Genomic DNA, 72089 nt, shown 5'->3' with positions numbered 1-72089 from the left:
TGTGTGTTCCGTTTCTACAGCAATCTGTGGCACCAATACCATTATCTGTTTCATTGTTCTCATAACAGTTTTATTCTGATTCCAAAGCAATTTTCCTGAAATAGTAATGTAATTTATGTTTTAAAAATAGTGGAAGGTTTAACAACAAATGTAAATAATGCATGTCATATACTTTGTCACATGCTGTGTTAGGATCTGAAATCTCCAAGTTTTGCCATACTTCTCCATTTACACTGAACTTCATTGTCACAGTCCTTCATCATAAAAAAAAGTTGCAGCAGCTCTTTCATCAGAAGTGTAATCTCAAGAAACTCCAGGCATTAATTTCTGAAGCTAGAAACATCTTTCCAAATTTGTAATAGCTAGTATATCATTACAAAAACTGATAAAAATCTTAAACAGTGCTTTTCGCGTTGTAGTGTGTCCCCAGCTAGATTCATACAACTCAAGCTGGGATGCAGTAATAGAGGAGGTCCTGATAAAAGTGCAACACATTTAAGTGGTGTTATCAAGCTTCTCCAGACACTTCTCCTATTAAGAAGATGGATATTAAGAACAAACGGCAACACAGGGCAGAAAAATAGACAATTTAACATGAGGGCATCGCATATCTTCTGTTGTATTGAATGCGTTCAGATTCATGTTTATAGTACAAAAGTAAAACTACATCAGCACAGATTTACTCTCAAGATCACTGAGGAAATAAATACATAAGCAGAAATAAATATGTCTCTAGTGTAGCTTTAAGTTGTGCATTCCTTGAACTCAGCAAACCAATTCATATGACATAATAGTGTACCATTAAAATTTATCATGAGAAGCATTAAACATTGTTATTACTATTTTCTGCTGTCAGTGCCACTTTCAGTTCACTTGTCTTAATCAGAATGCATGTAAAACAACAGCAATTTATTTTGTGCAAAATATTTAATTGGGCTTCCAAATTTCTTTTCTAGCAGCAACAGCAATAGGTCTGTCCTGAAAAATGGTCCGAGAGGCCCTACAACTAGCCTAAAAAAAAACCTAAAAAGAAGAACTACATAGAGCTCACAATAGCCTGCTTCAAGCTGTGAATCTACGCAGACAGCATGGACATGTTTGCTTTAGTTATATGAAGCAGTGAAACAACACAGTGCTAAACAACTGACAAGATCACTGTCATAAAAAAAACTGGAGTAATGAACAATATGTCATAATTAAAAATATAATAAGAAATAATGTTAAAATAACATAATAATAAATTAATAATATTGAAATAGTGTTAATAATGCCCAGACACAGTACCTAATGGAAATAGCTCCTTTCCAAAATGGACTACAAATCACAAAAAAATAAAGTATTTCTTGTTCAAAGGTAAGGGCCTAAACTAGTATGTGATTAGCAGACAAACCAAAATCAATTTCAAAAAATTATGGATCAAAACATTAGATAAAGTATCCCAACTGTTACTAGTTCCTTTCCTTATATAAATAACAGTTTAATAGTGTTTTCACTTTATCAAAAATTTGCCAATAGAATGATGTGCATCAGTGTCTTTTGTACACCTGTCACAGTGAAGTCACACACAACGCAGGACTGTGTAGCGCAAGTGGCAACAACAGTATGGTCGTGACAATGAAAAACCAGCACAAAATAGGATTGTGGTAAAACAACAAGCAAAATTAAATAATAATGTAAAATCAAAATGAAGCAATGTTCCAAATTCTTATCACAGAAAAATGGAAATAAATTATATTTTAATTAAAATAAAATGTGCTTTAAAATATTTAATCCAATTTCAAAAGGACATAGTCTTGCTTCTCCAAAAAGATTCGAAAAGCCAGATCACATTATAAAGTATCCGAAAATGACAGTCGGAACCAAGGCCATACCCTTCAAGTCAAATATCCACTGTGTGACAATGCCCTGTAAAGGAATGGCATGTGTGGCTTGGTGTGGCGTGGAGTGGATCCCAGTGGGAGATCATCTTTCAACAAAGCAAACACAAAATTAAAGAAAATAAATCATAAAAGGCCAAAAAAACAACAGTAGATGTTCCTAACTAGCTGTGAACCTTGTTATTACAGGCCTAAAGGTTATTGTGTAAAGTGTAAGAAAAAGCAGTTTGTGAACAGTTGGCTTTTTGTTGTTGTCCAACTTTACCGTATTGTTTTTCCTTCATTAAGGTAACTCAAATCTAAAAATCATTCACTCTATATATATATATATATATATATATATATATATATATATATATATATATATATATATATATAAAAATACATAAACACACACACACACATAATCTGTGTCACATGATTAATACAGTGGTAAAAATATATCTGCCATAGAGCATAGTTATTGTAGCAATACAATTTGTAATGCAAAAATTAAGAGCTTTTTGAATCCTACCAATATACATTTAGGTTATTTTCATTTCAACTGTCTACATGACTTAATTGCTATTTCTAACTTTCTCTTGCTAGAATGTCTACAATCTCACAATCCAAAGTGGGTCTCATCTTCTTGGTGCTGCTGTTTACTTTCCACATTGTATGTCCTTCAAGGAGTTCAAGCAGTTCTCCTTCCTTTCTACCCCGCTGTGATGCACCATCCTCCTCTTCTGTCATTTCAGAGTTCACTGAACTCTTTCCTTACTTTACATCAGAGCACAATATGTGTTCATCCTGGATGATTTCAGCACCCCAGTTGCCTGTCCTTCTGTTGCTCTAAATTCATATTTTGTGTACTGTCAGCCCAATCCGTTCACTCAGCTATTCATGATAAAGGCTACACCACAAGTCTCTCTTCTCTCTATGAATTTTCACTACAAATGCTTTCTCCTGGAATCTCACCTCTCTGATCATTTCTTCACCACTGCAGAATTTCCTCTGCTGTCTTGTCTCTGAAACAGTCATATAAATTGGCATTACATTTTACAGCTGTGCCATACCAAACAATTCTGTCAGGGTCCTTATTACATAATGTACACTCCGGCATATTTTAACAATGCAGCTTTTATTCTTTGTCAAATCAAACCAGTATTTCAAAATCCCAACAAACTGCAAATTGTGCTGATTACATAAAATGTTTCTTATAATACAGTATTTAAACCATCACCACTTTTCCTTAAAAACTATGCCACTTAATCAAGCACCACTGAAAAGCTCACATAGTTAGATGTGTGTTATAATAACTAAAGTGAATCATGTCTCCATTCCCATCTGTTCTCATTTTTCTAATGTAAAGTGAGATTGCAGAACTTTCAACTTGAAAATGAATATTTATTAAAGGCATTTTGTGTTTGGAAAATATCATAATGTGTTCATCTTCACTAAAGCACTGCAGACTCATTTTGTATTATCTGAATCTTAGAAAAAAGGCTGGGATTTCTTATGTCCCTTTGGAGTTTCTGTTATTTCAAAAAAGTTTCAGACAGGCTCCTTCCCGGGCATCAAAGATATCAATATTTGTACATGTATTTCTTTTTTTTTTTTTTACTGGGAATTAATTCTTGCTTTTTTTACAACCTGGCTAAGCAAAATGGGTGTAAAATCACAAAAATGGACTGGGTCCTTGTCTATCTAAGAAATCCACTGCTGGTTGGTCTTGTCCGTTATGGGAGATGGATGTCTGAAGCGGTGCTCCATTAGCAGCGGCTTTATTTTTTCTCTTATTTCTTATTATCCCGAGGTGTCCTGTATTTACCCAACCTGAGGAGTTTCTATTACAGTATATAAACATGAGTAACAAGAAAGGGGGTCAGAAAGAAATGGAAAAGAAACCTAAAGCTACATCCAAGTCTAGACAGGCATGAAGTCCAAGTGCAAGGTACAGCCTTTCAGAGACTGACCTGGAACAGGCAGGCGAAAGCACAGACTTTCCAGGACCCCGCTCCACTGCGTCATCTCCAGTCAAGAGCGAAAATGGGAGTGAAGGTGCAAGTGATGCAGGTCACGATGCCTCACCGATTCCAGAAGATCACTTGAAACTGGAGATGGCTTTGCAGTCCGCGTTTTCATCTACTCCTTGCGAGCCAGAAGCATCGGCTGTAACGCAGATTGAGAATTCACCCGCGGAGCACGAATTCCGAAAAGATCTGTCCGAACTGAAGGTAATGATCGCAACAGTGGCCACAGCCACGGCCATAAATGAGCTCAAGAAAGACATTTAAAAAATATAAAGAAAGAAAGCGAGAAGACAAACGAGAAGCTGCGGCTGGAGCTGCAGGAGCTGCTGCAGAATAATAAAGACCTGGAAAAATGTATATATATAATTGCTTTGATGCAGCCTTTAAAGGTATGCTGGGGAAAATTGAGGAACACATTCAGGAAAATGCATCCAAACTGAGAGCACTTGCCGATCAGATGGAAGACGTTAAGCAGACATTCACGACTCGAATTGAAACAGCTGAGTATTTGGCATCTACCGCCGATGGAAAAGCTACAGCTATGAATTACGAATGCGAAAAACTCAGAGACAGACTTGCGGCTCTGGAAGATGGATGCAGAAGGAATAATATAAAAATCGAAGGTCTACCTGAGAATCGTGAAAGTCCAAACCCAGTGAAACTCGTAGCTGAACTATTCCCAAAAATAATTGGAGAGGACTTTAAATCAGATACCGAGATAGCGGCAGCTTATCGCATATGTGGATCAAATACCTCTAAACCTAGGACTCTAATTGTTCGCTTTGAGAGATTACAATTTAAGCTTAATGTAATGTCACTTTTCAGACAGAAAGAAGAGATTATATCTGAAAATAGCCACATTTGTATTTTTCCTGATTTCTCACCCTCAACAGCTGCTAAACGTGCCGCTTTTTACAATATTAAACAGCAGTTGTGGAAAGCCGATATATCAGATACAGCCTCTTGTATCCTGCCAAACTGAAAGTGGATATTCAAGACAAATATTACATCTACTCCACCACGGAAGAAGCAGAAAAGGAGTTAAGAAAGCTGATTCCAACACTTTTTTGAAATACGATTGTGAGTCGCATCCTGTCATGGCATGCCAAGAAGATATTACCCGCCGTCTGATCCACTTGCAACAATACGGGTACCATAATTATACATCCTTTTCTCATCTCAGCCACTTTCTGTTTATTTTTTAATTACAATTATACGCTTATGTGTGGAAGAAATTAAAATAGTTTTTTTTTTTTAACTACTCTAAAGGAGACTGTTTAACATCATACCCTTGGCTTATTATTATTATTATTGCATTAGGGTTTACTATGCTTATCCAGGGCCACTTTTTAACACCATTCTCTGGGTTTACTATCTTAATATTTCAAGACTACTGAAGATTATATTTTATGCATATAGTATTTATACTTTATTGGCAATAGATATCTCAATTTTAATCCTCATACACAGCTGCTGGGGGGCTTATTTTGTTTTGGACATGCTCCGTCTCTAGGTATGTCAGAGGACTGGGACTGTGTAAAGTGGGGTCCAGCCTCACGTGGGGAGGCAAAATGGGGGGGAGAGAAAGAGAGCAAGCTACAGGTAAAATTCCATTACAACGAATATCTTTATGGTCCCAACAGTTTCCCCTCTTCTGAAAAGAGTTCAGAAACCTCACAATATGAAGAGAATAAAAAAAGGATGATTCGGCTTCTGATTGATAACTGTGCTGCCCACAACATGCTTCCACATTTAGATAATGTTCGCGTTGAATTCCTCCAACCCATTTGCACGGCAACGCTTCAGCCATTGGATTTGGGCATCATTCTCACCCTGAAAGTGTATCATCACAAGGAAATGCTGAGAAAAATTCTCATCAGCATAACTTGTAGACAGGAGGAGATTAAAATTGATGCGAAAGAAGCTATTGAAATGATTGCAAACACCTGGGCGCAAGTTAAAGAAAGCACTATAGTAACAAATACAGAATCTGATTACAACAAAATTTTCATTACAACAAAATATTTTTTTAGGTCCCTGGGAGTTCATTGTAATGGAACTTTACCTGTATATCTAATCTATCCTTTTAATCCTTATAATTATAATTACCAACATAACAATAGGCTGCATGGCAATAACTCGTGGTAAAACTGGAAATTAAGGTTAAAGCTGTCTCACATCCAGTTAAGACTACAAAATTACATCAAAAATTCAGAATCAATATCTCCATGATGGGACAGTTAACTGTGTGAACTGGAATGTTAAAGGCCTGAATCACAAATCACCTAACAGGTCTAAATGCAAAAATAGTATTTTTACAGGAGACCCACTTACTAAGCAAGGATCAGTTCTGGCTGCAAAAAGACTGGACTGGTCAAATGTTCCATTCCAGCTTTACAATGAAAACTAGAGGTATGGGAATTCTCATACATAAAACAGTCTCATTTGTAGCATCACATGTAGTATCTGATCCTGAAGGGAGATACAGTATGTGATTGTCATAGGAAATTTATTTAACTGTAAAGTGATTTTGATAAATGTTTATGCACCCAATGTTGATGATAGGGAATTCATGCAAAATGTATTTACATCCATTCCAATGTCAATACTCATAAAATTATAATGGCTGGGGACTTTAATTGTGTTTTAAATCCACTCTTAGATAGGTCTCCTGTCCTGAGTGGGAAAACAGCAGGTACTGATGGCTACCCTGTCGAATTTTATAAGAAATTCTCCACTCAGCTAGCTCCCCTTTAATTAGCAACATTTACAGAAGCTAGAGACAATCAAATTCTACCTTAAACTTAATCACCGTCTTTCCTAAACAAAATAAGGACTTATTACAATGTGCATCATACAGACCAATTTCACTTCTGAATAATGATGTTAAGATACTCTCCAAAGTCCTAGGTAGAAGGATGGAGAAAGTGCTGCCTTCGGTAATATCACAAGATCAAACTGGATTTATTAAAGGCCGACACTCAGCTTCCAATCTTCGACGCCTGTTTATTATAATATATTCACTAGCAAAGTCAAACACCCCAGAGATATTATTATTGTTGGATGCAGAAAAACCATTTGATATGATTGAATGGAACTACCTTTTCACTACATTAGAGAAATTTGGGTTTGGCCCGAAAATTTGTGCATGGATCAAACTACTGTATACCAATCCAGAGGCTTCAGTTTGTATTAACAACATTTGTTCAGACTACTTTAAACTAGAATGTAGTACCAGACAAGAATGCCTCCACTGCTATTTGCAATCACCATTGAACCACTGGCAGTTCACTGTCAAAATGCTTATCAGATAAAGTCAGAGAAGGACTTGAACAGAAAATTTCTCTGTATGATATGGTACTGTATATATCAGACCCACAAAATACTGTGCCTGCAGTCTTAACAGCACTTACAGAATTTCAAAAGATCTCTGGTCTCAGAATTAATTTGAAAAAAAGTGTGCTCTTTCCAGTGAATTCTCAAGCATTCAATATTAGATTGGACACCTTCCCTTTTATCATTGCAGATCAGTTTAAATACCTTAGGGTAGACATCACAAGTAAACATAAAGCTCTTTATCAACAAAATTTCATCGTCTCTATGGAAAAAATTAAGCAAGACTTGCATAGATGGTCAACCCTTCATCTCACTCTAGCTGGAAGAATTAACGTTGTTAAGATGAATATCCTTCCAAAGCTTTTCTTTTTATTTCAAAGCATTCCAATATATATCAATAAATCATTTTTTAAGCAATTAGATTCAACCATAACCTCATTTATTTGGAACTTAAAACATCCACGTATTCAAAGAGCAACCCTACAAAGACCTAAGGCAGAAGGTGGCATGGCTCTACCCAACTTTCAGTTTTACTACTGGGCAGCAAACATACAAGCTATAAAAACCTGGACACAAACAGATGAACATACACAGGCTTGGTGTGCAATAGAAATAAAATCCTGCAGTACTTCTTTATATTCCCTGCTTTGTGCCCCTATTAATGCAAGTTATCGCCGATACACTAACAACCCAATTGTGCTTCACTCACAAAGAATATGGAACCAATGTAGAAAGCATTTTAAGATGGAGAATCTTTTATCTGTGGCACCTCTGCATGAGAACCACGTTTTTCAACGCTCACAAACATATGCAGTTTTTAATATCTGGAAAACATTTGGGATTAAATTACTTAGAGATCTTTACATAGACAAAATCTTTGCATCCTATGAACAATTACATTCCAAATTTAACTTTCCAGCAACATATTTCTTTTACTATCTTCAAATTAGAAACTTTGTTAAACAGAACCTGCCCTATTTTCCTCATCTCCCACCTTCCTCTATGCTGGAAAAAATATTGCTCAGTTTCGAGGACTCAGACAGCATTTCTGCAATATATAAAATTATTTTACATTCCCTCCCTTTCAAAGATCCAAGAGGACAGTGGGAAAAGGATCTCTCACTCAACATATAAGAAAAGGAGTGGAGGGCAGCAATGCAGAGAATTCACTCGAGCTCCATATGCACAAAGCATTCAATTATTCAACTCAAAATTATATATTGAGCACATCTGTCTTGTTTAAAACTGTCTAAAATGTTTCCAGGGCAAGATCCAACCTGCAAATGCTGCAATCAAGTTCCAGCCTCATTGGGTCACATGTTTTGGGTCAGCACCAAATTAACATCATTCTGGACAAAAATGTTTAAGTGCCTTTCAGACAGCCTTGGTGTCCCAATCCCTCCTAACCCAGTAACAGCTGTGTTTGGTGTTCTTTCAGATGGGCTTAAAGTGGAGAAGGACAAACAAACCGTGATTGCCTTCACTACACTATTGGCACGCAGACTTATTTTGCTAAACTGGAAGAATCCTAACTCTCCTCTTTTAAGTCAGTGGGTAACTGATGTTTTATATTTTTTGAAATTGGAAAAAATCAAATTCTCACTTAGAGGATCTGTGCAGAACTTTTTCAAAACCTGGCAGGATCTAATTAATAACATTTTAGAATAAGTCCTGAGAAAGCAGATTCTCTTCCCATTTCTTTTTGTTCTCCATTTATCTTTATCCGCTTATTAAACTCATCAATTTACTTATTTTTACTAGCTTTAAGTTTTACTCCGTTGGCCATGCTCTCTTTCTCCGGGGTGGGGGCTGACTTGTTTTCAATCCTATTTTTTGTAAAAATTGATCTATTTGTATGGAATGATTACAATAAAATCAATAAAATAAAAAAAAAAGAAATCCACTGCTTTAAGAATATGTTTAACTTTATTATTATTTATTGTAAGAAGTTTATTATTATTGGTTCTTTTTAAAAATGACAGTTGTTTAGTATTAATGGTTCTTTTTGAAGATTACAGTAGTTAAATTTAATATTAGTTAATTCCACTACTTGTTTTGTTTTTCTTCTTTTAATCTACTTATCTATTATTTGCCCTCAAAAGCATAACCATATTCTGGAAAAAAAGTACTTGCAGACTGTATGGTAGCTTTTGTGTGATCATTTTGGCATTTGAATATCATTTATATCAATTACATTAATGCCAGATTCATATAAGGTGAGTAAACTTGTGAAAGTAGCAGAGAATATCAAAACAGGAGTTAATGCAATTACTGAATAGGCAGTAAAAACAGTTTATAAAGTTCAGAACCTGTAATACACGTGGAAATGTAAAAAGAATGAAGACACTTGCAAAGTGCAGAGCACAGATAAAAGATGCAATAATTATAAATGAATGAATTATGGGCAGTGCTTACCTACAGAAAGCACAAGAACTTATAGGTATTTACTGTGCCTACCACAGTTCCATTCATCAATTTTTCAGACCTGCCTATCCTGAGCAGGTTTGAGTCCTGGGTGCTCCCTGTGTGAAGTATGCCTACCAGTTTATTATTCACATTTTAATGATTAGCACTGTTCATGTCGATTAAGAATCAGAATTAAGAGAAGTATAAATGACAGCATTGTAATTTTCATTACTCCTCTTAGACAAAATCAAGAATCCTACAGGTGATCTGTGATAATGAAAATAAACACAGACTACACATTCACGTAAATGTACAGAGCAAGGGAGTACTTTTTAATCCTTTAGATTATCAGAAACCAACTGTGAAAATGGGCATACAGCTGGATGTATTATTAAAAGTGAAGCATTAAATACTGTCATTAACAAAAGGTCATTCGTTCAGACTTGGGTATTCAAAGAGTAGCACTTCAGTGTGTGCATACCATGGTAATGAAAACCATTATTATTAATGAAAATGAATATTATTATGCCTTATATGGCTAATAGTATCTCTAATAGGAGGCTCAGTAGTGACCTGTTATGATCATTGCAATGCAGTGCTGAAGAAATGATTGGTTGCAGTCTTACATATATTTCAGTTTATAATTGCATGGTCATACGTACTTTTAGGATTGAATAAATTTCTTAGTTTTCAAAAGCATCTTTATTTATGACCCCAATAGGCTTAACTGAGATCTATTTTTCTTGAAGTGTGTAAGGGTTTTCAGATATCTTCAAAACAATGTCATACGTCTCTTTTTGCCTTTCCTTTAATCAGACCAGCTATGTCACACTCCTTGTGGGTGTAATTATAAACTAGAGAATGGTAGACCCCACACTGTTATTTCAAAATTTGTCTTGTACTTTTGACTGTTTAGATAAATATACAGTTTTTTGTTAAAATGTTGTTTTAAAATATAAAAATTAGACAATAGTGTAGTGTAATAATTAAAATCTTATTACATTTATTGATTTCTGTTTTTTCTGCTTGGGCTTTTTTAAGAAAAATATTCTTTTGACACCTGGAACTCAAACTGCAAGAAAAGAAGACACCTATGAGTGGAATGGTCTTATATCTTCTGCTGGGACTGTATGAAGATTTAAAGTACCCATGTTATATAATTATGTGTATGTCCATATATTTGCTGTTAATGGATTTAATGCAAAAAATATATTTTTCAAGTATTCACAACATGCTTTAACAATATCAAAACATTTTTCAATTGGGGCGGCACAGTGGCGCAGTGGTAGCGCTGCTGCCTCGCAGTTAGGATACCCTGGTTCGCTTCCCGGGTCCTCCCTGCGTGGAGTTTGCATGTTCTCCCCGTGTCTGTGTGGGTTTCCTCCCACAGTCCAAAGACATGCAGGTTAGGTGGATTGGCGATTCTAAATTGGCTCTAGTGTGTGCTTGGTGTGTGGGTATGTTTGTGTGTGTCCTGCGGTGGGTTGGCACCCTGCCCAGGATTTGGTTCCTGCCTTGTGCCCTGTGTTGGCTGGGATTGGCTTCAACAGACCCCCGTGACGCTGTGTTTGGATTCAGCGGGTTGGAAAATGGATGGATGGATTTTTCAGTTGCAAAAATTAAATAGATTTTTTTCGTGAAAACTATTTTTCCTCTATAAATAAAATCTGGAGAAGGTGGTACTGCTGGCCAGGATTTGCATTACATAACATTTTCAAAACTGTTTAATCCAATTTAAAGTGTCATGGGGCTTGAGTCTTTCCTGCCAGCACTGGTATCAGTCCATCACAAGACCCACTCATGGTAATGCCTACATTATCACTCACACAGGACTGATTTGGTATCCCTAGTTAATCTACAGTCTTTGGGACGTGGAATGAAAACCGAAGTAACCAGAGGAAAATTCACACAAACACAGCAAGAAGATTTGGCTATCATATAGGCAGTAACCAGGTGTGGGATTCACACTCAGAATTCTGGACTTGTGAATCATTGCTAACCACTGTGCCAACATGTCACTCCTACAAAAGGTTTAGCAGACTCTGTAAATCAACAAATGTAACATTATGCAGCATATGCTTCCTTCTGTTGTTGATTAAAGATACCAGAATGTTGGCTTGTGATGGGCTTGTGATGGCCCAGACATTTTATTAAAAAAGAAGAAGAATGTGAGTATATAAGGAATGACTATTGAGTTATTTTATTCCTCGTTTGACAGGATAGTTTCCAAGTTCACATGTTGCATGTGTGCAGAGTGTGTGGTAATATGTGCATGTGCTCACTCAGGTGACAGTTTCTTTTCACACTTGCCACCATCTGTGTGCTATTTGGTGAAGAGTTTACTATATGAAACCAGAATCCAGTAAATATTCTCAATGCAGTGTCTTGAGTAATTTGTGATGTATTAATGGTAGCAGCAAATTATTTGGCAGCGTATAAGAGAGTTAAGACAAAATAATAAAATTGAGCTCCTAGGGTTTATGTTTACTCCATATTCAGATTCTGATTTGGAACTGCATTTGGCTGTTGGGTTTTCATGCAATGTTTGCATTTATTTTCTATGAATGTAATCATCTCATTATGTAGCAATTTTGGGGATTATTTAAAAAAATGTATTTCCTCCATTGGGTAAGCTTCATATTCAGCGCAATAACAGCATTTTTTAACTTAAAAACAAATTGTTAGGTTATTTTATACTGGGGAATGCTGGACTCTAATTTCAATCTTATGTTTTTGTTGTAAGGGAACTATTCCAAAATCATAATTTGCATAAATAATTTTGCATGAACTTTTGAATGCTTTTTGTTTATCCTCCAATACAAAAAAAATCACGTAAGTCAGAAACACCGCACACCTGCGCCAGAATTTAAATCAGGAGTAGGCTCATTTCATACACCTTTCTGTATCCATTATTTTAAAGATCCTGATTATGCAGGAGGTCAAATACTTCCAAGGCTCCAGAACATGTATACTAATATTTCCAGCACTGAAAACCTAATCTAATACTAACTGCATTAAGGTGCAAAATCTGCCTCAAACTAGCACTCATACAGATCTTGCATAGTGACCAAAAATGTAAAAATAAATAAATAAATAAATAACTGCATTAAATGAAATATCTGTATTAAGGCACAGCCCGAGCAGATGTTATGCAAATTAAGTAATAAGCTTTATAAATTAACTTATTATTAAAATGTAGTATAATAACATTTAGCCCCTGCTGAGGAGGAACACACTCAATTAAAAGCTTCCAAGGATGTCTACCTTTGCTCTTTTCACTTTGCGGAAAAGAAGCCAGTTGTATGATGCTCTAATTTCAAAGAAGCACAGGACCCCTGGTGCAGAAATACAGGAGTGTGCAATAGTCTTAGGCAATTCTGACCAAAATGCTGTAAAGAGGTAATGCTTCCAAAAATAATGCCATTAATAAGTTATTATTAACCAATAAATGACCTAGGAAGTGCAGTAAACATTAAATAAAACAAAACATAAATGAAATTAATATTTGGTGTGACCACATTTTACCTTATTAACAGCAGTTAATTCTCTTAGGTCCACTTACATGATGTTTCTGAAGGAACAGTTATTCCAAGCCACTTCCAGAACTAGTCACAGTTCCACTGCAGACTTTGGTTATCTTACTTGCATCTCCTTCTTCAAGCAATCCCAGACTGACTTGATAGTTTTTTTGTGATTTTAGCTGTGTGTTTAAAATCATTGTTATGTTACAGAAGGATGCATCTCTGATAGTACTGCATGATGAATATAAATCTGCTTGTACTTCTCAGCAGTGATGGGACTGATTATTTTGAATAAATTACCAACTCAGTTTGAGGATATGCAGCCCCAGACCAGTAGGGGACCTGCATCATGTTTCACTGTTGCCTGTAGACATTCATACAAGTACTGTACTGTTCTTCAGCCTTCAGATGTCAAATTCCCTTCTGTAACAGCCAAAAGGTTAAATGTTGACTTTTCATTCAATGGGATCTGCTGCTCTTTTTTTTGCATAGATGGGATGCTTGGATGTATCTCCACATATTTCATGCAACTCTTCCATTAAGACCATTTCTGATAAGATTTCTCTGGACTTGACTGGATGTACCAGGGTCCCATTGGTTTCTGCTAAGTCTTAGCAGATAGGTACAGTATGCTAGAGATTGTCTAATTTTGAAGGGAAGAAAGCTTTATGTATTTCTAGTTTGCTATACTCATTTTCCATGGCTAACCACTGTGTTTCCAGTCCTCAACCTTGCCCATTTGTTTGTGATCTTGGATAGCACATCTTGAAGTACCTGTCTGCCATGTATATTCTGTTAACTGAAGTGTGTTTATCTAAAAACTTGTGAACAGTGCTGTCTTTATTTTTCAATTGTGTGCTGGCCTCATGCTGACCATGCTGTGGGCATGTTACAGTGCTTGAGGATTATTGTGAGCTAAGAGACCAGTAGATGAGGTCAGATGGAGTAGCAAGGGGTCAAAACCAGGAAGTCAATAAGAAGTGTGTGACCAATACTAAAGTACAGAACAAAAGTAAAGGTCAGAGCTAGAATGAAGTTGAAAGCAAAAAAAAAAAAAAACCATTCCCACCACAAGGGACCGACCAGCTGAGTAAAAGCTAATTACAGCTAAATATTCACAAAGACTTTGTATTCACTGAGGGATGAAGCAAAATGCAATCACTGGCATATTTATAATCTGTGATGTGATTGGGATGAGAATGATCTCCTACAAATCTGCGGACATTCATTGATTTACAGCTCTTTGTTCTCTCTTGAGTCCAATTCGTGAAATCTGCATCAGCTCAACATCTGATTTACACTTTTTTATCAGAGATGAAGTCCAGGCAGATCCTGGTAGAAGCTGGAGTTTAGCCACTTAATTTGTAATGTATGTGACTATTGGAGTGTACGTCCTTGTTAAATCTGCTTTCTTAACAGACTTGGTGTCCCACTTGAGCCTAGCAGAATGGGCAATGCCCATTTTGACACAGACTGGTTGATGTTGTTTGGGCATGTAGTTAACATCCTTCCTGGGTGCCACCACAAAGAGTACACAATACACAGCTCATTAAAATGAAGACCAATGGGCTTCCCCAGGACATTCTGGTGGGATTATAAATCTTTCAATAGCCCTAGGATCATCAGGATTTTTTCTAAGAAAAGTGGGAGACCTAGCTAGGCCAGCAGAGCATATTCTATTCACTAAGTAAAGTACAATAAAAATGAGGATGATGATACTTTTCTGTGCTGTAGTGATGGGTCTTCAGCTTAGGTTTTGATGTTGGCAAGAAATTCCCTGACTGTTGTCCAAGACAAATGTAGAAAACCATGCGTTGTATTACTGTGTGCCACAACGTTTTTGTGTGAAACTGTCAATGCTTTCATGTAACTCTACCTTTAAGTAATTTATTGTGAAAAGAAACATTCAGAAGCTTGTTAAATACTGTCCAATTTTATTTGCAGAGTTGTTTGAGCTTCTTGACCCAAATAGAGGGTTAGGGGGTTAAGCAGGAGGATGATTACTTTAGAAGCCATCTGTTGATAACCAGAATGCACACTGAATTGGCAGCTTGGTCTACAGAGATGTCAAGTGTGGCGTGGGATGTGACTTCTTGGACTCCACTGCTGGTTCCCAGACCCTACTAATGAGAAGCGCCTTTTAAACCCCATTAGAGGAAGAACCTGGATAGGGCCTACTGTTACATGTTTGGCTGTTAGCCAGCTTTTCAATTTTTTTTCTTTGTTTAATGTTGCTTTCCCACTGTTTAGAGAGAGCTAGTGAAAAAGAGTTACTTAGAAAACAGCTGGGGGAGGTGGGGGTTATATTGGCTCATGTGCTTAATTAAAAAGAACCATTGTATTAGCAGTTTCACTGGGTGCCTGAACAGCAAGCACAGAAAAAACAATTTGAACCGGCTGACAGGCTTGATGTATTCATCTCCTCTGGACTCAGTCAATTACTGAGGTCGAAAAGAGCCCTTAAGTAGTGTTTGGCAGCTCTGCACCTCTTGATAAAGCAAAGACAGAAATCAGTAAAAGTATTTGCTGGGCAAATATATTCATAAAATCAAAATGCTGCATTTTCAGGCTTTTAGTGTGGCTTCCTGGGGTGTGCATTTGTAGTGCTGACCTTTGCATCATTTGTATTATTTAATGCACTGTAATTAAACTGCACCTCACTCATCCTTACATACTCTTAAATTCAGACATGTTCTGTTGCCCTTTGAACCTTCAGACCCATGTTGCTCAGTTTATTAGACCGGGTATCCATTTAAAGTTGTTAAAAAGCAAATGTTTTTGGGTGTACCAGAGGCAATGAATATTTTTATATTACCATTAATGTTGTCTTCCTGCTGAGGAGAAGTACTTGTACAGTTCGCTTCCCGGGTCCTCCCTGCGTGGAGTTTACAAGTTCTACCCGTGTCTGCATGGTTTCCTCCCACAGTCCAAAGACAAGCAGGTTAGGTGCAATGGCGATCCTAAATTGTCCCTAGTGTGTGCTTGGTGTGTGTGTGTGTATGTGTGTGCCCTGTGGTGGGCTGGCGCCCTGCCCGGGGTTTGTTTCCTTCCTTGCGCCCTGTGTTGGCTTTGGTTGGCTCCAGCAGACCCCCGTGATCATGTAGTTAGGATATAGCGGGTTGGATAATGGATGGATGGATTATTCCTTGTATTACTGGACAGATTTATGTATTCCACTGGAAAAGCCACTGAAAAGAACAAACAACAGTAAAAGGTTAGGGGCAAACTTTCTAACACTCAAAATCAAAAAGCACTGTTATAATAAGCCTAAGAATTTCTGTTTGATTTCCACTCCTTTAATTTTATACTTAAAGTTCCTCCATTTTAGGTGTGACAGCTTCTTTACTCATGAAATTTAAAGGCAGTAGTCCTGCATTTATAGAAGGGTTACAAGAAATTAATGGCATCTTTCAGCTTACAAATCCTGGCAAAAATATAATATGCTGATTTGAGATTAATGAAAGTTTAGATAAGACAATGCAGTAACATTTGTTTGATCCTTACATTATACTTTTGACTACTTTTTCCCTTTACTTTGTTTGTCTGTATTTCAATATTTGAATATGTTTAAAGAGGAAGGCCATTATTTTATAATAGAGCATAGGCTGATGGATGGGTGTCCTGGCTGGGATGAGCCAAGGTTCCTTACCTGGACAGGAAGCCAGCCCTTCAATGGCAGAAGAAACAGGACAAAGCTTATCCTGTCTCAGGCAGACGACAGGTAGAAGATGCCAGTGTGACAGTGGGTACATTAGCATCCAGGCAGGGTTGGACCAAGGAACATACCTGGCCAGTAGGCCAGTGAAGTGGAAGGGCAGGGGGAGATACCATGACTGGATTACATGCTTCCCCCGAAACCCTACATTGCAGCCTCCTTGGGTGACGCTACCTTTACCGACACCTGCAAAGCCCGCTGGGAACTATACTCTGGTAGGGCAATTTTATCGGATTCTGGCGGTGTCGTCAGGGTGTGCTGCAGGGATTCATCACCCCTAATTTATGGGACTTGCAGCTGACCCAGAATTGCTGTCATCGGGCTATGCCATAGCACTCCTGAGTTCAACATAAAAGAAATTGCTCTACCTCATCCAAGTGAGTTGGAGTCGGGTGGAAGAAGGTCAAAGCTTGCCTGGAAGAGTGGAAAGATAGGGGAAAAGAGAAGGAGAAGAATTGCATGTGATTAAACCTTTTTATCATACCGGGACTTGTGTCTGTGAGGCAGTATCTGGGGTTTGGGGTGCTGCAATGTCCCCTGTTGGCCACACTGTATATGTGTCTCTGAGCAATTCTATTATATAGTTGTAAAGCATCTTGACATGGTGTTTATTATCTACAAGTACCATATAAAATAAAAATAAGCTATGTATTCATTGTCTTCAGGCTTTACCTGTTTTTAAACATGTAGTGTTAATTTTATTATTTATTACTGAATTTCTGCAATGTGCTAAGCAATATGTGTAGCCGGCAGCCATTTGTAGATAGACAACTGACAGCAGATATTAATGTTAAATAAAATAAAGAAAGAGATGTGTAGCATTTTTTTATTGGTTAAGGGAGTGTCATGAACTTTCTTTAGCTAACATATCTGTTAATAGACAATTGACCTCATAAATAATAAATTTTCTGGATATAAAGAAATATACTGGGTGTTTCTCTTTCTTACTGCAGAGAATCAAATAAAGGAATATACCATTTATGGTGGGTAGCTAAATACATACTGTATGTGCTGTACACTTCATATACTGCTTATAATATTCCGTTTTCCAAAGCCAGAAGTATTGTATAGTGAGACATTGTAGCAAAATATATACAAAGAAGTTCATTTTTGTGGTCGCATGGTGCTTCGATAACTGACTGGATACAAAATAGTGATACAAAGTTTTTTAATTATTTTTACATGATTTCTTATTTCATTTATGTCCAGCTTATTATTTTTCAGTGTTATGATATTAGAAATGTGGGGTAACAGTACAAGGTACAAAAAAAGGTGAATTGACTGTTTTGTTTTTGACCTTACTCTTTTTCTATGTTAACTAATGTTGTCTTATTTTAATTTCTTATTTTGTCTTTTATTTTTCTTTTCTTCATTATGTAAAGCACTTTGAGCTACTTTTTGGTATGAAAATGTGCTATATAAATAAATGTTGTTGTTGCTGTTGTCTTAAAAAGTATCTAAAAAGGACAGGTTTGCTATTTGCAAAACATTTTATTGTTATACAACATTGAATCAAAGTTGATTTAATTGGGTTATTTGACACTGGTCAACAAAAAAAAAACATACCTGCAAAGTGATTAATTACAAATATAAAACACAAAATAACTGATTATATACATTAAGTATTTTCCCCCTAAAGCAATATGACACATCTAAATAATCACTGCTGAAGTCAGTTGGTTTTAGAAGTCACATAACTAGTTCAATGGAGATCACCTGTCTGTAGTCAATGGGCTCTGATTGATTGTTATAAAAATGTACCTTATCAGGAAGGTCCAGCTTGTGGTGAATCAGTATCATTGCCTAATCTTATATATAACAAAGCTAGTAATCCGAGAGTTTTATTCTCTACTACTGATTGTTTGCTAAACCCAGGTCACTCAATGGAATGCCTCCAAAAAAATTCCAGTGAAACTTGTGAGGCTTTTGCTATATTTTTTAATCACAAAATTAATGATATTAGAAATAATATAGTACACCCCCCCAATACTGATCCTCTTAAACCTTGGTATTCCATTTTAAGTGAATTAAATTCTTTCACCATTATAGATTTACCTGATTTATATAAAATAATTTCTCAACTGAGACCCTCCACCTGCATCCTTGACCCAATATTAACAAGTTTTTTCAAAAAAGTATCTGATGTGCTAACTGAGTGTTCTTGACATAGTAAATTCAACATTAGCTATGGGGGTCTTCCCAGACTGTCTTAAGACTGCTGTTGTTAAACCCCTGCTCAAGAAAAATAATCTCGACTTCTCTGTATTTGAAATTTGTAGACCTATTTCTAACCTGACTTTCTTAAGTAAAATCCTAGAAAAGGCAGTCATTATCCAGCTAAATGACCACTTCAATAAACATGCTATTCTAGATAAGTTTTAGAAGAAATCACAGTACAGAAACTGCACTCGTTAAAGTAGTAAATGACTTGCAGGTAAATGCAGATGGAGGCTGTTTATCTGTTCTCATCCTCTTAGATCTGAGTGCCGCATTTGATACCATTGATCACAATATTCTTAAAAATTGCCTTAGTCAGTGGGTGGGCCTCTCTGGCAGTGTCTTAAATTGGTTTGAGTCTTACTTGAGAGGTAGAAAATTCTTTATTAGTTGTGGTAATTATACTACGAAGACACATGATATCCTATACCAGGGGTAGGCAACGTCGGTCCTGGAGTGCCACAGTATGTGCAGGTTTTTGTTCCAACCCAGTTCCTTAACGAGAACTCAATTATTGCTGATGAAGCACATATTGCTTAAGTGACATTTTAATGCTTCATTTTAGTGGTCTCGCTTGTTAAGGTTCTCCAACCTTAATTGCTTATTTCAATGTTAAACTGCTGCATTCAGTGTTTTAATTGCTTCTTATTAGCAATAAGATGTAAAAGACAAAGCAGCCAGCAGTTCTCCAGCTAGCTTTTTTCCAATTACATCTGTGTGTGTTCATCATGCACGGTTTGATTTAATAAAACACTTAATAGAAAAATGTGACAGACTGAAAATGATCTGTTTTAGGCTTCAAATCATTTGGATGATATCCTTGGAAAGGAAAAAAATCTACGATATAAAAGCCTTACATTGCACAGACTAACAAGCCATAAAATGAAATAAGGTCTGAGATTGGCAATGATTGGTTTCTAATTAAGCAATTGGGTTGGAATGAAAACCTGTAGCCACTGCGGCTCACCAGGACCGACATTGCCTACCCCTGTTTTACATCTTATTGCTAATAAGGAGCAATTAAAACACTGAATGCAGCAGTTTAACATTGAAATAAGCAATTAAGGTTGGAGAACCTTAACAAGCGAGACCACTAAAATGAAGCATTAAAATGTCACTTAAGCAATATGTGCTTCATCAGCAATAATTGAGTTCTCGTTAAGGAACTGGGTTGGAACAAAAACCTGCACATACTGTGGCACTCCAGGACCGACGTTGCCTACCCCTGTCCTATACGGTGTTCCACAAGAATCTATCCTAGGTCCTGGGTGCTCTTTTCGATCTACATACTTCCATTAACTCAAGGCATAACATGAGCTACCACAGCAATGCTAATGACACATAACTGTATTTATCAATAGCACCTGATGACACCGACTTTCTTGTCTTTTCTTGTCGGAAATCTTAGTTATTGGCAAAAATGGATATAACACAATACAATACAATTTATTTTTGTATAGCCCAAAACCACACAAGAAGTGCCGCAATGGGCTTTAACAGGCTCTGACTCTTGACAGTCCCCCAGCCTTGACTCTCTAAGAAGACAAGGAAAAACTCCCAAAAAAAACCCTTGTAGGAAAAAAAATGAAGGAAACCTTGGGAAAGGCAGTTCAAAGAGAGAGACCCCTTTCCAGGTAGGTTGGGTGTGAATTGGGTGTCAAAAAGAAGGGGGGTTAATACACTACAATTTATAGAACAAAACACAAGTAATACTCAATACAGCATAATAGTAAAATAAAAATATTACAAGTACAGAGCAGAATTTAACAGTAGATGATATCACATAATATGATTTGGATTTGTTTAGAGTTCTGGTGACCTCAGCCATGAAGCTGCCACCCCCAATTGGCCATTCCACAGCTGAGACAGCGCTGGGCCAGCCAATCCGATGAAAGGACCCCTCTACCCGACGATTCCTGTGATCCTCCATCAGAGATGACTTTAACTTAGGCAGGCAAAACAACTTGGCAGGTGGGCCATGGCACCAAGTGCCATATTTGAGTACCGAGAAAAGAAACAGAATAGGTGAGGGTTAGCAACAAATTATAACTTATCTCATAACTTATGTTTTAGTGCTAATGACCAACAACAGAGATGCAGTCTGTACAGTTAATCAGCAGCTCTAGTCAGGGTATGCTAAACTGAAGTAGTGAGTCTTCAGCCAGGATTTGAAAGCTGAGACCGAAGGGGCATCCCTTATAGTAGCAGGCAGACCATTTCACAGTTTAGGGGCCCTGTAACTAAAAGCTCGACCTCCCACTGTTATTTTATTAATCCTTGGAATCATAAGCACACCGGCATCTTGAGATCTTAATGTGCACTCTGGTTTGTAAGTTAAAGGCTTTATATGTTAAAAGGAGGATTTTGAAATCTGCCCTAAACTTAACTGGGAGCCAGTGTAAGGATTTAAGAACTGGAGTTATGTGTTTGTATTTTCTTGTTCTTGTAATAATTCTTGTAGCAGCATTTTGGATTAACTGGAGGCTGTATAAAGAATACTGCAGTCCAGTAGTCAATCCTACTAGAAATAAAAGCATGAATTAATTTCTCAGAATCCTGTTTATTTAGAAAATGCCTTTATTTCCCAACATTTGTACGATGGAAGAAACATGATTTGGACAACTTTGTAATGTGCACTTTAAATGACATGCTAGCGTCAAAGATAACTCCTAGATTGTGAGCTGATTCAGTAAAATTAATTGAGATTCCAACTGAGTTAAATGATGACAAAATATTGTTGTGATCAACGTCATTCCCTCCAATAATTAACATCTCTCTTTTATCTGTGTTTAAAGATAGGTAGTTCTCATCCATCCACTTCTTTAATTCAGTAACACAACTAAGTTAAGACAATATTGGAGAAACTTCATTTGATCTAAATGAAAGGTATAACTGTGTGTCTTCTGCATACAAGTGAAAATTAACATTATGTTTCCTAATGATAGATCCCAGTGGAAGCATGTAAAGTGAAAACAGTAAAGGTCTCAGTACTGAGCCCAGCGGGACACCATATCTCACTTCTGTGTATAATGATGGAGTACTGTCAGCACATTTCTATATGTATTGGAATCGATTTGATAAATAAGAACTAAACCAAATAAGCACAGTGCCTGTGAGCCCAACATCATTTTCTAGCCTGTGCAGTAAAATAGAATGGTCAATGGTGTCAAATGCTGCGCTTAAGCCTAACAACATAATTACAGTGGAGTTTCCTTCATCAGAGGATATCAGAATGTCATTTACAACACGCGTTAGTGCTGTTTCTGTACTATGACCAGTGTGGAAACCAGATTGGAATTTCTCAAATAAATTGTAATGCGTAAGGTATGACTGAAGCTGATTGGCGACTACTTTTTCTAGTATTTTAGAGAGAAAAGGTAAATTTGAAATTGGTCTATAGTTATTAAAAAGTCAGACCTAGATCCACACATTCTTAAGTAAAGGTTTAATGACTGACACTTTTAGTGTACTGTGCCATGTAATAATGGACTATTGATAATGTTAAGAATAGTCGCTGCAAGAACATTCATTGCACTTTTTACTAGTTTTAGTGGCACTGGATCTAGGGAACAAGTAGTAGGTTTCATTTTAGGAATTAAAGTTAAGACTTTCTGCTCAGTTACAGGATTAAAATTTCTAAAGTGTTAAATGCAACGTGAGGCAGGGTCTGCTAAGCTAGTATGTGGTTTGCACTGTGATGCTTAGATCTGGGATCTTATATTTTTAATTTTCTCATTAAAGAAGTTCATAAAGTCTGTACCTCTAATATCTTTTGGTATTTTGCACTATAGATCTGAATTCCCATTTGTTAATTTAGCCAGTACCCAAGGATTTTTATATAATGAGGGTGTTAGAAATAAACTTGATCCATTAAGAAGGGGCCTGAGTTGCCTCGAAAGCTTGCATATTGTAATCTTTTTAGTTAAAACAATAAAAGGTGTCATTTTCCATTAAGCTTAAAAGTCAAAACAGAAGTAAATAATTTAGGGGTAATTATTGACTCTGACCTAAATTTTAAATCACATATTAATCAGATTACTAGGACAGCATTTTTTCACTTAAGAAATATAGCAAATGTTTGATCCCTTATAACTTTGCAAGATGCTGAATAATTAGTTCACGCTTTTGTTTTCAGTCGACTAGATTACTGTAACGCACTCGTCTCAGGACTACCCAAAAAAGACATCAATCGATTGCAATTAGTGCAGAATGCAGCTGCAAGAATTTTAACTAGGAAAAGAAAATCTGAGCACATCTCTCCAGTTTTGATGTCACTACATTGGTTACCCATGCCATTTAGAATTGACTTTAAAATACTGCTTATGGTTTATAAAGCCTTAAATAATCTTGCTCCATCCTATATTTCGGAATGCCTTTCACCTTACATTCAAGATTCGTAACCTTAGATCTTCAAATGAGCGTCTGCTTATAATTCCAAGAGCTAAACTTAAAAGAATTGGTGAGGCGGCCTTCTGCAGTTATGTACCTAAAATCTGGAATAGCTTACTGATAGAAATTTGCCAGGCTAATATGGTGGAGCACATTAAAAAACTGCTAAAAACCCATTATTTTAACATGACTTTCTTATAGTTTCATTTTAGTGTTACCCTGATATTCTGCATATGCATTTAATTATCATTTATTTATTTATTTTTCATGGCTCCGAAATCCATACTAACCCCTACTGCTGTTCCTTTTCTGTGTTTCTGTGATGGTGATCTACACCACCATCACCTGATCAAAGCACCGTGCAGTCTCTACACTGAAGGCCAGAGGTCCACATGACCATCATCATCTAATTCTTCCATGTGAAGCCTGAAAACCATGAGGACTAATTGAGATAATTTATATTAGGTAGAATGCCTAGAGGGGGCTGGGCGGTCTCGTGGCCTCAGAACTCCTGCAGATTTTGGTTTTTTTTCTCCGGCCCTTTGGAGTTTTTTTTTTGTTTTGTCTGTCTTCCCTGGCCATCAGACCTTACTTTATTCTTTGTTAATTATCCATCCATCCATCCATCCATCCATCCATCCATCCATCCTCTTCTGCTTATCCGAGGTCGGGTCGCGGGGGCAGCAGCTTGAGCAGAGATGCCCAGACTTCCCTCTCCCTGGCCACTTCATCTAGCTCTTCCGGGGGAATCCCAAGGCGTTCCCAGGCCAGCTGGGAGACATAGTCCCTCCAGCGTGTCCTGGGTCTTCCCCGGGGCCTCCTCCCGGTTGGACGTGCACGGAACACCTCACCAGGGAGGCGTCCAGGAGGCATCCTGATCAGATGCCTGAGCCACCTCATCTGACTCCTCTCGATGCGGAGGAGCAGCGGCTCTACTCTGAGCCCCTCCCGGATGACTGAGCTTCTCACCCTATCTTTAAGGGAGATCCCAGACACCCTGCGGAGGAAACTCATTTCAGCCGCTTGTATTTGCGATCTCGTTCTTTCAGTCACTACCCATAGCTCATGACCATAGGTGAGGGTAGGAACATAGATCGACTGGTAAATTGAGAGCTTTGCCTTATGGCTCAGCTCCTTTTTCACCACGTCAGACCGATGCAGAGCCCGCATCACTGCGGACGCCGCATCGATCCGCCTGTCGATCTTACGCTCCATTCTTCCCTCACTCGTGAACAAGACCCCGAGATACTTGAACTCCTCCACTTGGGGCAGGATCTCGCTCCCAACCCTGAGAGGGCCCTCCACCCTTTTCCGGCTGAGGATCATGGTCTCGGATTTGGAGGTGCTGATTCTCATCCCAGCCGCTTCACACTCAGCTGCGAACCGATCCAGAGAGAGCTGAAGATCATGGCCTGATGAAGCAAACAGAACAACATCATCTGCAAAAAGCAGTGACCCAATCCTGAGACCACCAAGCCGGACCCCCTCAACACCCTGGCTGCGCCTAGAAATTCTGTCCATAAAAGTTATGAACAGAATCGGTGACAAAGGGCAGCCCTGGCGGAGTCCAACTCTCACTGGAAACGGGTTCGACTTACTGCCGGCAATGCGTACCAAGCTCCGACACCGATCGTACAGGGACTGAACAGCTCTTATCAGGGGGTCCGGTACCCCATACTCTCGGAGCACCCCCCACAGGATTCCCCGAGGGACACGGTCGAACGCCTTTTCCAAGTCCACAAAACACATGTAGACTGGTTGGGCGAACTCCCATGCACCCTCCAGGACCCTGCTAAGGGTGTAGAGCTGGTCCACTGTTCCGCGACCAGGACGAAAACCACACTGTTCCTCCTGAATCCGAGGTTCGACTATCTGACGGACCCTCCTCTCCAGAACCCCCCGAATAGACTTTTCCAGGGAGGCCGAGGAGTGTGATCCCTCTGTAGTTGGAACACACCCTCCGGTCCCCCTTCTTAAAGAGGGTGACCACCACCCCGGTCTGCCAATCCAGAGGCACTGTCCCTGATGTCCATGCGATGTTTCAGAGACGTGTCAACCAAGATAGCCCTACAACATCCAGAGCCTTTCTCATCCACCCCCGGGGCCCTGCCACCAAGGAGTTTTTTAACCACCTCGGTGACCTCAGTCCCAGAGATAGGGGAGCCCACCTCCGAGTCCCCAGGCTCTACTTCCTCATTGGAAGGCATGTTAGTGGGATTGAGGAGGTCTTCGAAGTACTCCCCCCACCGACCCACAACATCCCGAGTCGAGGTCAGCAGCGCACCATTCCCACCATACACAGTGTTGATACTGCACTGCTTCCTCCTCCTGAGATGCCGGACGGTCAACCAGAATCCCCTCGAAGCCGTCCGAAAGTCGTTCTCCATGGCCTCCCCAAACTCCTCCTATGCCCGAGTTTTTGCCTCAGCAACCACCAAAGCCGCATTCCGCTTGGCCTGCCGTACCTATCAGCTGCCTCCAGAGTCCCCACAGGACAAAAGGGACCGGTAGGACTCCTTCTTCAGCTTGACGGCATCCTTCACCGCTGGTGTCCACCAACGGGTTCGGGGATTGCCGCCACGACAGGCACCGACTACCTTACGGCCACAGCTCCGGTCAGCCGCCTCAACAATAGAGGCACGGAACATGGCCCATTCGGACTCAATGTCCCCCACCTCCCTCGGGACATAGTCGAAGTTCTGCCGGAGGTGGGAGTTTGAAGCTACTTCTGACAGGGGGCTCTGCCAGACGTTCTCAGCAGACCCTCACAACACGTTTGGGGCCTACCAGGCCTGACCGGCATCCTCCCCCACCATCGGAACCAACTCACCACCAGGTGGTGATCAGTTGACAGCTCCGCCCCTCTCTTCACCCGAGTGTCCAAGACATGTGGCCACAAGTCCGACGACACGACCACAAAGTCGATCATTGAACTAAGGCCTAGGGTGTCCTGGTGCCAAGTGCACATATGAACACCCCTATGCTTGAACATGGTGTTCGTTATGGACAATCCATGACGAGCACAGAAGTCCAATAACAAAACACCACTCGGGTTCAGATCGGGGGGGCCATTCCTCCCAATCACACCCTTCCAGGTCTCACTGTCATTGCCCACGTGAGCATTGAAGTCTCCCAGCAGTACGAGGGAGTCCCCAGAAGGTGTGCCCTCCAGCACCCCCTCCAGGGACTCCAAAAAGGGTGGGTACAACGAACTGCTCGAACCGCCACCTTACCGTGGTGGAGGGGTTTGCGTGTCCCAATGATCCTAGGAGCTCTGTTGTCCGGGGCTTTATGCCCCTGGTAGGGCCACCCAAGGCAAACTGGTCCTAGGTGAGGGATGAGACAAAGTGCGGTTCAACAAAACCTCTTTGTTAATTAGTATTGCCTAATTTTATTTTTATATTTTTCTTTTTTCTTTCTTCATCTTGTAACTATCTTTTTGACATGTTGTAAAGCACTTTGAGCTACATCATTTGTATGAAAACGTGCTATATAAATAAATGTTGTTGTAACCTATACAAAAAAAGCAAAGAACACTCCAAACTCCCTGTGAAGGTGATTGAAAAGCTCAAGTTAAGGGAGGGAGGCAAGAAAATATCCAGTCACTGAATAAGTCTTTGGATTACAGTTAAATCAATCATTAAGAAGAACAAAGAGCATGACATAGCTGCAAATCTGCCTAAAACGTGCAGTTCACAAAAAGCAATTGTACAAGAAGAAAACTAGTGAGAGAAGCCACCAAGAGACCTATGCAAACTATGAAGAAGTTACAAGCTATAGTAGCTCAAACTGGAGAGAGTGTGCATACAACAACAGTTGTTCAGATGCTTCACTAAGAGAATGGCAAAGAGAAAGCCACTGTAAAAAAACACACGTGACATCTTAGCTTGAGTTACCCAGAAACCACAACAGAGACTCTGGAGTCAGTTGAAGAAGGTTCTATAGTCTGTTGAGAATAAAACTGAGCTGTCTGTCTATCAAACTAAACACCAAGTGTGCCATAGGCCAAACACTGCAGATTCATCAAAAACATAACTTCCCCAATGTGAAGTATGGCAGTGGCAGCATCATGCCGTAGTATATATACAACAGTACACTCCAGACAGACAAACATATAACATAGAGAAGCTGGCTGTTTACTTGCTATTTAGAGTTCTAATTTATCTTGGCACAGATGAATAGTTTTACAATACCAAGTCTTTAAAGATGATGTCCGATGTTGCATGGCGTTGTTGCTTTGTGAGTGCTCGTGGTTCAAGTGCAGGATTCTTCTTTCATTGAAGTGCACTCTTTGACATCATTTAACAAAGTGATCCTTTGTCCATGGTGTGCATTGCTTACCTCAGTTAGCCCCTTTGCGGTGTCATTTGCAACTTTATAGGGAAAAGCATTACTCTTTCTAGCACAAGAAGTTAAATGTTGAAGTTCCCTTTTTGAAGTAATGGCTGCTTCTCAACCTTTTCAGCCCACTGGCCCACAGCTTGGCTTGGCAAAAAGATTATCAGTTTCAGATCCATAAAAAAAAAGAGGTTGTAGTTCTCAGAGAGAACTACTTTTCAGCTTTTAGTTTTACAGAGAAGTTTCAGAAGGTAATTTTGAAGAGTGAGAGCATAGTTTCCCAAGGGAAAGTGCCCTGAGAGTCTACAATGAGTTCAGTAAGAGTGACCCTCTTATGAGTGTATGGGTGGAGCTTGTTTTGAAGACAGAATTTGTGATTGGATTAAAATAATTTTCATTTACAAATCAGGGTCTTCTCATAGATGCGTTATTCTGACCATCCCAGTTGTCACTGCTTGAATTAGAGGTCTTTGTTCTTGCTTGAGTCCATTTCGCTCCTTCTCACTCAAGGCAGAGGTGGCTCTGGAAAGACAGATGTCGGTTCAATTCTGATTTACACCAGATGTCTCATGAAATACAGAGAGATGACAGAATAAACTGGAGTTCAGTCACTTAGTTTGGAATGTAAGTATAGGAGTTTTGTGCTGTTTGATGTCCGTTAAATCTGCTACTTAACAGGCCTGGTATGCCACTAAAGCCTAGCAGAGTGAGCAATGCCTACTTTGTCCTACATCACTTTTCCATCTTTTTTTCTGTTGATCAATCTCAAAACGCCAAATTATATCCACTATGATTTAATGTTGTATAACAATAAAATGTGAAAGCTTCCAAGTGGACAAATTATTTTTATATGCATTATAAATTTCACACTAATGAAGAGTAGCCAGTCCTTTAGGCTTTGAGTGCTAATCATGATTCTGCAAGTGGTCTGCTGTTGTGCAGAAATACAGCCATGTGGTCAAAATGCACACCATACAAAGAAGCACAAGCTTACATGTAATGCAAGATGAAGGTGATGCTGAAAAAGAAAAAATACTGGAAAGAAATTAATAAATTTAAAAACTCAATGGCGTGCAATAATTTGACAGACAGAGACCAAATCTCCACAAATATATAGTAAACAAAAACAAACTAATGTGGCAAACACTAATGACTTTCATGAAGAATGTAAAATGCAATTTTAGAGTACCTCCTAAAGAGGATGTTTCCTTTTCCTGTCACCATTTGTCATGTGAGTGCAACATCAAGAACTTTGTAAGCTATGTATTAGACAAGTGGGCTCAAAAGTAAATGGCACAGCAAGAGTGTAGCTAAATTTGATCCACAAGTGACACTGAAGGAACAGTGGAATTCACAAGTTATATTTTGATCAGTCAATCAATGAACAAATCAGTCTTTATTTTATATAGATGCATTAACAGGATGTGCAATTACAAAGTGCTTTGAGTACTAACAAATATTTCAATTTAATGTGAAATTCAATTTGAATAGTACAATATTTAGAACAAAAGTATAACAGATACAAGGAATTGACTATTGTTAGACACCTGGGGCCTCACGCATAAAGCCGTACGTAGAATTCACACTAAAACATGGCGTAAGGACAAAAGCGGAAATATACGTACTCACAAAAAAATCCAGATGCATAAATCTGTGCGAACGCCAACTTCCATGTTCTTCCACTACATAAATCCCGGTCAGAGTGAAAAATAACAGAAGTCCACGCGCCTGCTGCCCCACCCCAACTCCTCCCAGAATTATGCCTCTTTGAATATGCAAATCAATGTAAATAGCCCTTAAGCTTAGCATTCTGTGAAAAGGAAATGGCAAAAGCACGGGGGAAAATAGAAGAATTTCAGCAGATACCAAGTGGAGGCAAGGAAAAACGTACTGTTTGTTGGTTTAAACAGTGGCATAAACAACAAAAGGAAGTTGATCAAGTGACATAAAGTGTTGGAGAAATTCGAAAGCTCAAGTTCACAAAGTCGCACAGTGTCCAAAATAAAAAGAAGTCAGATATCAAAGTCGCCGTGAAAAGGCGAGTCATAGCCCACCGTCTTAGTGTCATATGAAAGTTTATTAGGGTACAGAGAAAAGAAAACAAAATAGGGACGCAGTGAGAAAAAAGCTCAAAATATCAACTTTAATCTCGAAATTTCCACTTTAATCACGTAGTTTATTTTGTCATTAAAGTAGAACATCATAAACTTAATCTTAAAATCGTTTAATTTACTAGTTTCTCAAATGCCATCGTAACTAAAGTAGCACATTAAATGCTTTGTTTTGTATGTGTTCTTCTATGTGATCTACTGTATGTGTGTGAATCACTATAAGCTTCTTAAATGGGCTTTCTCTTCCTCCGACTGGACACAGAATCCATTACATTCATGATATTACAGCTCTCAGAATAATTAAAATACTGAGATGTATACTCGATATAATTTTCATGATGACAGGAGTTAAAGCATGTTATTAAACATGGGAACACAGTGGCAAAGTGATTGTTCATGCCTCACGCAAGATGCTTGCTGTGCCGTGCGTGACCTTTGATGAAATCATTTATTGCAGCAGTACTGTCTCTTTCAAACTTACTAACTCCCAATTCCTGTCCTTTCTTTTCTTTCTCCAAATATCCAATCGCCACACAATCAGCTCTGTAATAGACTTTAAGCCATCTGTAAGCTGAGAACGCCGATTCTTCAAAACTTTTAAGGAACATTGAAATATCTTCATAGTACATGTTTAATTAATCTATCCATCTGTCCTTCCAGGGTCGCGCCAGCCCCAGCAAGAATACAGCGCGAGGCAGGGAACAATCCGTGAACGGAGCGCCAGATCCTTGTTAGCGCAGTGACACCATGTCCTCACATGTTTAATTATAAACAATATACATTATTTAAATGAAGTTAGTTTTATCTGTATAATATAATAAACATATTTTGCTGCATTTCATCTTGAAAATTATATCGTCATCATATGTAAATACGCGCTTAGTAAAGTGGCTCAGGCTGTGCAATATTACAACTGTATTGCAAGTTTACAGTGATGTAATTGTACTAATAAGTACAAACAGTTCTACAAGGAGCACTTGATGGACTGATTGATTGCGTTTATAATTCTTGGTACGAAACTGTTTCTGAACCGCGAGGCCAGTACAGGAAAGGCTCTGAAGCATTTGTCACATGAGAGCAGTTCAAATAGGCAGCATGGCTGAGGCAGCGTGTGCTAGATGTTGTACACCAATAGTTCTCTTTCCAATCAGCTGCTGTGGATCTGGGATTCCACATTCAGATACAGTGATATAAATACTCCGAGGGGTGCAGTGAGATTAATATGGAAAAAGATGATCTGCTGTGGTAACCCCTAATGGAGCAGCTGAAAGAAGAAGAAGGTGCAGTGACAGTAACAACGCTAAAGCAGCTATGGTATTTGGAATAGTTTGGCCATTCCATAGACCATTATATTGTTACAGGTTAATTACAATCAGATGCCTTAAACTAATAAACAATATGTGGTTAATTTCAGTGTATATGATAAAGCCAAGTCAGGGATGTGGATCTAAAAAAGAAAGGGAAGCCACACTGGAACAAAAGCACTGAATTGATGCTGGGTGCTGCCAGTTTGCAAAACTGAGCAGAGAAGTTGCGTATACCAGGGTTTGAGATACCATGAAAATGTGCGATGGCGTTACACCAAATTTAAGTTTTAAACATTGTGATTTGAGCGTGGAAACGGGCGTACACAACATTTTTGTGCATACGCACCGTTTATACATGAAGGCCCCTGGACATTGGAAGCAAACCTTGTAGATTTTATACACCAATTGTCAAAATCAGCTATAAAAATGCAGGAGAACTGAAATGAGTTATATAGCAATATTTATTTAAAAAGTAACATCAAAGCTGTATACAGAAAATTTGTAGTAGCAGAGTACAACTACTAAAGTGAGAACAGCAGAGTGAAGTTGAAATTTTTTAAATAGAACTTCAAAGGTTAGCAGAGCAAATGAATGTCATACAGTGAGCTAGTGACAGTACAATCAAATTGAACAGCAGAGACCTTGTAAACTTCTTATAGATGATGGGACAGCAATTAAAACACCAGAGAGAACAGGCTATTCCACAGTTTAGATAAGAATGTCAGTACAGATTCTCATGAAGGAGCCTAGGAAGATTTTTCCAAAATATAGGATGCCACAATGCAGAATGAGAGTTGCTTGTCTTTGTTCATCTAGATTGAGCAGTAGATTAAAATCAGATTGATTCTGTTGCACTCATACACAGATAAGTGTTCTGTTCTGTGTATTGTATTGTATTGTATTGACCCCCATCTTTTGACACCCACTGCACGCCCAACCTACCTGGAAAGGGGTCTCTCTTTGAACTGCCTTTCCCAAGGTTTCTTTCATTTTTTTCCCCCCCCGCTAGGGCTTTTTTTGGGGAGTTTTTCCTTGTCTTCTTAGAGAGTCAAGGCTGGGGGTTGTCAAGAGGCAGGGCCTGTTAAAGCCCTTTGCGGCACTTCTTGTGTGATTTTGGGCTATACAAAAATAAATTATATTGTATTGTAGAAGTGAAAAATACATCAGATTTTGAAAATTCTTAAAGGTAAAGTACAAGTGAGATAATACATTAATATGTCAAGAGTACGGTGGCCCCAAAGTGCAAGCAGGTGGCAGAAATTAAAACAAGTGGCATGCACAAAATGAGGTAACACATGCAAAATTATAGGTGGTGAGCACAAAATAAGACATAGTCACACAATTATAAGGAGTTGTCAGCATTAACAGGTTGTCCATTCAAAATTGGAATGGTGGCAGCATAAACATGTAGCATGTGCAAAATCGGAGTTAAGGTAGATACATATTTAAAGCAAAAGAAGAATGCTAATTGATGGAAAGAACTGTCAGTCACTTCCAAGTAGTGACACCACAGTAGTGGTGTGCAGACTGGAAAGGTTCATTCTTTTTTACTTGAAACATACAGGTATACTTTTCATAATTGAATTACACCAGCATATATCAACAAAGGAGAGTGTGTCTTCCAAATTGTCATTTCAGTTCTGATGCAGTAGTTCTAATTTAATGAAAGAAAACCTAAAAATTACAGTCTTCTGTTGCCTGGCATATGTGTACAGTGAAACAGACTCTGCCAAGAGAAGTCATGTGGACATAGCTTTCTACTCAACAACAAAAGCAACATTTATTTATACAGCACGTTTTCATACAAAAGATATAGCTCAAAGTGCATTACAAGATGAAGTAAGAAAATATATATATATAAATAAAATTAGGCAATACTAATTAGCAAAGAATAAATTAAGGTCCGATGGCCAGGAAGGGCTGAAAAAAGTAAAAAAAACTCCAGAGGGCGGGAGAAAAAAAAACAAAATCTGTAGGGGTTCTAAGGCCAAGAGACCACCCAGCCCTCACTAGGCATTCTACCTAACATAAATGATCTAAATCAGTCCTCATGTGGAAGAATTAGACGATGATGGTCTGGCCTTCAATCCACTAATGTAAGAACTGCATGGTGCTTTGATCAGGTGGTGGTGGCGCAGATTGCCACCACAGAAAACCGGTAAAAGAACAGCAGAGAAAGGGAGGGTTAGTATGGATTTCAGAGCCATGAAAAAAATAATTAGATGCATATACAGAATATCAGTTTTACACAAAATGAAGCTATGAGAAATCCATGTTAAAATAATGGGTTTTTAGCAGTTTTTCCAAAGTGCTCCACTGTATTACCATGGTGAATTTCTATCTGTATTCATTAATTTATTTCCCGAGGGTAAGGAGGAACAAGCCATTGATTGAAGGCCACAAAGACATAAAGACAGAACCATGCTCACTTGCACTGGGCTAATCTGGAATTACTATGCTTGTTTTTCAGAAGAGTCTGACGTAACAAGTGTTTTGCACCAAATTATAACTCCCTGAAAATACCCCGATAAACCAGTATTCCCCTCAACCCTTTGCCACATTCCAGTGAACAAACCCATGATGTATGAAGGTTTTGCTCTCAGAAGCAGGGATTCATCCAGTCTCATTTCTTTCACAGATTAAGTTATTCGGTCATCTCTTGTATGAACTACAATCAGCAAGAGGGTATTTGTGTTACTGTCAAACATATCATAAAATAATCGCATGTTAATCCACAGTAGTCATCTTCCTGTTTAGAACTGCCCGCTGTCTGACAAGATTTTGCAGAGAAAACTGCTATGATTTGTTATTAAAATGTTACCATGATTTTACAGACAAATATGCTCTTTGTATGTGATTTGACTGAATAACTATATATGTTAACAAGGGAAACCAGTAGGCACGTCCCTGTTTTGGCAGGTAGGGTTATTAATAACGCACGTGCACACTCATACAAATGTGCTGGAATTCGGCAAATAGTCAGACTCCTTTCAAAGACATGTTTATTGATTTTAAATTAGCTAGAGTAGGTGAACAGAGTTATGTACAGTGGTGTGAAAAACTATTTGCCCCCTTCCTGATTTCTTATTCTTTTGCATGTTTGTCACACAAAATGTTTCTGATCATCAAACACATTTAACCATTAGTCAAATATAACACAAGTAAACACAAAATGCAGTTTGTAAATGGTGGTTTTTATTATTTAGGGAGAAAAAAAAATCCAAACCTACATGGCCCTGTGTGAAAAAGTAATTGCCCCCTGAACCTAATAACTGGTTGGGCCACCCTTAGCAGCAATAACTGCAATCAAGCGTTTGCGATAACTTGCAATGAGTCTTTTACAGCGCTCTGGAGGAATTTTGGCCCACTCATCTTTGCAAAATTGTTGTAATTCAGCTTTATTTGAGGGTTTTCTAGCATGAACCGCCTTTTTAAGGTCATGCCATAGCATCTCAATTGGATTCAGGTCAGGACTTTGACTAGGCCACTCCAAAGTCTTCATTTTGTTTTTCTTCAGCCATTCAGAGGTGGATTTGCTGGTGTGTTTTGGGTCATTGTCCTGTTGCAGCACCCAAGATCGCTTCAGCTTGAGTTGACGAACAGATGGCCGGACGTTCTCCTTCAGGATTTTTTGGTAGACAGTAGAATTCATGGTTCCATCTATCACAGCAAGCCTTCCAGGTCCTGAAGCAGCAAAACAACCCCAGACCATCACACTACCACCACCATATTTTACTGTTGGTATGATGTTCTTTTTCTGAAATGCTGTGTTCCTTTTACGCCAGATGTAACGGGACATTTGCCTTCCAAAAAGTTCAACTTTTGTCTCATCAGTCCACAAGGTATTTTCCCAAAAGTCTTGGCAATCATTGAGATGTTTCTTAGCAAAATTGAGACGAGCCCTAATGTTCTTTTTTCTTAACAGTGGTTTGCGTCTTGGAAATCTGCCATGCAGGCCGTTTTTGCCCAGTCTCTTTCTTATGGTGGAGTCGTGAACACTGACCTTAATTGAGGCAAGTGAGGCCTGCAGTTCTTTAGACGTTGTCCTGGGGTCTTTTGTGACCTCTCGGATGAGTCGTCTCTGCGCTCTTGGGGTAATTTTGGTCGGCCGGCCACTCCTGGGAAGGTTCACCACTGTTCCATGTTTTTGCCATTTGTGGATAATGGCTCTCACTGTGGTTCGCTGGAGTCCAAAGCTTTAGAAATGGCTTTATAACCTTTACCACACTGATAGATCTCAATTACTTCTGTTCTCATTTGTTCCTGAATTTCTTTGGATCTTGGCATGATGTCTAGCTTTTGAGGTGCTTTTGGTCTACTTCTCTGTGTCAGGCAGCTCCTATTTAAGTGATTTCTTGATTGAAACAGGTGTGGCAGTAATCAGGCCTGGGGGTGGCTACGGAAATTGAACTCAGGTGTGATACACCACAGTTAGGTTATTTTTTAACAAGGGGGCAATTACTTTTTCACACAGGGCCATGTAGGTTTGGATTTTTTTTCTCCCTAAATAATAAAAACCATCATTTAAAAACTGCATTTTGTGTTTACTTGTGTTATATTTGACTAATGGTTAAATGTGTTTGATGATCAGAAACATTTTGTGTGACAAACATGCAAAAGAATAAGAAATCAGGAAGGGGGCAAATAGTTTTTCACACCACTGTATATGTGGTGACATTTAGTCCAAGGATTGTTTATGCTTTACTTTGGCTCCTCCACACCCTCACAAGATAGTGAATAAGTACAGACACATGTACCTGGATGTCAATTTAGCTTTATTGTTCAGCTCTGAACCTGGACTCATAATGCATACAATGACCCGGTGTACTTGCAAGAAATGCAAAGAAAGACAACAACATTTATTTCTATTCACATAAAGAATGTCACTCCAAAGTGCTTTACAACATGTCAAAGAGATAGTTACAAAAAAATACAAATTAAATTAGGTAAGAATAATAATGAATACGCAACAAAAAATACATTCATATGTGCTTACATAACATATATATTTATATATATATATATATATATATATATATATATATATATATATATATATATATATATATATATATATATACAGTATATATATTGTAGCAGTAGAGGCGTGGAGCCACCTCTAACACCCTCAGGTACCACTCCAGACACTGGATAAAAGTCCAAGACTTCTTTATTTTATAATTAAATAGTGCACAAAGCACCCTCCACTCCACACTCATAAATCACAATACTCTCTCAAAAACCAATCCTCCTCGCCCAGACACTTCGCCACCCTACCTCCCAGCTCAGCTCAGTGTCTGGGCTTTCCCACAATCCTTTTATATCCCCTGACCCGGAAGTGTTTCTGTCCAATCAGTCCACAGATCCTTTTCCCTTCCGGGTCAGGGTAAACAGTCCTTTTCTTCAACCCGGGAGCACGTCGTTTCTTCCTGTCACGTGACCGTGACGTACTCCCGGGTTATAGGGCACATAAGAGTCCACGAGCCCTCCTACAGCGACTCCCGGTGGCCCCCAAGGTATCCAGCAGGGCTGTGTATAAAAAACTACATAGTCCATGAGGCCCTGCTGGAACTCGGGGCACGTCCACGCTGCTGGGAGAGCTCCTCCTGCCAGCCTGGGGGTGAGGGCCGGAAGAAAAAGCCGACAATCCATCACAATATATATAGTACAAATGTAGCATACTTACATATAATATCAAATTTTAAGTCTGCATGGTTAAGTGTGATGATTAGGTCAGATGGGAGGATATAAAAAAAAAACTGGTTAAACTGGAGAAAAAGAAAATCTGCAAGGCCAAAAAACTGCCTAGCCCCCACTGGGCATTCTGCTTAACATAGATGTGCTTAAATCATTCCTCATTATTTCAAGGATTCATCCAGAGGATTTGGTTCAGCTGGTCTATGTGCATTCGAGCATCAAAGGTAGCTGCAGAGTGCCTTGATCAGATGGTAGTGGTGGCACAAAAGACTGATATAATGGTTTTATTCTTCTTTAACCAGAGTGGCACATTAGAAGTGAAACCAAATTTGAAAGTAGTACCTTCCTATATTGAAATATACTCCTATAGCTACATATAATTCAGCCCTGAAATGTGCATCTGCTTATTTCAAATAAAAAAGAATTCATTTTCCCAGTCTGCATGCCGCTAGTGTTATTGCTTTCAATTGGAAGTGACTGAGTTCTTCACACCAACCAGCATTCTTCTTTTGTTTTGATTTTGTACCTACTATTGGCATACACTCAACTTCCATTTTGTACTAAGTGTCTTCCAATACGTAATGAATTGTATGGTTTAAAAATGACAATGACGATAACAAATCAGCCTTAAAATTTCTCCTGCTTTGTTATAACTTCCTGAGTGTTGAACTACTGGATTTCTGCTTGGGTGGTGGTAACTGGCGGAGACTAGGGAACACATCAGAGAGTAGATAGTGCAGGATTTCCTCTCCATGATTAAATAACCCAGTAAGGTTTCATTTCTTTCTGTTTCCATCAATAGCTACATAATATGCATAGCTGCAAACCAGTAATAGAGATGGAAGTTAAGCAACCCTATACGCCTCCTCTGCTTTAGATCTTTGAAGAACTGATTTAAAGCCATTTCCTGTTCCAAACTAAATAATTCATAATTATAGTCAATTTTATTAAAGATTTTGTAGTTATTAAAGAATTTTGTGGCATGCGGCTGGGGGTGGTACCCAGCCGGGACGCCCAAGAGGACCGGAGGATGGCTTATGCCTCCTCCAGACCATGAGGGGGCGGGCGCCCTGGTGGCTTTGGGGACCATGGGTACAGAGCTTTGAAGCTCAATTCTGTAGGGGCCTGTGGTCACTGCCAGGGGGCACCCCGATGCCTGTAGAGCCTTGGCCCTCAGCACTTCCACCACACCCGGAAGTGCTGGGGGGAAGATGACCAGTGACACCCGGAGTGCTTCCGGGTGCGCAGCCGGTACTTCCACCACACTGGGGAGTGCTGGCAGAAGATAATCGGGAGGCACCTGGAGCACATCCAGGTGATTATAAAAGGGGCCGCCTCCCTTTGTTCGAGGGCTTGAATCGGGAGTGGAGAAGGACGGAGCTCGGGAGGAAAGGCAAGGAGGCGGCCTGAAGAAAGAGGTAGTTTGGAAAGGCCTGAACTTTGGGAGAGTTTGGGGTTGTGTGTGCACCTTGTATATAGAAGAATGTATAATAAACGTGTGTGGGTTGAACCATCGCTGTCTGCCTGTCTGTGTCCAGGTTGCTTTCCACAATATATACTGTATATAAAGATGAGTTGAAATATATAAAAATTTTGGAATTGTACCTAAGTTGGAGACAAAGTCATGGTCAAGTAATAACAAACAATAGTAACCTTGGGCTCAAAGAAAGCTAGGACCAAAACAACAACAGCAACATTTATTTATATAGCACGTTTTCATACAAATGATGTAGGTCAAAGTGCTTTACAAGATGAAAAAAGAAAAAAAGAAAAAATATAAACATAAAATTAGAGTAATACTAAGAATAAAGTAAGGTCCAATGGTCAGGAAGGACAGAAAAAAACAAAAAAAAAAACCCAGAGGTCTGAAGAAAAAATTAAATAACCAGTAGTTATAAGTTGGAGGGATATGGGAAAACCCAAATTTCATTCAGAAACAGCAACAGTCAGAATCAGAGTTCCAATAATGCTTAGAGCAGCTTCTGGAATGAGGTTCCTAGGAGCTCAAAAAAAGAGTTGTCACCCACAAGGAATAGAAAGTTGATCAGTGAGGACTGGACAGAACAGGACCCCATCAGTCTAGACAGGGACTTGGCAGTCAGTGCAGATAGAACAAGGACTGGCAGCTACTCTTTGGCTGTAGCCAGGCAGCTTCACAGACTAAATCTAGACAGTCTTGATAGGTTGGTCCTGCTCTGGTGGGGTCACTTGAGGATGACCAGATCTGCTGGTCTGCTAAACCCCCACCCAACCCACAGTCAGTACACATTAGAGCAGTTTAATCCATAGTGTCTGGTGATCCGGGCACATAACATGCTTGTCTGCAGCATGCCAATGGTCCTCTCCATTGCTTGTGGTGACATTTGAAGCCTTATGGAATACAAAAAAAAAAATTACTAATTGGGGCCTTTTGTCATGCTCTGACCTAAGGTTTGATTTAAGGCCTCTTGTCCTCTGTGTTGAATACAGATGTAACAGAGTACTGCACATCTACTGCATATCTTAAAATATCACTTGCTAGATAAGCAGCGTTTTTGATGTTAGAAAATCAAGGATTCCACAACTGAGTAAAATGCAGAATTGTACTGCAACACAATGTATATAATAAACCTAAAGGCTTTGTTGAAATCAACCATGTACTGTTTAAGTATAGGGCTGCAGAAATAATTTTGCATCTGAAGATTTAAAAAAAAACATCCAATCAGTGCATATCTAATGTAATTATACAGTGATAGTGCAACAGCTAGGTATACTGTATGATAGTTTCAGCGAAAATGTTTTACACACAGTTATAAAAAAAAAAACAGGAACTTAAAAAATACTTCAGTCTAGTCTAACGCAATGTAAAACAATATTTTACAAATGTAGGATAAATATTTTTTCTCTGCAATGTCAACAGCGAGAGCAATCTATTTCAATTTCAGGGGCTTTCAGCAATGCAGTCTGAAATCACTAAATTAGCATCTGATTTTATTTGCCTTACTGCAGTTACAGGTGGAATATATTTGCCATGTGTTTTCTTCTTAAATAGGAAGATTGGTGAATGAGAATTCTCCATGCTGAAACAGAAAACTAGCTTAAGTCTTGGACTTGAAACATTGTGTAGAAGCCGTTCTAGGATGAATTAATGGGCACATTCCTTGTTCCTGTCTATCTCATAAAATGTGTATTTTTATTTTTCTGTAAAGCTATGCAGACCTTACCCTGCAGGGAGTCTACAGTTGTGCCTGCTGAATGTGTGTAAGACCTTGGAAAGCTGTAGGAAATGTGTAGAGAAGAAAGTGTAAAAAGCATTGTAAAAACAAGAATGCTGGGAGTTACACAACATTCTGTATCTGCTTGATGTTGAAGTGGAGTATAGTGCTATGAGAAAATAAAAAATGCATTTCCAACATAAAAAATGAAAAAAATGCTTTTGGGGGTTCCATGGTATGTGTGTTTGGAATTTACTAGCCTCTCGGTTACTTTAATCATTGGGTTACGGTTAAGATTTCAGATGATTTTACAGTTACATTTCAGAATTGGTGGAAAAGATGAGTGCCTTTGGTAATATCATAAGATCAAACAGGATTTATTAAAGGCCGACACTTAGCTTCCAATCTCCGACGCCTGTTTAATGTAATACATTCACCTGCAAAGTCAAACACCCCAGAGATATTAATATCGTTGGATGCAGAAAAAGCATTTGATATGATTGAATGGAACTACCTTTTCACTACCTTAGAGAAATTTGGGTTTGGCCCAAACATTTGTGCATGGATCAAACTATTGTATACCAATCCAGAAGCTTCTGTTTGTATAAACAACATTTGTTCAGACTACTTTAAACTAGAACGTGGTACCAGACAAGGATGCCCCTTGTCACCAATGCTATTTGCAATCGCCATTGAACCACTGGCAGTTCACTGTCGAAATGCTTATCAGATAAAGGGGATTATCAGAGAAAGGACTTGAACAGAAAATTTCTCTATATGCAGATGATATGGTTTTGTATATATCAGACCCACAAAATACTGTGCCTGCAGTTTTAACAGCACTTACAGAATTTCATAGCATAGATGGTCAACCCTTCATCTCACTCTAGCTGGAAGAATTAACGTTGTTAAGATGAATATCCTTCCTAAGCTTCTCTTTTTATTTTAAAACATTCCAATATACATCAAAAAATCATTCTTTAAGCAATTAGATTCAACCATAACCTCATTTATTTGGAACTTAAAACATACACATATCCAAAGAGCGACTCTACAAAGACCTAAGGCAGAAGGTGGCATGGCTCTACCTAACTTTCAGATTTATTACTGAGCAGCAAACTTACAAGTTATAAAAACCTGGACACAAATAGATGAACATACACAGGCTTGGTCCGCAATAGAAATAAAATCCTGCAGTACTTCTTTATATTCCCTGCTTTGTGCCCCAATAAATGCAAGTTATCGCCAATATACTAATAACCCAATTGTGCTTCACTCACTCAGAATATGGAACCAATGTAGAAAGCATTTTAAGATGGAGAATCTTTTATCTGTGGCACCTCTGCATGAGAACCACCTTTTTCAACCCTCGCAAACATATGCAATTTTTAATATCTGGAAAACATTTGGGATTAAATTGCTTAGAGATCTTTATATAGACAAAATATTTGCATCCTATGAACAATAACATTCCAAATTTATTTTTCCAGCAACACATTTCTTTCACTATCTTCAAATTAGAAACTTTGTTAAACAGAACCTGCCCGATTTTACCCATCTCCCACCTTTCTCTATGCTTGAAAAAATATTGCTCAGTTTTGAGGACTCAGACAGCATTTCTGCAATATATAAAATTATTTTACAGTCCCTCCCTTTCAAAGATCCAAGAAGGCAATGGGAAAAGGATCTCTCACTCAACATATCAGAAAAGGAGTGGAAGGTAGCAATGCAGAGAATTCATTCGAGCTCCATATGCACAAAGCATACAATTATTCAGCTCAAAATGATATATCGAGCACATCTGTCTCGCTTAAAGAGACAAAACGTTTCCAGAGCATGATCCAACCTGCGAATGCTGTTATTAAAGTTCCAGCCTCACTGGGTCACATGTTTTGGGTATGCACCAAATTAACATCATTCTGGACAAAAATTTATTAAGTGCCTTTCAGACAGCCTTGGTTTCACAATCCCTCCTAATCCACTAACAGCTGTGTTTGGTGTTCTTCCAGATTTGCTTAAAGTGGAGAAGGACAAACAAACTGTGATTGCCTTCACTACACTATTGACACGCAGACTTATTTTGCTAAACTGGAAGAATCCTAACTCTCCTCTGAAAAGTCAGTGGGTAACTGATGTTTTATATTATTTGAAATTGGAAAAATTGGCAGGATCTTATCAATTGACAGGATCTTATCAATAATATTTTAGAATAAGCTCTTAAAGCACTGAGGAAGTAGATTCTCTTCTTTTATCCGCCTATTAAACTCAACAATTTATTTAATTTTACTAGCTTTAAGTTTTATTCCGTTGGCCATGCTCCATTTCTCAGGGGTGGGGGTTGATTTGCTTTCAATCCTATTTTTTCTAAAAATTAATCTATTTGTATGGAATGATTACAATAAAATCAATAAAATTAAAAAAAAGAAAAGATGAGCGCCAATTAATAAAATAATTAAAATCAGCAAAAACGTAACTGTACAGTATACTACATTTTTAAATTAGCTGGGCTCATCATGTGTCATCATTTTCATTTATTCTCCAATTTGAGGTCATAAAGCAGGTTTGTTTGCTTATAGGAGCAATTTAACGTGACCAATGACCCTTTATGAGATCAAGCAGGAGAACCACAAAGGGCTCTCATTTCATGTTAACATATGTTAACTATGCAAACACAGCATAAAAGCCATTTCAGCAGCATATACCATTGAATTAGTTCGTAGTGAATACAGTATATACAAACTCAACATACAACACAACCTAACCTGGCACTGAAAGTGAGGTGGCAAAGCTACCCTATGCATTATCACAGCATCTCTATATAATGTTAATACTTGACATATAATTAGTGGTCACATGAGAATCCAATATATTTCAAGTATTTATTTTAATTAAAGACCCTACAAGAGCTGTGGTCTCTGGTTAACTTTCAATCCCTAACAATTCAGAAAAAAAAAACGGTAACAAGATTTAAAGACTTATAACCTCTTTGTTGGTTTTGGCAGAAAATTAATATCTTTCTTCATGATCATCACTGACACATTCTCTATTTCATATCATTTACATATGTTCCAGCTATACATTTGGGAAAAATTATACCCTGTTCAAGATAGTGGATACATTTACTATATGTAACATTGATAAAACAGAGCCTGCCTGTCCTTCTGGAAAGAAATTCCTTAAATTTATGTTGTTACTCCATGAACTTATTCAGAATAATTACTAGTGATACTTCAGTGTATTTTGCTGAACTCCTTGTTAAAGGTTAAGAGATTATCTCTATTGTTCAAAGGAATTTCTTTCTCCCTAAGAAGACACTGATAGCTATTCTTACTGTTTCTTTTAATACTAAATCAGATAAAAGTTTGATAACAAATGTAAAGCCTCTCATTCATTTATTGATGTAAAACTGAAATCAGTTGGGAATCTTTCTTTTTTTTAACAAAGCCAACATTCCTCCCCCTATTAGTAGTCAGTTCACTTCTCTGTAAAACAGTGTTATCTTTAAACAAGAAAAACTTAAATGTTTCAGAGTATCATACTTCATTGCTTATCTATTCACTCTTAGGAAATTTTGTGCGGCCTTCACAACATACTTTGTATCATAATTTTTGATGAAAATCATTGATATAAGATGTAGCACTATAAAAGCATATTTAGTAAAATAGGCATTACAAAAGTCAAGGAAAGCAATAGGTAAAGGTTAATACCACAATAAAAAGGGGTAAAATGATAAGAATAATTTCACCTATTGAGCCTTGATCATATAAGAAATATAAGATGTTTTCCAAAATAATGTACGTCAGGACAGCAAAAAGTAGTTGTACCCACTCCATTGATTTATAATATCATTTAGGGTAAAATTTTAAAGTATTGTCTCCAGAATTACTAAATTGGTTAATTAAAAAACATTATCAAAGTTCATAATTGGTTTATTTCAGCAAACTCTACTCAAAAATAATAGCATATGAATAGATTAGATTAGATTAGATAAACTTTATTAATCCCCACAGTGGATACACAATGCTTGAATTTTGCATTGAAAGAAATGCCTCTAATTTATCAATAAGGATGCTGAGTAAGAGGAGTTGACTGGTCAAGATGATGACAAAAATTACAAACCGATTTAGAGAGGGTTTATTATTAATTAATAGGTTAGACATTCAATAGATTGCAAAAGATACAATTTTCAAAAAAGATCACAGAATATGGTAGAAATATGTGAATTTTGCTTTTGGGGAAACCATAATGAATGATCGAGATTATTCGACTGCCAAAAAGTTGCATAACAGTTGATGTTACTGTTTGCTTAAGTTACTAAAAATGGATGACTAAAAATTATATGTGTCAGTGGACCTGATTTGTATTAAATTGATTAATGGCAGTGGAGGAACCACTTTCGGGTAAAGCTGATCCTGTGTTCTTTGTTGTGAAGGGCACATAAAATCCATGCAAGGTGGGCGTGAAAGTGGTATTAAAGGCCGCTAATTTTTTGGTATCTTAGTGTTGGCATTCTGTCATACTTCCTCTGTGTTAAATATTATTGTTTTATGTTCAATAGACACTTAGCTATTTCATTACCATTATATAAGAATTTTTTTTGATATCATGTAGTATGCCAAGTTTTAAAATAGTTGCAATAAACCAATTAAAATAAATGATTTACAATTGGTTTAACAATCCTCTATTTAAAATTTTTCTTTTGAGCCAGTCTATAGTTTTGTTTTTTTTTTATTTCCAGTCGCATATAACATAATTGTTTCCTAATGTTACTTAATTTAGTGTATCAAATAAAGCCTGAAAATAGGGTTGCACAGTGACAAGATTAGCAAATAAAATTTCTGTCCGGCTTTCCAACATTGGATAGTTGGTGCCTTGTTTTTCTTTTTATCATTTTTTTTACACCGAAACACTTTCAAACATTTAATTATAATCATATTTTTAAAATGTTTTACTTAGAACTAACCTTACAGATTTTTTCATCACTGTTCAATAATGTGGTAACGAGTACAAAAGAAAATTAAAGTGAGTAGTAAAGCATGCCACACCTGGAATAATGTGTGCCGTGTCAGGCTCCATATTACAGTGTAAGAGACGTCTCGAGAAGCTCAAGTGGACTGATTTCTGAGCTGAAGGCTATGAGTTATGAGGAAAGTGATAAATCTTTTAGAGCAAATGGAGTTTATGAGGAAATTTTTTAGAAATTAAAAATATTTAATAAAGTAATAAAGTAGATGCCTCTACAGTCATAAAAAGAAGAATCCTTTATACATTTTATGGTGTTCAAGAATAGATGATGTAGGAAATGGTCAACAAAAAAATCAAATAATAATAATGTGTGGCAATCCTTTTATTTTCAATAAACAGTACCAAGATTTACTATTTAACAGGAATAAAAAATAAGCAGTCGTTACTTACACATTAATATTAGGTAATGGAAATGAATGATATGAAATTTACGATTTAGACATTTTTTTTAATTCAACTAAAGACTGCTAACCCTTTCAGTCATACCAGTTTTTGTAAGGCATTTCCTGTATCTTAAAGAGTCTTTTGTGATTGGGTGATAAACCTACATCTTTTCCAGCAATATTACACAAAGCCCTGTCATTCAAACAATACTATATTTAAATAAGATAATAGCTTGCTTTTCTGCACCTCATTAGAAGGCCAGTGAAGTGCTGGGTGTACATATTGATGCAGAAAGGATACAGAAAGAAAACAACTGCCTCACTCTTTAAATAGAAGTTGATAAAGAGAGTTAAGTAGCTAAATATGTGAGTTACATGCAAGAGATGTAAACATCTCACTCATGCATGGAGTATCTGACTAATGGAGTCTTCTTTTTACTAAATTCCACGGTCATATTTTGTTGGAGAGAAGGAGACAATTAGAGTCAATAAGAAGTGGACACCCTTTAACCTCTTTAGTGCAAGGGTATACACTGATTCAGTTAGTAAAAGCTAAAATGTTTAAAATTTCATAACATACCTTGCTAAAAAACATTGTTATTTGGAAAGCATAAAAATCAGTTTTAAGTAGTAACATGAACACCTACAAATATGGCTAGTTTTCCCATTCAGCTGTTAAAGTGATATGTTTGTTGTGATGAAGGCGTAAGATCCACCACTAGAGAGGTAAAGCGTCAAACTCGGCTATTAACAAGGGTAAACAAAAAAACTTTATTAAAAAGTTTTATCTACACAAAAATTCTCTATCAAACAGTGAAACTCCACAGACCACAAAAGGCTTAAGCGATTTCCCTAGACAATAAGGCAATCTCAAGTAAACGCAGTCCCAAAAATCACAAATCCAAAGTGAAGTTAAAGTAGAAATGTTAAAAAGCACAGTAGAAATACAGAAACTCGCCAAAACTCTCAAGTGTATTCAAATAAACCACCAGGAACTGTGGGAGAGTTACAAGTGGGAGGGCAGTTCCAGGCGGTATTATAATGATAACTAGGGGGCTTCGCCCCCGGCTCGCTTTGCTCACCAACCCCCGTTTGCTTTTTATGTCTTTGAATTGTTGGTATTTCATTAGTTTCACTTTTATTTCTGAACCTCTGTAAAAACAATATTTGGTATCTTTCGAGTCCCAATGTGCTGAATCTTTTAAATGAGGTCCGTGTGATGTGTTTCATGACTTTTTACCAATTATTCAGGATTGGTTTCTCTGTTTAGCATTTCAGCACAGACCAAACAATCCATATCATCAGCGGTCAATAAATTCTTTTGCAAAGTAACCAATAAATGCATGTGTGGTATTTCTCTTTCTTTGCGCTAATGTAATGTTTACTTTGGTTGTCTTGACACTGTCGTTTTTTTCTGCTTTCATATTCTGTATCTTGCTCTGTATGTGTTTCGTGCCTAAGTTTATTTTGAAGCTTTTGCATTTGTAGGAGCCTGCGTTGTTTTGAACCCGTTCTTGCCCTGCTTCTGCGGTTTGAGACGCGCGTTGTAGGCGTCCATGTTCATTGCATGTGTCTACGTGGGCTCGTTTCTGTAGCTCCGTTAGTGGAGTTGTATGGTTTTGGAGCCGAGACAGTTATGCTTCCGCGGTTTCAGAGGCGCGTTGTATGCGCCTACGTGTATTGTGGAGCTGTATAGTTTTGGAGACGTGATCGTTACTCCAGTAGTTCTCCGTTGTGTACCGTTAGTAATAACCTCTTTGTGACGTTTTACTTTGTTTTCTACTCTGTCTTTCATTTCTGACCTCGCTTCATCCTGCTTTTGTTTCAATGAAACCTGGTCCGTGGTGATTATATTTTCCTTTTTTCGAGTAATAATTTCCATTTGTTTGTGATACTGTGATCTTTACCGTACTGTTAATAATGCATCACTGTAATGTGATTCACCTATGCTGTATAGTTTGGACGTGTGAGGATGACGTATGTTTAATACGGAGCGTTTGCCCGTGTTACTCTGGGGCCCCCCACTGTTAATACGGAGCGCTGTCCGAACTATTATGCGGTGCATTGTGGACCACTGCGGACTCCGTAGTGTTTCCCGTTTCACTTTGTATCTCGGTTAGTCGAGCTCTTTCTTTTTGGAGCCGTGTCTGCCTGGTTTGCGGCATTTCAGACGCACGTTGTAGGCGCCTGCATTCATTAATTATATCCAGGCAGGCGCGTGTTTGTATCTCGGTCACTCGAGCTGTTTCGTTTTGAACCCGTGCCTGCTTTGCCTCCGCAGTTTGAGACACGCGTTGTAGGCGTCTACGTTCATTAGATCTGTCCATGTGGGCTCGTTGTTGTAGCTGTGTTAGTTGTTGAGCTGTTTGGTTTTGGAGCCGAGACAGTTTTGCATCCGCGGTTTCAGACGCATGTCCGTACCATCTCGGGTTTGATGTATGAGCCTTTGTGGACTCCGTAGTGTGTCCCGTTTCACTCTGGGGCGGGGCGTTGACTGCTCTTGTTTTACTATGTCTCCTGCGTCCATGGGTATGTACCTGCTTCCGTATTACTTCTCTCCCGTTTCACGGGGGGGGGGGGGGCTTTGTGTGGCACCTGCGCACTTTGGTAGTCTCTCCCGTTTCACTCTGGGGAGGGGGGCTTTGTGTGGCGCCTGCGCACTATGTCTCCTGCGTCCACGGGCATGTACCTGCGTCCATATCCGGTTTACCATTCTCGGTTAGTAATATAGATTATGAAATAATGCAATACAATCTTTTTTGTGTCTGTGGAATAAGCTTTTATAGTGTACGATGTAAATTTTATTAGCAAAAATTGCAATGAGATAAATAGTGAAATGACATTAAATACTACATTAAATACTGTAAATATATGTATTTAAAATTTACTAGTATTCCATTCTTTTTTTTACATTTTATTTATTAATTTTATTGTAATCATTCCATGCAAATAGATCAATTTATAACAAAAAAAAAATTGAAGACAAATCAAACCCCACCCCTGAGAAGGAGAGCTTAGCCAAAGGAGAATTGCCTAGGGCTTTTTAATAAGGCAACAATAAACAAAAGAATGGAAGAAATATATATAGGCAAATAAAAAATGGAGAGGGGAAATAAATGCAGTAATAGTTATTTCTCTTATTCTAAAATAATATTGATTAGATCCTGCCAGGTTTTGAAAAAATTCTGTACAGATCCTTTAACTGAGAATTTGATTTTTTCCAATTTCAAATAATATAAAACATCGGTTTCCCACTGACTTATCAGAGGAGAGTTAGGATTCTTCCAATTTAACAAAATAAGGCTGCATGCCAAAAGTGTAGTGAATTCAATCACTGTTTGCTTGTCCTTCTCCACTTCAAGTCCATCTGGAAGAACACCGAACACAGCTATTAATGGGTTAGAAGGAATTGTGATACTAAGGCTGTCTGAAAGACACTTAAAAATTTTGGTCCAAAATGATGTTAGTTTGGTGCATTCCCAAAACATGTGACCCAGCGAGGCAGGAGCTTGGTTGCAGCATTCGCAGGTTGGATCTTGCCCTGGAAACATTTTGGACAGTTTTAAGAGAGACAGATGAGCTCGATATATAATTTTTAGTTGAATAATTCTATGCTTTGCGCATATGGACCTCGAGTGAATTCTCTGCTTTGCTACCTTCCACTCCTTTTCTGATATATTGATTAAGAGATGTTCTTCCCAATGTCCTCTTGGGTCTTTGAAAGGTAGGGACTCTAATAAGATTTTATATAATGCGGAAATGGTGTTTAATTCCTCGAGATTGAGCAGTATTTTTTCCACCATGGTGGAGGGTACGAGGTGAGGAAAATCAGGCAGTTTCTGTTTAACAAAATTTCTAATCTGAAGATAGTGAAAGAAATGTGTAGCTGGGAGTTTGAATTTGGAACGTTCTAGCTTAAAGTAGTCTGAACAAATGTTGTTAATACAAACTGAAGCTTCTGGATTGGTATACAGTAGTTTGATCCATGCACAAATATTCGGGCCAAACCCAAATTTCTCCAATGCAGTGAAAAGTTAGTTCCATTCAATCATATCAAATGCTTTTTCTGCGTTTAATGATAGTAATATCTCTGGGGTGTTTGATTTTGCTGGTGAATATATAACATTAAACCAGCGTCGGGGATTGGAAGATAGGTGTCGGCCTTTAATAAATCCAGTTTGATCCTGAGATATTACTGAGGGCAGCACTTTCTCCATCCTTCTAGCTAGAATTTTTGAGAGTATCTTAACATCATTATTCAGGAGTGAAATTGGTCTGTATGATGCACATTGTAACAAGTCCTTATTTTGTTTAGGAAAGATGGTGATTAATGCTTGACGAAATGTTTGAGGTAGTATTTGGTTGTCTCTAGCTTCTGTAAATGTTGCCAATAAGAGGGGAGCTAGCTGAGTGGAGAATTTCTTACAAAATTCTATAGGGTAACCATCCGGGCCTGCTGATTTCCCGCTTTGAAGTGACTTTATAGCATCTAGTAATTCTGTTAGCGTCAGAGGTTTATCCAGTTCCTCAGCACTTAAAGCATCTATTTGTGTTGTCTGTAATGTATCTAGAAATGCATTAGATTGTGTGTTGTCTTCTTTGAACTCAGTAGAATATAAGGATTTATAATAATCTCTAAATGCGTGCATTATATTTTTATGGTCAATGATTTCTTCTCCATTCGTGTTGGTGATTACTGGTATTGCATTGCAAACTTCTTGTTTGTGAATTTGTTGAGCTAAAAGCTTATTAGCTTTTTCTCCGTGTTCATAGTAATGATGTCTTGACTTATAAATAAGTTGTTCAGTTTCTTTAGTTGTTAAGATGTTAAGTTCTGTATGCAGGGCCTGCCTTTTCCTGTGAAAAGCTTCACTTGGACGCCTGGCTTGTTCTTCATCTATTCTAGTAATTTCGCTTCTTAGCTCTGACACTTTCTTGGTTTTTAATTTATTTCTGTGGGAAAGATGTGAAATAATCTGTCCTCTTAAGAAGGCCTTAAGAGTTTCCCAGAGCGTTGCTGCAGAAACCTCTATGGGCGTGTTTGCCTCTAGGAAGAAGCTGACTTGTTTGGATATAAATTCTGTGCCAATAGAAGAGGGTTAAGACGCCATCTGCGAGGTGAGTGTGAGGGGCTTAATGATTTTAGCTCCAAGACTAGAGGGGCATGGTCAGAGATAACAATTGTGTCGTATTTAATCGTAGGCAGGAAATTATTATCTATAAAAAAAATAATCAATTCTTGAGTAGCTATAATGCACTGGTGAGTAGAACGAATATGTTCTTGAGTTTGGGTTAAGAAACCTCCAGGGGTCTGATAAGTTGTGGTCATTTAAAAACTGTGTAATTGTCTTTGCAGTGTTAGATGTCGTCCCCCCTGTCACAGGAGTCCTATCTAAGAGTGGATTTAAAACACAATTAAAGCCCCCAGCCATTATAATTTTATGAGTGTTCACATTGGGAATGGATGCAAATAGATTTTTCATGAATTCCTTATCATCGACATTGGGTGCATAAACATTTATCAAAATAATTTTACTGTTAAATAAGTTGCCCATGACCATCACATATCTCCCTTCAGGGTCCGATACTACATCTGATGCTACAAATGGAACTGTTCTATGTATGAGAATTCCCACCCCTCTAGTTTTCTTTATAAAGCTAGAATGGAATATTTGGCCAGTCCAGTCTTTTTGTAGTCTGAACTGATCCTTGCTTAGTAAGTGGGTCTCCTGTAAAAATACTATTTTAGCGTTTAAGCCTGTTAGGTGAGAGCATACTTTCTTTCTCTTTAATTCGTGATTCAGGCCTTTAACATTCCAGCTCACAAAGTTAACTGTCCCATCATGGAGACATTGATTCTGAGTTTTTAATGTCATTTTACAGTCTTATCTGGTAGTGAGGCAGTTTTAATCTTAATTTCAAAATTCCCCATGAGTTATTGCGTTTTAGCCTATTGTTGCATTGATATTTATAGTTATAAGGATTAGAAGAATAGATTAGATATAGCCTGCTCTCCTTCTCTCCCCCCTTTTATCTCCCCACCCCCCCCATTTTGCCTCCCCACATGAGGCTTGATCCCACTTTGCGATGTCCCAGTCCTCTGACATACAAAGAGACAGAGCACGTCCAAAATAAAACAAACCCCACCCTGCAGCGGCGTTAGAGGATTAAAACAAAGAGATATCTATTGCAGCTGAATTCTAAATACTATCTGCCGAAAATATAATCATTAACAGTCTCTAAGCTTAAAATAATCTTCAGCAATTTTAAGATATTAAGATAATAAAAGAATGAACCCTGGGAATGATTTTAAAAAGTAGTCTAGGGTAAACATAATAAATCCTAATGTAATAGTATAATGTAATAGTATAAATGTAATAGTAATGTAATAGTAATAGTAATAGTAATGTAATAGTAGAAATAGCAATAAACCGAGAGTATGATGTTAAACAGTCTACTTTAAGGTAGTAAAAAAAAAACAAAAAACACTACTTTAATTACTTCCACACTCACGTCTATAACTGTAATTAAGACATAAACATATAATGTCCAAGTAAAGAAAAGGATGTATAATTATAATACCAGTCTCTTTAAAAGTGGATCCGACAGCAGATGATAGGTCCTTCCCATGCCTTGACAGAATACGGCTCCTTATTAACTTTCAAAAGAGTGTCGGAAACAGCTTCTTTAGTTCCTTTTCAGTTTCCTCCTTGCTTGAAAATACAAAATATTGGTCTGGAACTTCCACTTTCAGTTTGGCGGGATACAAGAGGCTGTATTTGATATCGGCTTTCTGTAGCAACTTTTTAATGTTAAAGTAGGCTGCGCGTTTTGCATCTGTTAATGGTGAGAAGTCGGGGAAAATACGAATAAGATTATTTTCAAATATAATCTCTTGCTTGTGTCTGAGAAGTGCCATCACATCAAGCTTACATCGTAATCGTTCGAAACAGACAATTAAAGACATAGGTTTAAAGGTGCTTGATCTGTATATGCGATAAGCTGCTGCAACCTCAGTGTCGAGTTTAAAATCATCTCCAGTTATTTTAGAGAGTAATTCTACTGCAATTTTCACTGGGCTTGAGCTTTCTCGTTTCTCAGGTATACCCTCAATTCTTATATTATTTCTTCTGCACCCATCTTCCAGGGCCGCAAGTCTGTCTCCGAGTTTTTTGCATTCGGAATTCGCAGCTGTAGCTTTTTCATCAGTGTTAGACGCCAATTGTTCCGCTGTTTCAACTCGAACCGTGAATGCCTGCTTAACGTCATCCAGCTGATCTGTAACGTCATTAATCTGGTCGGCAAGTATTTTCAGTTTGAATCTATTTTCTTCGATGTGTTCCTCTAATTTCTCCAACATGCCTTTAAAGTTCACATCAAAACGTTTAAATAGACGCGTTTCCCGGTCTTTGTTATCCTTTTTAAGCTTGATGCTATCTTTCTTATGCTCGTTCTTAAGCTCAATGTTAGCCTTCTTAAGATCATTCTTGTTATCCTTAATACAAAGAAATTGTTACTTGCTGGTATGACTGACCTGCAACATGTCTATTTTAAAGTGTTACAGAAAATTCCGGATAAAATTAGACTCTTTTCACACTCTATCTAGACTAGGGGTGTCCAGCTCCAGTCCTGGTGGGCTGCACGGGCTGCACGCCTGATCTAGACCTTTGCTGCACAACTTCATCTCAGTTCTGTAGTACTCAGCTCCACCCAGTGAAATGTTTCATAAAGTTGTTTATTATTGAATGGAAAAGTAAACTATGCTATCTAAAAATTTATCCACCATTACTATTTATCTAATCTGTAAAAACAGTGTGTCTCATTTTAAACACTGGAGGACAATTCAACAAACTTGAAAGATTTTGTAGAATGCTAAAAATTGTTTCTTATTTTTATAATCATAACAATCATTTGGAGTTGGAGGTCTCATGCCAGAAGAGACTAACAGTTAGTCCTCCAGGCCACTTGGTAGCAGCAGGAGGTTGCAGCTATGTTTCAACCAAATATATGCACACCTGGCCCTTTATAAAGATGGCTGCATGCCACCAAGGAGTCAGAAATGACGTGGAACCATTCACTAGGTCATGTAGCCATGACCCCGGAAGGGTTCTTGTGCTGCACTTTAATAGGAACTTCCTGTCCTCACAGGCCTCATAATGCATTAGTGTTTATTGTTTCATTTATGTAAGTCTCTACTCTGTAACTCCTGAAAACTTTTTTTTTCTGTTAAAATTCTTTGTTACTGGAGTTTTGTGTTGTCTGTGTCATTCTGTGTTAGGGACCTGCTCAAGCGCACCCTTGTTGTCACACTAAAAACTTGGAAATACGTCCATTTAAGTCAAAAAAATTTTTGTTACCTTTATCACATTTTACCTTGCTAAAAGATACATTACAACCTTAACTTATGAGACATACAACATCAAGACAATTAATAAGTAATCCATCCTGGTTAATGAATAAGCTCAGTATTTTTCAAATCAAAGTTATTTCTTCACAATCACGGCATATGATATATTGATGTGCCCTATTGAACTGTTCTGAAGTTAAGATATTTTTAAAATTTATAAAAAAAAAAAGCTTAATTTCTTAAATTTTTAAAGTTTATAAAATACCTTTCACTTTACAACATAATTTAATTTAGCAAATGAATATATAGGGCTGTACGGTGGCACATTGGTAGTGCTGCTGCCTTGCAGTAAGGAGAGACCTGGGTTTGCATCCCAGGTCCTCCCTGCGTGGAGTTTGCATGTGCTGCTCCGGTTTCATCCCATAGTCCAAACACATGCAGGTTAGGTGGACTGGTGATACTAAATTGGCCACAGTGTATGTTTGGGGTGTGTGGGTATGTATATGTGTGTTCACCCTGAGATGAAATGGAACCTTGTTCAGGGCTAGTTCGTACCTTGTGCCCTGTCCTAGCTGGTACAGTGATCCCTCGCTATATCGCGCTTCGCCTTTCGCAGCTTCACTCTATCGCGGATTTTATATGTAAGCATATTTAAATATATATCGCGGATTTTTTGCTGGTTCACGGATTTCTGCAGACAATGGGTCTTTTAATTTCTGGTACATGCTTCCTCAGTTGGTTTGCCCAGTTGATTTCATACAAGGGACGCTATTGGCAGATGGCTGAGAAGCTACCCAGCTTACTTTTCTCTCTCTCTCTCTCTCTTGCGCTGACTTTTTCTGATCCTGACGTAGGGGGATTGAGCAGGGGGGCTGTTCGCACACCTAGACGATACGGACGCTCCTCTAAAAATGCTGAAAGATTATCTTCACGTTGGCTACCTTCTGTGCAGCTGCTTCGTGAAGCGACATGCTGCACGGTGCTTCGCATACTTAAAAGCACGAAGGGCACGTATTGATTTTTTTATCTGTCTCTCTCTCTCTCTCTCTCTGCTCCTGACGGAGGGGGTGTGAGCTGCCACCTTCAACAGCTTTGTGCCGCGGTGCTTCGCATACTTAAAAGCCAAACAGCCCTATTGATTTGTTTGCTCCTTTGAAGAGGAAGATATGTTTGCATTCTTTTAATTGTGAGACAGAACTGTCATCTCTGTCTTGTCATGGAGCACAGTTTAAACTTTTGAAAAAGAGACAAATGTTTGTTTGCAGTGTTTGAATAACATTCCTGTCTCTCTACAACCTCCTGTGTTTCTGCGCAAATCTGTGACCCAAGCATGACAATATAAAAATAACCATATAAACATATGGTTTCTACTTCACGGATTTTCTTATTTCGCGGGTGGCTCTGGAACGCAACCCCCGCGATGGAGGAGGGATTACTGTATAGGCACCAGCAACTCTCATGACTCTGTTCAGGACTAAATACGTTAGAAAATTACATGATATATTAAATTAATATATACCTTGATTGTGAAGAGTAAACTTCAACTTGAAAAACACCAAACATACAGTATACTTTAACACTTTAATGATGTATGTGAGTGGTGCTTCCTGAATTCCACTTTACAATTAATTTCCACTTTTTCATAAATAGCTATTTTATTACATGCATTCTAATTCCATACCATAATATAAATTTAAAAAAATCCATAATGTAAATTAATTTTTATATATTATATCCAATGTTATCTAGTTCATCTCATGTAACATTAGCCTTTTGCTAAAAAATTACTTCCATGTAGTTTCCACGTCCTGTAACACGTTATAACATTTTTTAAGTTTCCTAACACTTGACCAGAGCTAATACATGCATATTTCAGCGAAAGTGTGTACAATTTTTCATTAGTTAAGGACAAGATTGTTGTTTAGCTTTGATACATTTATGCCAATATTGTCAATATAAAATGTACTTATTCACAGGAATTATTGCTTTTTAATTAGTAATCTCTGTAAAGTACTTTTTGTAATACAATATGCAGAAATGTTTTTTACATCTTTGTATCTAACTTTTTGAATCTACCATAAATAGAAAATATATTTACTGTTACAAAGTAACACCACAATGGTCTACTAAATTTCCTTCCTGGAAACTACAGAGGTTTAGTGTTAAGTTTGATACTGTAATTGAAACTTCAGATTTTGTTCTGAAAGACACTTCAAAATGTCACAATTCCACTTGTGTTTTGATTACTTAAAAAGTGGAACCGAATTTAAAAGTGGAAAATATCTCATAAAAATTGTTTCCTTTATGGTGACATGCTGTCAATATTGCATCAAATCCTGGGTTCATTGTCTGTTTAGAGTTTACACCTTCTTGTGTGAACACTGTGAAGGACTGGCACTTCTTCCAGTGCTGCTTCCTGCCTTACACCTGATGCTCTTGGAAAAAGCTGTGGCAGCTTGTTACCCTTTACTTTAATAAGTATTTTCAGAAAATAAATAAATGAATGTATGCTATGCTGAGCTTTTGTATTGATTTTACATTTTTATCATGTTTGACCATTTTTCAAGTTTGATTTTTACAACATATATAATACATATATATAATACATTTATGACTTATGTAATATGTGCTCTGAAATTCAGTAATTTTAACTATTCCCTCAGGTAAGGTTCCAGGGAGGTATAGCGTCGGGAGGAAAAGTAAAAGGGATACCGTTTTGCCGATGTGCTCGCCTCCTTTGTGTATTAAGCGGCTAGCCAAGTGTCTGTTTCTTCCAAAGTTTCATTTTGCCAACGTTCTCACCTTCCTTGTGTATTTCCTTAAGCGAGTTTCTGTTTCCTCGGAGGTGGAGCCCTTACCCCGATTCCACCTCTCACTTCTGGACAAACACACACACTTACACGCAATAGACATTTATATATAAGATAAGTAGAGTTGTATGCAACTTACTGTATTCTTGTTTGTTTGTTTTGATCTTTGATTTTTTTTTTGGCTTGATGATCTTCCTCAGTATTTTGGGGTCAAAGATGGTTTTGATGATGTGATATCACAGGAAGCATGATCACATGATGGAATATAGCCAGGTGAGTGAGTATGTGATGTCACTGTAGCAATATCCCTGACATCATTGTTTGCTGATTGGTTGTTTTTGATAGCTATTTCTTTTTTGCTTTCCTTAACACTAGAATTACCAGAGCCTACGAAAAAACTCGTATATCCGGCCCACCTTAAATCGCTTCTTAAATCCGTTCACACCTCTCCGCCAGCATCCTTTGTCCTCTAAATGTGCTGATAAAAGACAAGCTGCCAGCAGCCGGCTATTCCATCCCCCCACCGACTTAGAACGTGAGCGAAGTTTTCCCAGCTCACTCCTTGATTGATTATGTGGGAGTGAAGTGGAGTTTTACAGTGGAAATAAGAGATCATTATTCTAAAGTAATCTGTGTAAACACATTGTTAAAACAGAAACTTTTTCATATTTTAGTAATAAATGTTAGAAAATGTAGTAGGCATAAACTATAGAATATATAAAGCCCGAGTTCCAAAGATCAAATAAACACTTTCACAAAAGCTTCAAGAGTGATTCAATAGCTTCTGTGGTGTAGCGTGTTAAGATTTGCCTCTTAGCGCAGAGCAGCTTTTCCTTGCCTCACAGACCTGAGTTCGATTCCCCGCTGGGGATGAAGTGTTGCTTTTTTTTCTTTTCTTTTAAACCTCAAACGGACATAAAATTTATACATTGGTATGCACTGTCAGTTACTGAGATCGTTATATTTTCATGTGGAAGGCTCCTTTTCAAATATTTTTTTAACAATTGAGACTGCAATTAACAGGAACAACTGTCCTTATAACTTATTTTTAAGATCCATAACACACAGACAGACAGAGCACTGCGTAATAGAGAGACAGACAGGCAGAGAAGTCACTAGATATAGAAATAAACAGGGAAGCCACGTGTACTGAAAGAAAAAAAGAACAACATGTGCGTTGTCCCTGACTCTCTAAGTAAGATCGGGGGAGGGGTGATGTTAGAGCGCCTGCGCTTATTCAGTGCAGCAGGGACAACGCACATGTTGTTCTTTTTTTCTTTCAGTACACGTGGCTTCCCTGTTTATTTCTATATCTAGTGACTTCTCTGCCTGTCTGTCTCTCTATTACGCAGTGCTCTGTCTGTCTGTGTGTTATGGATCTTAAAAATAAGTTATAAGGACAGTTGTTCCTGTTAATTGCAGTCTCAATTGTTAAAAAAATATTTGAAAAGGAGCCTCCCACATGAAAATATAACGATCTCAGTAACTGACAGTGCATACCAATGTATAAATTTTATGTCCGTTTGAGGTTTAAAAGAAAAGAAAAAAAAAAGCAACACTTCATCCCCAGCGGGGAATCGAACTCAGGTCTGTGAGGCAAGGAAAAGCTGCTCTGCGCTAAGAGGCAAATCTTAGCGCGCTACGCCACAGAAGCTGTTGAATCATTCTTGAAGCTTTTGTGAAAGTGTTTATTTGATCTTTGGAACTCGGGCTTTATATATTCTATAGTTTATGCCTACTACATTTTCTAACATTTATTACTAAAATATGAAAAAGTTTCTGTTTTAACAATGTGTTTACACAGATTACTTTAGAATAATGATCTCTTATTTCCACTGTAAAACTCCACTTCACTCCCACATAATCAATCAAGGCGTGAGGAAGCAGAGCCTGGGGACTCAGAGGTGGGCTCCCCCATCTCTGGGACTGAGGTCACCGAGGTGGTCAAAAAACTCCTTGGTGGCAGGGCCCCGGGGGTGGATGAGATACGGGGTGGTGGTCCCCCTCTTTAAGAAAGGGGACCGGAGGGTGTGTTCCAACTATAGAGGGATCACACTCCTCAGCCTCTCTGGAAAAGTCTATTCGGGGGTTCTGGAGAGGAGGGTCCGTCGGATAGTCGAGCCTCGGATTCAGGAGGAACAGTGTGGTTTTCGTCCTGGTCGCGGAACAGTGGACCAGCTCTACACCCTTAGCAGAGTCCTGGAGGGTGCATGGGAGTTAGCCCAACCAGTCTACATGTGTTTTGTGGACTTGGAAAAGGCGTTCGACCGTGTCCCTCAGGGAATCCTGTGGGGGGTGCTCCGGGAGTATGGGGTACCAGACCCCCTGATAAGGGCTGTTCGGTCCCTGTACAACCAGTGTCAGAGCTTGGTCCGCATTGCCGGCAGTAAGTCGAACCCGTTTTCAGTAAGAGTTGGACTCCGCCAGGGCTGCCCTTTGTCACCATGGTCCTCTGCCGGAAAAGGGTGGAGTGCCCTCTCAGGGTTGGGAGCAAGATCCTGCCTCAAGTGGAGGAGTTCAAGTATCTCGGGGTCTTGTTCACGAGTGAGGGAAGAAGGGAGCGTGAGATCGACAGGCAGATCGGTGCGGCGCAGTGATGCGGGCTCTGCATCGGTCTGTCGTGGTGAAAAAGGAGCTGAGCCATAAGGCAAAGCTCTCAATTTACCAGTCGATCTATGTTCCTACCCTCACCTATGGTCATGAGCTATGGGTAGTGACCGAAAGAATGAGATCGCGAATACAAGCGGCTGAAATGAGTTTCCTCCGCAGGGTGTCTGGGCTCTCCCTTAAAGATTGGGTGAGAAGCTCAGTCATCCGGGAGGGGCTCAGAGTAGAGCCGCTACTCCTCCGCATCGAGAGGAGTCAGATGAGGTGGCTCGGGCATCTGATTAGGATGCCTCCTGGACCCCCTCCCTGGTGAGGTGTTCCGGGCACGTCCAACCGGGAGGAGGCCCCGGGGAAGACCCAGGACACGCTGGAGGGACTATGTCTCCCGGCTGGCCTGGGAACGCCTTGGGATTCTCCCGGAAGAGCTAGAAGAAGTGGCCGGAGAGAGGGAAGTCTGGGCATCTCTGCTCAAGCTGCTGCCCCCCGCGACCCGACCTCGGATAAGCGGAAGAAAATGGATGGATGAACTAATTAAAGACAACATTGAGGAAACGTCATTTGATCTAAAAGAAAAGTATAACTGGGTATCATCTGCATACGAGTGAAAATTAATATTATGTTTCCTAAGGAAAGTGAAAACAGTAAAGGTCCCAGTACTGAGCCCTGCTGGACACCATATCTCACTTCTGTGTATAATATGTTCCTTAAGTCATATTGTTTGTTTCAAATCCTATTTTTATCATCATTCGTGGCACATTGGCTAGATTTTCTATCTTTTTTTTTTGTAAATTATTTTTTATGTTATTTTTTGTTTCATTATTACTGTTGCTCGCCTGGGTGCCTATCCTTTACCAGCTTCATGAATTCTTTCTTTGTCTGTTTTATGTTACATCTTCAGTATGAGCCTCTCCCAGTGTTCATTGTGTGAAGTGTGAGAGGAGGAATTGTACTAGTTGAGACTGAGCACTCATATGTTTTCTATTTTAACATTTCAACCTACTGGGATTGGCTCCAGCAGACCCCCGTGACATTGTGTTCAGATTCAGCGGGTTGGAAAATGGATGGATGGATGGATTTCAACCTATTAATAATAAACATTAACAGATAAAAGAGTTCAGTTTGGTTTCATTACCCCTTCTTGGTGGATCGCACAAAGTTGCACAATCGTGAATCACAACACAGAAGCTTCGGAGGTTAACCTGATTAAAGCTAAAGCTCAGCAGTACAGCCCATGCAGTGAACATTAGTTACAATGGGATAACTTTAAAGTCACAAAAGAGTTTGCACTCACCTTCTTTCTTCCATCATACTGCTTTATCTCCTTCATTTTTGTGTCAAAAATGTAATGTAAGACAAATGTAACTGAATGTAGTGAAAACTGCTGCAGGTAATAAACAGATTGAGATGAATGAATGAATTAGCTGGCCTGGCTAAAACTGTTGTTTGCCTGTGAGACACAGTAGTGGCCATAGGTCGAATGGTCATAAGACAATGACTACTTGTATATATGGTGTACTGTATACCATATGTATAAATATGTTTTGCATCATAGGCATCATAGCAGTTTCTCATATCATTTCAGTACATATTGTAAGAAGTGACTAGGCAGGCAGACAACTTGGAGAAGCCGTTTAATCGAACAACTGAAAAGACAAGTGATGATGGCTCAAAAAATAATTGTGGTTCAAGGGTAGCTGAATCACAGGAGTTCTATCCTTCGTTTTTTTCACTTAGCATCTGACACCACCTTCTGGGAATGAGCTAGCTGTATATTCTGGGGACCAGATGGGGTGGAGTTTCTCAGGTGGGTGGTGGGGTCAGTCGTTCCTATGTGCTTTTTCTTGACTGTGGTTGTGAAAGGAGAAGAAGATGTTAGTGTTAGCGCCCCCTCTCCTTCTGGGGTGTTATTTTTTACCTCATCAGAGATAAGAAGATGGTTGCCAGATGTGCATGTATGACAACATACAGGTGCATCAAATAGTACTTCTTTGGGAAAATATGCAGATCCCATGTCTACAGCTTGGGGCTTGGGCCAGGAATTAGTCCTGGAAGGTACTCGACCGTATCACTAGCCAGATTTACTGACACCCACTCAAAATGATCAAGCCATGCATACAAAATTTCTGTGACCATGCTAGAAATTCACCCATTACAAAATATTAAGCTACACAATTAAAAAAAATGTGTGTGGCAAGAAAATGTTTCCGTACTATAAAAGGAACAAACCAAACTCTGGAAACAAACAATGGTGACCAGTAAGATGTGAAAGTTTTTGTACTGGGAAGCAAAACACCATCTGTTAGTTGTTTGTGAAACTTCAACAGCCCTTATAAAACAAATTAAAAAACAAAACTTAAAGAGATAATACTGCAATTATTAGGTGAAAATTAGGCAGAAATGTGGAATTTCACATCAAGGAAGAATTGCATTATCACGTTAAGCTGTCACTTATGTATGTTTAGAGCTGATTTTATAATCCTTTATATAACATGCTATACAGAGCTGTAAATAATGTAGGGCCTTCTTACTTTTTTCTGATCAATGCTACAGTATATTTTCAAAATGGTTGTAGTATGAAGAAATAATAAAAATAGTCAATACACAATAACAAATTGGTAGTAACAAAAATGGAAAAAACAGACAGATGTTCCAAAGTGCAGCAAATATGATCATTAACTTGTATACCACTGTGATTTATGCAGAACATATGTTAGTTTTTGCTATATTCCATATTTTATACATAGATTTAACTGGTGCACATATATATGAAAGTATTCTGCTGTACTGAGAAGATGAGACACTACATGAGTAAGTTTTTTTTGAAATGTAAAAATCCAGAGAGAAATTAGAAAAACAAGATTGCAGCTGCAGGCCTGGAAATTGCCATAATTTGTGATTAGAGTAAGAAAAAGAGAAGAAAAAGCTTGTATTTGGCAGATATTATGAATAATATTTGAATGAGATAATAAAAGGGAACTGTTCAGATGCCCTGCTGCTGCTATATATTGTATCTTGAATTGTTTGACATCTGGGTGCCATCTTGTTGCAGTCATCAAGCTATCTACCCTGTGGATGTTTTCCAACCTCAGCTACCTGTTCAAAACTGAGAAGATAAACCAGAACCTTAGTAGTTGCAGATTCATTTGCTTGCATCCAATGATGTTTATGTGGTGTCTTTAAAGCTGTTTGTTTGAAACAGAACTAGAATTAAAAACTAAACTAAGTGCTATTTTTCTTTAATGTTTATGTATTTTATTATCTGCCACCTGTTTTGAAGCGTGTGTGTGTGTGGGTAGATTTGGCCAAGTATTAGAGTCAAGATAAAAGATTCTAATTTTAAGGGTGCTTATGCTACCAAAAAAGTAACACTGTTCTTGCAACAGAATTAACAAAATCTAAAACTTAAAACAAGAAAAACAACCCCCCACCCATGCCAAAATGAAACAAATTGAAAATATGTGACATACGCACTAATAAACTGAACCCCCCACTGTCCTGGATGGTATATGAAAAAGTCAAAATTAGAGTCCTGCTCACATTTTATTAAAAAATAAGAAAATAGATGTTGATCAATACAACTGCCTAAACTGCCCTTTCTTATTTAAAAACCTGACCTGATGAAGGACTCCAATCTAAGAATCTCAATCCCAAAACAATCTGAGAAAAAAATCATAGGATATTATCAAAACCCTAAAAACCCCACCTGCTTTTTCCAAGATAAGTAAAGTTTTAAAGATGCTTTATTAATGCATGTGTCCTGCATTCAAAATGGAACATCATTACAATCTCAAAATCTGTATCTTCTGAAGCGCCTAAGGATAAACAAAACTATCCAGGGGTCAAAACTTTACCTACAGAGGCCTCAAAATTGTGTAATGAACCTCATGCTTGAGTCAGAGATGTCCGAATGATCTCAGCATTTACATTTTTTTTACATTTGCTACTTTAACCTTGCCTGCCATGGTTAGTGCTGCCGATTTGTCTCTTCTTATTGGAGCTCTACTTATTATATGTGTTTAAAAAATAAAAGATTGGTGAGTAAATTAACTGCTTTGGACTCTCCTATATTTTGGTTCTTTTCTTTCTTGGGACAGTAAGTGTCACAGATATGTTAAGCTAATACACCCATCTATTTAAAACTGACACCAGATGATAAAATGGCTAAATTTGTGTCTTGGTGGGCTGTCCAACAAATACTTAAAATACTGTAGAATGCCAATTGGGGCAAACATTTGGTCAAGGTCAACTTTATAATTGAGCATCACCTCCTACATGTTTATTATCTCCTTTAATGCTGTTAACTGAATTGCTTATTTCCTGTCCGTATCATAATTGAATTTAATACATTTAATTATTTTGAAATTGTTGTGTTGCATGTTTAATATATTTTGTGTATTTCTGTATACTGTATATTATTTATTTAATAATTTACAGTTAGTACATTATAATTGTAAATATGTGTAAGTACTCTAAAAAAGAATTACTCTGGACAGAACCTATTTATTGAATGGTCTTCACAATATTGGTGCCTCCATATTAAAAATGAGTTATGCACTGAAACATTGCAAAATGAAAACAGGTTTAATAAGAACAGATCATTATGCTGAGCTTGTAATTTCCTAATCTCTCAAATTTTTAATTTATTGTTTATATTTAAATGTGTCTAATCTGCTTCTTTTAAATAGAATAGTTAACATCCTTGTTATGTTTACAGTGCTCTGATTCTAAGAACTATTTAACCTTGACCAGCTTCCTGTGTGTCTATATTCTAATTCAAAAATAAATGTTAGAGTAGCAGTTGGCATCCACCCTACTTGCTGCCTTTTTAATCAGGACACTTTGATCATGTCAGTCACCTCCTGCCCAACACACACTTTTCCATTTGCTAAACATAATGGGCATGATCGGTTAATTGGCAATCAAAAACTGATCCTACACTAGGTAAGTGTAGGTGTGTGCATGAGTAAGCACTGTGATGGACTGAGGTACTTTCCAGGGCTGCCTCCTGCCTTGTACCTGATGGTGTCAGAATACATTCCACACCTGTGACTTGCATCCCAAACAAAGAGATATATTCTTAAAAATAGTAAAAACATGCAAAAGAAGCACCAAGTATCCAAACTCTTGAAGACGATGCCATTGCTACTCAGATGGACAGAGGCAGCTTTTCAGAATTTGGGTAGCCACCACTGAGCATAATGAGGATGATTTCCCATCCCAGTAGGGAAAAGGCTTCCATTCAGTGAGTATGCGAATGGCATTATAGAAGGCATAAAATGGGATACAGCTGTTACTCACACTCATGGGAACAACACATTTGTGGTTGAGCATAAGGTGTGTACAGCTGGATGGGAACAATGCAAAAATTCCTTATGGTTAACTTTTATGGTGCATTGTGTTTTGGGTGCTATAAAATTAAAAAAAAGAATGATAATATTACAGTGTTTACATTCAATTAAACAAGATTTGAAAGGCTGTCCAAATTTATTATACCTCTCACAGATCTACTACAATTAAAGTAATAAGCACACATTTAACTTTATACAGCTGTCTAAAAGAGCATTTGTCACAAACAAAGGACATTTCAAAATAAGACTTGTTTCATAAAACATCACATGCGCTCCTACTAAACCCAACCCGTCAAGTCAAGTTTATGAAGTACTAGACAGAATCCTTGAATTACATGTGCAAGTGCAAATGGGCCTGTACCTTTTACCAGAAAAGAAGTAAGAAAAGTGGCTATGTAAGATGGCTGCCAGGTTACTACAGTATTCAATTTCAGAGACAAGCAGCAGCATTTTTACAGACGCTCAGTGTTCTGTTTTCCTTTTTGTTTTTGAACCTGTTCAACTAGTTACTAGTTTTGATTAGGATTAAATGTGATATCGCTTCTGGTTTGTCATTAGTAGTATCCATCCATCCATTCTCTTCCGCTTATCCAAGGTCGGGTCGCGGGGGCAGCAGCTTGAGCAGAGATGCCCAGACTTCCCTCTCCCCGGCCACTTCTTCTAGCTCTTCCGGGGGAATCCCAATGCGTTCCCAGGCCAGCCAAGAGACATAGTCCGTCCAGTGTGTCCTGGGTCTTCCCCTGGGCCTCCTCCTGGTTAGACGTGCCCGGAACACCTCACCAGGGAGGCGTCCAGGAGGCATCCTGATCAGATGCCCGAGCCACCTCATCTGACTCCTTTCGATGCGGAGGAGCAGCGGCTCTACTCTGAGCCCCTCCCGGATGACTGAGCTTCTCACCCTATCTTTAAGGGAAAGCCCAGACACCCTACGGAGGAAACTCATTTCAGCTGCTTGTATTCGCGATCTCGTTCTTTCGGTCACTACCCATTGCTCATGACCATAGGTGAGGGTAGGAAAATAGATCAACTGGTAAATTGAGAGCTTTGCCTTACGGCTCAGCTCCTTTTTCGCCACGACAGACTGATGCAGAGCCCGCATTACTGCGGATGCCGCACCGATCCGCCTGTCGATCTCACGCTCCATTCTTCCCTCACTCGTGAACAAGGTCCCGAGATACTTGAACTCTTCCACTTGGGGCAGGATCTCGCCATCAACCCTGAGAGGGCACTCCACCCTTTTCCGGCTGAGGACCATGGTCTCGGATTTGGAGGTGCTGATTCCCATCCCAGCCACTTCACACTCAGCTGCGAACCGATCCAGAGAGAGCTGAAGATCACGGCCTGATGAAGCAAGCAGGACAACATCATCTGCAAAAAGCAGTGACCCAATCCTGAGTCCACCAAACAGGACCCCCTCAATGCCTTGGCTGTGCCTAGAAATTCTGTCCATAAAAGTTATGAACAGAATTGGTGACAAAGGGCAGCCCTGGCGGACTCCAACTCTCACTGGAAACGGTTTCGACTTACTGCTGGCAATGAGGACCAAGCTCTGGCACCGATCGTACAGGGACTGAACAGCCCTTACCAGGGGGTCCGGTACCCCATACTCTCGGAGTACCCCCCACAGGATTCCCCGAGGGACACAGTCAAATGCCTTTTCCAAGTCCACCATAAATCCATTTGCACCTCTCTGTCAGCATCTTTTGTTTTGTAAATATGTCGATAAGCACAAGCAGCAAGCAGCCTGCTATCCCATCCTCCCACCGCTGCAGAAACGGCAAAAAGCTCTCCTAGCTCAAGCCTTGTTTATCTGGGAGTGAGATGCCTAGAGCTGTATAGTGTAAATAATATATCGTTATTTGGAACACATGCATTTCATGTGTGTTTTCCGTGTCTACAAAGATATATGTAAGTGTAGCATAACAGAAATGTTGAACACATACCTAAAAGTTTTTTCATGTTTTAGTACTAACAGCAACATTTTGACATTAAGTGTATAATGTGTGAAGACTCAAGTCCAAATATCGAATAAGCACTTTCACAAAAGCTACAAGTATAACAAAAATGTATGTATGTTTTTATTGTGCAATAGTAGAGATAAGAGCAGCTCACTACTCAAAATGTTTATTTTGTGACGTGGCAAGGCTCAAACCCGCGACCTCTTGATTATGAGTCACCTGTTCTTACCGCTGTACTACCAAAGCAGTCATGATAACTAGGTACACTAACCTTTCTTTCTTTTTCTTCGGTTAGAGTCTTGAATAAAAGCGCACTTGTTTTGTTATACTTGTACCTTTTGTGAAAGTGCTTATTTGATATTTGGACTTGAGTCTTCACACATTGTACACTTCATGTCAAAATTTTGTCGTTAGTACTAAAACATGAAAGAGCTTTATCTTTTAGGTATGTGTTCAACATTTCTGTCATGCTACACTTACAAAAACCTTTGTAGACACGGAACACACATGAAATGCATGTGTTCCAAATAACGATATATTATTTTCACTATACAGCTCTAGGTACCTCACTCCCAGATAAATAAGGCTTGAGCTGGGAGAGCTTTTTGCCATTTCTGTGGCGGTGGGAGGAAGGGATAGTAGGCTGCTTGTGCTTATCGACACATTTACAAAACAAAAGATGCTGACTTAGAGTTGTGAACGGATTTATGGTGGGCCGGGTTTATGAGTTTTTTCGTAGGCCTTGTTAATTCTAGTGTTAAAAAGTTAGCTCAGTTACAGGACACACACCTGACCCCTTTAGAAGTAGTAGTAGAGTAGTAAATGAGAACACACCTGAGTGCCATTGTGAACAATGCTGCACATCCTCTCTCTGACACACCAACACCGAGTACTTTCAGCCAACAAATTATTCAGCCGAAGTGTGTCAGGAAACGCTACTGGGGTCCTTTATACCAACAGCAATATGTCTGCATAATGCCTCACTTTGACTGGGACTACCAGGTCAGAAGTTTTCCTTCTTTACGGTCATTCTGGTGTGTGTTCAGCCCCTAGTGTGTGCAAGTACGGTATTTATTTATTTGCTTATTTATTTATTTATTTATTTATTTATTTATTTATTTATTTAATGAGTTTCTGTAAAGAGTCCCAAAAGTAAACAAAAGGTATCTTTATTTTGAAGTAATTTCCCCCCTTTCTTTTCCCCTAAAATATGATTCTTTTCATTAATTTTTTAGACAAAATGTAATCATTCATGTCTTCTTAAAATAAAAAAAACAGCATGTGTGCTGTGTATGCCAGTTTGATGTGAAATACAGGGATGTATGGGAACCAAGAATATGGAAAGGCAACACTCAAGGTTGAGTGTTTATGTTATTAAACATAATCAAGTCTCCTATACCTTTCATTTTCCCTTTAAAAATGTCTTAAATTAATGTTAAAGACAAAATTCTGCTTTTGTTTACAGTTTTATATTTTTAAAATCATTATCATTATTTGTATACTGTAAATAAGATTCTGATTGCAAAAAATTTAAAACATGTGGCTATCTTTGAAATGCTACAAATAAACTTAAAAGAGCAGAGGAGTCAAAATCTTTTTGTGAACTCAGTGTGTGTGAAAACAATAGTTTTTCAAGGAGATTAGGTCTGTTATTTCTGAAGGGATTAACAGGTTTAGATGGATTAAGAAGGGTAAAGGATACGAATGTACAGGGACAGGCAAGGAGAATGAAGATCAATAAACATGTTGATATGGAAAGACTTCCTGGAAGACAAGCGTACCTATTCTTTTATTTATTTCATCCCAATTATTATATTATTTTTATCTTCTTCAAGGTGTTCTCAGGGGCATTCTTTATTTGGGTAAAATTGATACTGCAACCTTTTTAACTGCTTGTGATATAAGTGAGCACTGCTGTAATGTTGTTCCAAGAAGAGTAATTATATTTTAGCATAACATTATTTTTATTAAAAGGCATTTTGAAGCAATAGTTCCTTTACAAATATTACACAACAAATCAGTATGGAACGGTCCATACAGCACTTCCATGTAAATTTCACGTTAGTAATACTGTAGGAAATTACTCCACTGAAGATTCTACAATAAAATACAATCAAGTATAAAATATAATGGTATATAATTAAGTATATTAACTTATATTTATTGTGTACACATAAATGTAGAGTACAATTAACAGGAAATTTCTTGAAGTGAAAAACTGAATTAATTTCAAACTAAACATGTTGGGTCAAATGAAGCAAACAATATAGCCAGATTGACAGGTTGGCTTAAAGCCTCCGTCCACATCAACCTTTACAGATCTATTGTGGAGTGTGTGTATGTGTGTTTGTTTGTCTTCATTTCTTTCCCTTTATCATCATTCATTTCTTTTCAAATCAATAGGCCTGGGTCTATAACTAAGTGGAGCAGACTGTAGAAATATTGTTTACATTAAATTATTCCTACAGCAGATATCATTGGAGAAAAGTCAATTTGTTTTTGAAAGGTACGGAAATAATGTCTTGTGCCAGTTCCCAAAGTTGGGCAACTGACTGAAATAAATCATTATAGATCGATGGCCCTCACATCATACATCATGAAAATACTGGGACGGCCATTTCTGCATCGCCTCAGACCACAAGTTCAGCATGCACTGGATCCCCTACAGTTTTCATACCAGGTGCACATTGGTGTTGAGGATGCAGTCCTCTACATGTTACACCAGACTCAGTCCTTTTTGGATGAACCTGGTGATTATGTGAGGATCATGTTTTTTGATTTTTCAAGTGCATTCAACACCATCCAACCCTCCATTCTTAAAGATAAACTGGAAAGGATGGGTGTGGATTCCACCTTCACCTCCTGGATTCATAACTACCTGACTGTACGACCGCAGTTTGTCAAATTGGGGAACTGTTTCTCTGGGACAGTAGGGAGCAACACTGGGGCCCAATAATGGACTGTTCTGGCCCCATTCCTCTTCACATTATACACAGCAATAAGAACTGCCTGGTTCTAAACACAACGAAGACTAAGGAGATAATTGTGGATTTGTGCAGGTCTAAGCTCCTCCTTCAGCCTGTTAACATCCAAGGGGAGAACATTGAGGTAGTGCAGACTTATAAATATCTAGGTGTCCACCTTTATGACAGACTAGACTGGTCTGTGAATGACGCATAGCAGGCTCTTTTTCCACAGAAGACTCTGATCATTCAGCATATGTAGTGAAATGTTGTCTTTGTTCTATCAGACAGTTATTGCCAGTGTCTTCTTCTTTGCTGCTGTGTGTTGTGGAGGCAGTATTTGACAGATAAGAAGACGAAGAGGCTGGACAAACTAGTGAAGAAGGCTGGCTGGGAGGCTGATGGGACTGTGGACTCCATAGCAATGGTGTAAAGGCATATGGGGAGAAAGATACAGCCCATCCTTGATAATAGCTGTCACCCTGTCCACAACATTTTGGCAGGTCAGAGAAGTAAACGTAGCAATCATTTTCTTTCACTGTGCTATAGAACAGAACAATTTAGAAGATCATTTGTTCCAACTGCTGTGAAATTTTTTAACTCTGTTGTCAACACGAGTGATTCATGATTATGTTTTGTTCTCCTTGCTTTTTTATAATAATCTGTAACATTTTTTTACTGATGTGTTTGAGTACTGGACACCTGAATTTCCTTGAGGGAATGAATAAAGTATCTATCTGTCTATCTGAACCAAACTAAACCAAACACACTAGGCCTGGAGCCTGTAACAGGGCAAACACAATGTAGCTTTTTTCAGAGATTATCATTGTACATAGGTTTCCACAGACACACATATACAGAATCAGGGTAAAACTTTTTTCAGTGTTTTGAACACCGTAGCATCAGAATCTGAACTTAACTCAATAGTAAAGTTTTGACCCATCACCAAAGTTTGATTTACATGGAAGTAAAATGCAATGATTGTTGATGACAATGCAGTTCTGCACTTAGGAATATACTGTCTCACATAGAATCATTACAGGATAAAACAGGAACATTGACACTGAGTCCTTCAAGGCTGCTACAGCTGTGCATAAATTAAGATCTGTAGGAAGAGAGAAAGGTTACACCTTTTATTGAATGTGTTGACCAGTTAAAAATGTAAGCTAGAATAAATTACATTCTAAGAACTCCAAGACTGATTCAATGAAATAACACAAATATATCAGTGAGAACATGTTGCATGTCAGTCAGACAGCTCCCATGATCACCACTTTAACCACAATTTAAATCTGATATCCTTATTCTTACCTGGACAGGTGCGTGGTGTAGAGAGAACTTCAGAAGAGACTGCATTGCAGTTCTGTAATGTGTTCTAGTTCTTGTTTTTTTTTTCAGAACTGGCAGTGTACCCTTATTGGTGTTATTTGTTATAAGGTAAGCAAGAAAAACTGGAGCAACCCCAGCTCTACCTGGGAACCAATCCATATGCCAAGGGAAGTTCTCTTTACACCCCCAAGGCAACACAACATGTGAGAGTACCTGTCACTGATGCAAACTGAATAAAGTTAACTATGTTTACTATTACTACTTCAACCTTTCTGGTCAGTATGTAACACAGTAACACTCATGATTCCTGTCTACCACCTCAGAGATACCATCAACATCCCCAAGTATTCAAATTTGCTTGATAAACACATATTGTGGAGTTTATGTTTGTGGACAGTATGGTCAACTTACCCAATGTTTATGTCTGCCCTTGACACTCTTCTTTCAAATAAAGTCTCTCTGCATGCCATTTTAGGGGTGCACACTATAGAAAACTGAAAAGTTCCTCCAATTCCTCAGGTTAGCTATCTCCTTCCTCAGGTTTAGCAGCACTATAATCAAACTGTTGGATTAGCTGGCCACTGTCACATAGTAGATGTCCTGTAAGTAAGCACCCATGAATCTAATCATCAAGCACAGCCTCATTTACACGCCAATTTGTTTTCCTTTCAAATCCTGTTTTAAATGAAGAATTTGAATATAGGTTTAAAGTAACTGCATTGCTTGCCTCAAAGATTTCACCTGACTTGTTTTATTCATCCCACTCACTTTTTTACTTGACACTGTCTCTGTCATACTGAGCTATAGCTTTATGGTCCATTTCTTTCTACTGTCAATGCTGCAGTCAGTACTCTGACTGATTTAATATATTACATCCATTGATTTGCTTAGGTTGCTTATGAATTCAAACTTTTCCTTGCTCTCTTTTAAGACAAACACTACCTTTAGTACTATTTTTACTACCTTTCCACTCTCACATGAGCATACATCTTTAGTTTAGATGACGAAGAACTATTTAACTTGCTGTCTCTATTGTTACCTTGTGCACATACTTCTGAGTCATTTCACGTCATTCTTGCTCATACATTAATCGTTGCAAATGAAATTAATTTTGCACACCAATGAACCACACATCCTTCCCTCACCAAAATAAATCTGTTTTAAACCCAGAGCTAACCTTCTCTATTTCATGAGAGCTA

This window comes from Erpetoichthys calabaricus, chromosome 2 (genome assembly GCF_900747795.2).
Source record: "Erpetoichthys calabaricus chromosome 2, fErpCal1.3, whole genome shotgun sequence".
In the NCBI taxonomy this organism is placed as follows: domain Eukaryota; kingdom Metazoa; phylum Chordata; class Cladistia; order Polypteriformes; family Polypteridae; genus Erpetoichthys; species Erpetoichthys calabaricus.
This window is presented reverse-complemented; position numbering follows the sequence as displayed.